Raw genomic sequence first — 72,089 nt, 5'->3', positions numbered from 1 at the left:
CATCTGAATGTTCAATACCAGGACCTGTTTATGACTAGCTCAATTTTGCATTCTTTGTCAACAAAAAGGTTCCTGGTTGACTACAGAAAGTATGTAACTTCCTGGAAAAATGAAGGTGCTGGAAGGCGTAGCTTCACAGTGAAGTGATTTACACATTTGCTTGGCAAGCAAAAGGTTGTCGGTTCAGTTCCAGCTGGAGACACAAATCCCCCTTTGGGTTGTCAGGAAGAGCATCTGATGTAAAACATGCTGCGCTGCCTGCTGTGGTGACTGCTTGTGACATGCAGCCAAAAAACAGCTTCATTAGAGTAAGAAAGGATTACCCAGGGTTCGATCAACGAGGTGTCGATCCAATTTCTAAACATCAAGATGGTGAAAACACTTGAGGTTTAACAACAGGATGCCGCTGATCAGCAGGTGATGCCACATTGGCCACCCCCATCTCTTATACTGTCTATGGTTGGAGCCTTGCGATCAGCTGGAGCCTTTCTGTGTGCAGTCTGCATGATCTGTTTGCTTGCATTGGTAACCCCCCCAAACTCCAAAAATATGTACATTAGATTAATTGTAAATTAACCGAGGAGTGAGCGTGAGAGTGTTTGTCTGCTCACTGTGTTAGCTCTGTGATGGGCTGGTGAGCTGTCAGGATGCAGCCCACCTCTCTCCCTGTGACAAAAACCCACCGAGCAGCACTCTCTGCTGAACACCCTTACAGTGCTTCACACCAGTGACTCCAAACCTGATCTTAGGAATATTTATTTTAGCTCTCAAACATTAGGCAAGCCTAACTTTTTAGACCAAATTTCCAGTCTTTAAAAAAAGCCCATAAAATATAAGCCAGAATATTACCTGAAAAAATTAACTGAACACATGGAGCCACACATGCTGTAATGCTCATGATTATACCTTCATCCCTGCACTGCAGCTGCTGTGAAATATGAGTCAAACCACAGAGTCTATTAGTGACGTGGGGATCCAGTGACTCCAACCCAAAGTGACTGCAGCATTACATCAGCACGGGTCAGATTTTCATTAGTGTGCACAGCTCATGTACAAACAGGCCCGTCAGGACCTGTCCGTCTGTCTGGCTGCTCGCCTGAGCTCTTGTCCACTCATCGTAACACACACAGAGACCTGCAGAGGGAAAACCAGTGCAAAAAAAATACACATAATTCATCTGTTCTACCTGCCAAGTTTCTCTTACCTAATGGAGTATTGATCTACACTGAGAGAGTTCCACTCTGCTTTTAAAAGGGCACAAGGGGAAGTTTGTAATTCAGCCAAAACAGCAAACAACCAGGTTTCTGCGCCACTTGTGAGCATGCAAAAAATACACTTTGGTTTTTGTTAGACTAATTCAACACAGATAGGCAATTTATGATCTAAGTTATGGGACAACTTTCCACAGACTGTTCCTCAAATGCTGTTATGGATAAAGGATTTTCAAAGGTGCCTGCTGGATGTGGTGGCATCATCAATCTTATTACTGCCTGCTGAGGCTGGAGGACGGGAAACACCCCCCGATTCTGGATTTTTAATAACTCAAGAAAATATGTGGCATGTCAGAGCAGGAAACGCTGAGGTTTATTAACAATAGCTGCTCGAATGTCAGTAGAAGCCAGGTCCACCGCTGGGCCATGTTTCACATTATGATACATATAACGTTACATTCAGCAAAATCCTTTCAAATTAACACTGTATTTCTGATCTTCTGGAGCTTTATTCAGCCACTTATTAGCAAATGGCGTCTCTGGGACGCTTCAAAGCTTCAGTATTCAATAGTGTGGTATTATCTTTTATTAACACATTTTATGTTGTAGGAAAAAACTTCACAAAAGGCTAAAGCTTGTGGTAACCAAAAGCCCAATAAAAAAACAAACAAAAAAAAAACAACCTCAATATGAGGGAACAGCAGTGCAATCTGTTTCACATGTTTCCAGCCTGTATATTCATGATAAAACGTGACGTAGAGTGTATGCAGACTAAAGTTGTCATGTGATTTATTTCAGCTGCTTCAAAGCTGTATTTTTATTTTTTTTTTTGGAAGACTCCTCTGAGGATACAACCAAGAAATGAAGCTTTGATACAAATGATAATTCTTTTAACTTAACATCAAACCTTGAAATTGTATTAAACAAAACAAAATCGTTTTTTGTTGGCTAAACCGGACAAAGTGACGTGTGAATACAGACGTGTGCACTTTTTTTTAAACTTTTGCCTCAATTGAAACAATAGTGAAGAAATGAAGTATATGTCACTGTACACTGTAGAGGACTACAAATACTTTGGAGTGCACATTGACAAGAAACTGGACTAGGCTAAGAACACTGGTGCTCTATACAGGAAGGGCCAAAGTCATCTATTTTTTGAGGCGCCTGAGGTCCTTCCGCATCTGCCGAACTATGCTCGGGCTTTTCTATGAGTCTGGTGGCCAGTGCTCTCCTCTATGCTGTTGCAGGCTGGGGCAGCAGGCTGACGGTGGCAGATGCCAAAAGACTCAATAAACTGATCAACAAAGCCGGTGATGCTGTGGGAGTGGAGCTGGACTCGCTGATGGCAGTGTGGGAGAGTTGGATGCTGTCTAAGCTGCAGGATATTATGGACAGTGGCTCCCACCCACTCTGCGACACAGTGACGAGACACAGGAGCACATTCGGTGCAAGACTCAACCCAGCAAACTGCACCACAGGAAGTCATTCCTACCTCTGGCATCAAACTCTATAACTCCTCCCTTAATAGGTAACACTGTGGTTCACCAGTGCAATTCATTATGTGTACATGTAGCTATACATGTTCCAGATTTATATTTATTATCATAGCCACTGCCTTAATTGCAGTCATAGGAATTTACATGTATATACTCAGATTTGTCTTTTGGTTTTTATATTTTTTTGTGTGTTTTAAGTTTTCATTTATTTAAATTATTAGAGTGTTTTTATTCTTTTATACTATAAGCGGTTGCTGCTGTAAGAACAGAAATTTCCCTCTGGGATCAGTGAAGTATTCTGATTCTGAAAAGAAACACTTGAGGGTGGTTTTAATTGTGGGCTTGCTCTTGTAACAGCATTAATCCTGCTGCAGTGTTTACTCATCGAAACAAAGCATTACAAGTTGTTTCTGTGAACAGGAATTATTGGATACATTGTAGTGACTATTTCACAAACTGTCTATTTAAAACTTTGTGAGTTTATCACAAAGTGACACTGAGTCCAGCTTTTCTGTCAAACACTCTCTTTCTTTCCTCTGTGTTTGACAGCTTCTCTGTCAAACACAGAGGAAAGACTGAGGGTTGTCAGCTGCTCACATGTGGTCACACTGTGGTGGAGGTGAGAAGTTATTTGAGCACAAACAGCAAGATGGAAGCACACAGGCAGGAGGCCCATCTCCAGCCACAGAGCAGTGTTTTAGTTTCACATGAATCCACCGCGGACATTAAAACCACCTCGAGTTTTTTGACCCAAGTCTCTCTCAGTCGCCACCTGCAAGTATCCCACATCCAGTAACTTCCCCTCAGTTGAAGCCAGTCCATGGGGAGTCTGTTACCTGCAAAATCTTACCAAATAAAATGATTACTTCATTTCTCAGTGCTAGGAAGAAGTTATGGATGTTTTGCAGGGATGCAGGTGAGAGCGTGCAAAATTAATGCACTGTGAAATAGCTTTAACATGTCATAGTACACACAGGGCTTTGGGGGGGCAGGTGTGTCATACAGTGGTCAGTGTGTGGAACTGCTGAGGTGGCCCCACTTCTGTTCACTGCTGCCTGCTCCTCAATTTTAACCCCTTAACTGGCAGCAAAAAAATCACCTGACAAAAACTACATAACGCCTTCTGGTTATTATTGGCTCTGAACAACCCATTTCATAGCCTATTAATCGGCTGCGTCTGGTCCGCGGGCCGAATGAAGTGCATTTATATGGCAGGCTAGACCCGCCCATTTTGACTGACACCTCATTCGGCCAATCATGTTAAGAAATGGGTTTCCCAGAGCCAATAATACTCAGAGGGCGTCACGTAGCTTTGTCAGGTGATTTGGTGCAGCCAGTTACATGATTGGCCGAATGACGTGTCAATAAAAATGGGAGGGTCTAGCCTGCCATATAAAAGGGACTACAAACGGCCCGTCACCGGGCCCTTGCCAGTTAAGGGGTTAATTACATCTTAGACATTGAGGGCCTTGGGGGGTGGTGTGGATGGGTGCTGTTGTACAGTGCTCATCACATTTGTCCCTCCAATTTTAATAGCACTGTAGCTTTCACACACACACATACATATTCTTCCCACTCCACACACTCACATACACCCAACATATCACTCCAAACACGCTGAGTGGGAGGAGGGGGAGGGCGGGTCCTCCACACCCCAGTTTCATGCACCCTGCCTGGGGTAGGGACTGGCTAGTGGTTTAGGGCCAGGTTGGCTGCTTCGCCGGGGTGCCACTAGCTCTGTGCTGGTACCCTCTCACCCACACTTGGTGTCCATGTAAGTTCTGTGTGTGTGCGCATGAATGTGTGAGTATGAATATATGATTTGTGTGTGTGTGTGGTGCATGTGTGTGCGTGTGTATGTGTGTGGTAAATGTGTGTGCATGTGTATGTGTGTGGTACATGTGTGTGCGTGTGTGTGCATGTGTGTGAGTGTGTGGACAGCAGGGCCTGGGCCTGTGGTTTGCTGAGCCTTGGCACCTGTGGGACATGATTGTGGAGGGTGGGAGTCACCCCTCCCTATCACTCCCTATCGCTTCCTGCTGCTTCCTGCTGGTTGCCACTGCTGCCCCTGGAGTGTCGGGTGCCCGTGGGTCCCGGGGTTCGCGGCCGGATGTCTTGGCATGGTTCTTGGCCCGCTCCCTTGGCGGTTGTGGCCTGGGGGGTGGCTCGGGCCTCTTTGGCGTGGGGGGGGGCTCTGCTGGGTGTCGGGTGGTTCTCGGGCGCCTGGGGCCTTGGGGCCGCATTCACGGCTTGTGCGGGGGATGCCGGCCTGCGGCGGGGGTTGGCTGCTCATTGCCTCTGGCTGTCTGGACTCTTGCCGTTTGGCCATGGGGGGGGTCCGTCTGGGGTCTCCCTCCTTCCTCCTGTGGGGTGTGTGCGCAGTTGCCATCAGAATGTGTGGCCTCTCGTCTTCTGATGTCCTGGTGGGCCGTGGATAGGCCGCGTCCCCTGGGTCCTTTCCCGTTCGCCTCTGGATGATGGGGGGCATGATTGCAGTTTCTTGCCTCCATTGGTGAGTACGTTCCATGACAGAGGCACATACACACATTACTTGCAAGCAACAGCAGGATTGTGTGTGTGTATGTGTGTATGCGTATGTATGTGCATGTGTAGATATGTGGATATCATTCTTTGATTATTCTTTTCTCACCTTTGTTTTGTTTTTGTTTTTCTTTCTCACTCCTTTTCATACCCTTTCCTTTCTGCCTGTCACGCCTGGTATAAATAAATAAAATAAAATTAAAATACAAACTAAATACATGCTAACAAGAGTAGCCTATTGTAAAACTTAAAGAGCTATTCTTGGAAAAGCAAATATGTTTGGTACACCAGCGTATTCGGATCATATTCTGAGTGCGAAAACTGCCAGACATGACAGGCTAAAAAAAAAAGAAATAGCTTTAATCAGGCCATTTCCATTGTTTTTTAGTTTAATTCATTTATGCCCAACAATGATGTCACAGCCCCAACCCAACTTTTCAGGTTTCATTTGTTTTTCTTCTTTGACTACAAAAAAACAAACAAACACATAGAATGAAGGAAAGTTTGAGATTCATCAAAGTTTAAACCAAGAGTACTGATGCGTCCCTGCACTGCTTCAAGAATTACCCTCAGAAAACTGTTGGTTTGGTGAGTGTAGGAGGAGAGGTTCTGAAGGAGGAGCATACGGGCCTCTCTCATCCATGACTGTGTATGGATTATCAATCATTAATTTTTCCATGAAAAAAGGGACAATATTTGTTAAAAAAAAAAATTGCATCAATGCAGAAGAAGAAACTACGTTGGCTCCTCCTGGTTGAGGTCTTTGTTTGTGGAGGGACCCTCAGGATGGTTTTAGTTTTACTTTCTGAAATTTGCTTTTTCAAAGTGTTTCCAACTAATCATCACAGAAAATCATGAATTAAAAAAGAAGACCAACATTTTTATCAGTATTGACTCACTCTTGCTCTCTGTGGAAGGAATTTTAGTTTCGGACTGCTCTTAGTTTCCTCTTTAAATCTCGTTATTCCTGCACTCTCTTCCTTAATTTTAGTTTCTTTCTCACAATCATCCTCTTTTCTTTTTTAGCCTCTAATGTCTTGACTGTCGTATGAACTCTCTTCTCTCCTAATGACTCTCACTGATGTCATAATGACTTCACCTCCTCTCGGATTTAAATGGCTTCTTTCCTCATTTCCTCTTTTGACTTTCTGCTCTGCTGTCGGAAGGACTGGCCTGCTTTGTTTCCACTGAAGTTGGGTTGAAATTAAACATCAGGTGCTTCAAAGCCATCAGTCAAAAAACAGGCTATAAAACACACTGCGCAGCATCTGTGCTGCAGTGACCTCTGTTTCCTCATATTAGGATTAAAGTACTGTGTGCGACATCAGCCAGCTTCCAGCTTCATTTTTCATAATTAATTATGAAACACTTTCTGCATTTAAAGCTGGTGGAGCAGTGCGTTCATCCTGTCATACTGTCAGGTTTCATATACTGAGCTCAGTGATCGTACAGTAACCGCTCTAAGGACAGTTTTAAACATCTACGATGCCACAGAATAACCTTATATGGGCATGTCCATGTGAGGGCCGCTAATTAGAAAAAAGTTACTTTAATGAGGTATAATACACTGCTCAAAAAAATAAAGGGAACACTTAAACAACACAATATAACTCCAAGTAAATCAAACTTCTGTGAAATCAAACTGTCTACTTAGGAAGTAACACTGATTGACAATCAATTTCACATGCTGTTGTGCAAATGGAACAGACAACAGGTGGAAATTATTGGCAATTATCAAGACACACTCAATAAAGGAGTGGTTCTGCAGGTGGGGACCACACACCACTTCTCAGTACCTATGCTTTCTGGCTGATGTTTTGGTCACTTTTGAATGTTGGTGGTGCTTTCACACTCGTGGTAGCATGAGACAGACTCTACAACCCACACAAGTGGCTCAGGTAGTGCAGCTCATCCAGGATGGCACATCAATGCGAGCTGTGACAAGAAGGTTTGCTGTGTCTGTCAGCGTAGTGTCCAGAGGCTGGAGGCGCTACCAGGAGACAGGCCAGTACACCAGGAGACGTGGAGGAGGCCGTAGGAGGGCAACAACTCAGCAGCAGGACCGCTATCTCTGCCTTTGTGCAAGGAGGAACAGGAGGAGCACTGCCAGAGCCCTGCAAAATGACCTCCAGCAAGCCACAAATGTTCATGTGTTGGCACAAACGGTTAGAAACTGACTCCATGAGGATGGTATGAGGGCCCGACGTCCACAGATGGGGGTTGTGCTCACAGCCCAACACGTGCAGGACGCTTGGCATGTGCCAGAGAACACCAGGATTGGCAAATTAGCCACTGGCGCCCTGTGTTCTTCACAGATGAAAGCAGGTTCACACTGAGCACATGTGACAGACATGACAGAATCTGGAGACGCCGTGGAGAGCGATCTGCTGCCTGCAACATCCTTCAGCATGACCGGTTTGGCAGTGGGTCAGTAATGGTGTGGGGTGGCATTTCTTTGGAGGGCCGCACAGCCCTCCATGTGCTCGCCAGAGGTAGCATGACTGCCATTAGGTACTGAGATGAGATCCTCAGACCCCTTGTGAGACCATATGCTGGTGCGGTTGGCCCTGGGTTCCTCCTAATGCAGGACAATGCTAGACCTCATGTGGCTGGAGTGTGTCAGTGTGTGGAGGCCACACACAATACTGAGCCTCATTTTGACTTGTTTTAAGGACATTACATCAAAGTTGGATCAGCCTGTAGTGTGTTTTTCCACTTTAATTTTGTGTGTGACTCCAAATCCAGGCCTCCATTGGTTAATAAATTTGATTTTCATTGATGATTTTTTTGTGTGATTTTATTGTCAGCACATTCAACTTTGTACAGAATAAATTATTCAATGAGAATATTTCATTCTTTCAGATCTAGGATGTGTTATTTGAGTGTTCCCTTTATTTTTTGGAGCAGTGTAATGTGTTTCATACAGAGGATGAACTGAGGGCCCAGTATGACATAAATGAGCATTATTATTTTGAGTTGTCAGTTATGCAAAGCTATTTTATTAGAGTCCAAGAAGTATACAGACCTGGAAATAAGCAGAACAGGTTGACTTTTAAATGGACCTCAAGCAGTTTACAGTTTTAAGGCTGTTTTAGGCTGTGTGGCTGGCAGGGGCGGAGCCAAATGCAGGACGGTGAGACAAAACTAGACTTTAAGGCAGCTTTAATGCTGAAACTCTTTAACAATATCCAAAATACAAAATCCCCAAATCCAAAGCCAGGCATTAATCTATAACATGACACACACACACGCGCACACGCACACAAACAATTAAAAAAGGAAAGCTCTTTATACTTAACACTGTCCACTACAAGTATGAAAAGTTTTAAGAATGCTGGTAGAGAACGAAGCGCTCACACAGCCCAGCTTTGCACACCAGGCCACAGAAAGGAAGAGGTGCGGCTGTGATGACGCCATTCGGGAGTGCGACTGCTGCAAACATAAACTGCTAGTAACGTGGACTTCATCATTCATGAAAATATGACTGTTATCTGTTGGCATCCAGCAGCAGTATCTGTGTCAAGGAACCAGCCATGACTCCATTTAACCTCAGCAAAACATGGCAAAACCTTTTTATAGACAGAAATGGGTGCACTTTGGACACCCTGCACCTGAGGGACTTCAGTGGGTTTTACAAGTCACTGCGTCTGTGGGTAACACTTCTCACACCCCAAGCACATGAAAACATGCACCAAAGCCTGTTGGACACGTCATTTGGAAACCGTAGCATAGTTGTGTTGTATACAGATTGAATCTCCTCTGTGGGTCTTTGGAGACCTTTCTTTCCACTTTCATTATTTCCACTTTTTTTTCATTTCCATGTGTATAAAATTCACAAATTATGTTCTAAGCACTATTGATCATGTCGACAGAAAGCCTGGACTCTAACAGCTCATAACAGTGAGATCCATGCTCAGGCTGAGGTCTGAGAGAAACCAGAGTGGTTTGTGGTCATTAGCGGGTCAAAAACCACCATGGAAAAATAATAAATCAGTGACCCACACTGGAAATGACTGTTTCCTCAAACTAAATCTGTCAGACTTATTGACAGAACAATCAAGACGTAGGTGTCAACTTCAATCGGCCTTTTCCAGTTTTACAAGCTCCATGCTTTGGTTACTCGCTGGCAGCCTCTCTCCCACAGGCTCGGCTTGGCTGGGCCCACAACACATGTGGTACAATTAGACTTCGCTTCATCGTGCATGTGTTCCTGGTTTTTGTGGTATTTCAGTCATTTTTGAGCTCCCACAGAGAGTGCAAAGGCCCCGCTGACGAGCCACGGGGGCAAACCGAAGGCTTCTGAGGCTGCAGTAAAGGTGAAAGTTAAGATGATCGTCTCTGAATCATACACGAGGGAACACAGAGTGAGAGACACATGTTATACAAATATACATACATACATTAATAAACTAAAATGGAAAACGGACGTCTGTGATCAATTAAAGCACACCCTGCACTGCACTCTTACTTTTTAAGATTTAAAATCAGCTTCTTTTTGGACTGAAAGGTTAGAATAACCTGTCTATTCTTCTCTGAAAGTGAATCAGCTAAAAAAAAAAAAAAAAAACAGAAATTCTTTGAAATGTAATGCAATGAAATGTGCTGATAAACATTTTTTTAATAATAATAATAACTTATTCATAACATTTCTATTATTTCTGGGGTTCAAACTGTACTCATGGAGCAGTATTGTTTTATTAGGGAAGCGTTGAGCTGATCTGCATGAAGTTGGCTGAAGTGTTTGCTGTTGGTTTGGTGCTTTTCATTTATTCTTTGCTTTCAGCTGCAGCTGCTATTTTTTGTGCTCCAAAAGCAGAGTACAGAATAAAAATGCAATTTTATTTTTTTTAAATCTAGATCATCTAGATCTAGATTTAATATTTAAATATTAAATGTAAGTTATGGGTAGAAGATGAACCTGGTATCAACATGGAGCTGAAAAAGAGACGAATCTATGCTTTAACTTGTTTTGACCAGCTGCCTCTCCAACATGGTGACGTGACCCTGAAGCTTTACACAACACACACATTTTCAAGTTTATCAGAAAACAGATCAAACATCTAAATTTGCGGTGGCGGTCACAGACATTAAACTGATGCAGCTTTGCCCCTCAAATATGCTGTGTACCCTGGTATTGATGCTAAAAGTTTGTTACAGAAAAAAATGTGCTGACAAAAATTATTTAGGCTTTAAATTTTGGTTAAGTGTGTTTTCAGGCCTGAAAATTTCACATAGCTTTTCTCTGTACTTAAAAAAATATGATGGACAAAATAAAATGACTCCAATGTACTTTGAGGGTGTGAAAATTAGTATGAAGGTAAAATTTTGCATGTCTTCATCAGAGATCCTGAAGTTATTGTACAAACAAAACTTACCTGATTCTAGATTTGAAGGATTTCAGATGCACTGTCTCTTAAACCTGTGTACATAGAATCATGAAGCTTTGTCCTTTCATCCATAATCTGAGCTGATAGCATTTAAAATATGTTTGCAGACTTTTTGTATTTGGATGAGTGAGAGTGCAAAGGTCATACTGACTCTTGAGGGCTTGTTTTCCTGGCAAACAGCTGTAAATGCATCATACTGTGCAGACTGTGCCACACACAAACTCTCTCCAGTCACAAATTATAAACACTGTTTAAACTCCTCAAACAAAAGCATACCAGAAAATTATGGACCACTTCTGTGATAAACATTGGAATGCAATAATTGGTGGAGAGGTCAGTCAGAGACTGGGGTCATCGGGTCATAAAGCTGGTGTTAAATAAAGACCATAAACCTCCATGAAGTCCAGAGTTGGTCTTTGGGTTTCCTCTCACACCAAAGTCATGCTGAACCTGACAGCTCATGTTGTGCTTTGTGATTAAAATTTTGAATGGTCATGAACTGACTCATCTTGTATTATTATTATTGGATTTCTTTAAACATGCAAAGGAAAAGTGAAGCCAATGTGGACGTGCCTTTAATCGGCTCCAAAACAGAGTCAGTCCCCAAAGACTTTCATGTTAAAATGTCCAACTTCACAGCAGAAATCATCCCATTGATGTAAACATGATTTTAGCCTTTTTATAACGAATCATTTGAATGCATGTGGGGTTAAGTTTCGGGAGTGTGGGCAGGTGGGTGTCGACACAGGCGGCTGTAGCTGCTAGCTGTGCTGTTAGTGTATTTGGAGCATTTTTTTTATGTCAGAAAATATGACTTGCAGTGAGGAACAAAAAGTGTTCCAGTTTTGGTGAGTACATTTTTTTTTCTGTTGTTATTTAATTAGCAGGTATCCATATCTGCTCAGTTTATGAATGCAACTTGCTAAGAAAGTTTGCTAACATTAGCTAATAGTGTCAGCTAATGTTGACCTGCATCACAGTGGCCACCTCCATCTTTTATGTACAGTGCTTGGTTTTCTTTGTAAACTGTGTTTAACTTTTTTCTAAACCTGCAGTCAGACATGAACATTATTATAATATTTTTTCTCTGACATTGCATCCTGTCTTAAAGGTTTTCTTTTTTGTTACATTCTCTCTGAGCAAACAAAACAAGAGTGATGGCAGCCAAGTGTTTGTGTGTGAAGTCAGATGCTGGAGCAGCTCCACTGACAGTAAGTGGATCAGCTCTGTCAGCACTGCATCAGAGACCAACAGAGTGGACTGTCTCACAGAGCGCAGACCCCTTCTAAACATATTAAAGATTTCAGGCCCCTGCGTTCCCTCAAAAACATCTAAAAATTCAGATGTTTTCCATCGCTAATCCTCCGCCCAGCAGGGACCTGTAAAGCCCACAGAATTACATCAGAGAGAAACAGAGGAGGAAGAGAGGAGAGAGGGAGGAAAAATTCTTCAAGTATGAGAAAACTTTACTGCTCCCCTCCCCTCCTCTCTCTTTCTTTCTCTTTCCTTCTCTCTGTCCATCACCCTCCTCCTCCTCCTCCTGCCAGGCGGTCAGTGAGCGAGCTGGACTGAAACAGAGCGGCTTCAGCACCAGCTGACAGAGAAACTCCTGACATCTCTGAGCAGGTAAGATGCTCTTCGGGAAAAGCAAAAGTTATTCAAATGCTTATTTTGCATCTGTGATCAGTTTGATTTTATTTGAAAAATATTTCTCTGGGCCTGAAACCACTTGTAAGTGATTAGAGTTCATGTGCAGCATTTTGGGATCGATGAATCATTTAAACAGGAAAGCTTTGCAGGTTGCACTCATTACTTTATGCTTTTCTTTACATTTTTTATTGATTTAGAGGGTTTTTTGACAGCCAATTAGTATATATAGATATAGATATAAAACATATGACACATTTGAATTTAAAGTCGGTGTCAAATGTTTTAGATTCCAACTTTCTGTTTCATTTGTTTTTAAAATTGTCTACATGTTTGTGCCATTTTGAAATTTGGGGATTTTTATTGACGAACTCTGTGAAAAGACGGATGTGACTTTTAGCAGCTGTTGACTTTTAATAATTTTTAATAATAAACTGAATATATTTGGTGGTTTTCAACTGTGGGTTGGGAAAAAAAAGAAAACCTCAAAGACACAACTTTGGCCTAAAAATGAAATTAATGATCAGTTAATCAATGAAATGAAAGTGAAGGACATGAATCCTATCAGTTGTAGTTTCACAGGTGCAAAGCTTTCACTGATAATATCTGACAGCAAATGGAATATTTCCCTATGTGTAAATCTCTTATCAGTCTGTAATCTGTTTTTGAAAGAATTTATTTAAATTTTGTGGGCAAAAAATATTTTTTTCTAAAAAGCAGTTTTGTGCCTTTTTAAAGTTTTTTCTCTGTAATATTAAACAATCTTTAAAAACATGTCTGTCCAGTCATATATCCCATATTGTGCAGATGCTCCAACAATAACTTTACTGAGCACCAGTCACTAAACTTAACGTCCATAAAACACAGACTAAATAAAGATGGAGATGTTTTTAGTTTTATGTATGAAACCAAAGATCAGATACTTAATGTGAAGTTAATAAAACTTAATGACTTTATTAGTTGTAGCAGATGAGATGAAAATGGATGTGAGCACACTGAGGTTGCAAATAATTCTATAATTTGGATTTTGTCTCTGACACTGCTCTGTAAAAGTCTCTGAACTTTAGCAGGACCAACTGTCAGTATGTCAACATAACCTAAATCAATTGCTTTGACCAAAATAAACAAATAAATCTACTGTTTCAGTCTTTAGCAGCTTCAGTGATCAGTTTATTTGATTTTATTTTTTTAATTATTTAAACAGGTTTAGAAGGAGCTTATTTTGGCTGCAGTGAACATGAGGAAAATCCTCCAGCAGCAGTGAAAGTAAAGGTGAAGAGCCTTTATGGTGTATTTTGGGAATTTCTATTGCCCTCACGAGATTCTCTCACAGCAGCTGGAACAGCTGTCACGGGCAGGTATTTACAAGCTAATCGTTCCCACTTAGACCCACAGAGCAGGCTCAGAAACTGGCCGAGGTCCAGACAGAGATGTAAATCAGACTGCAGATGCTGAAGCCTCTCTGTGTCGGTCGAGTCAAATTAGCAGCAGAGAAACTACATGTGGACAGAAGGGGAAGAAAGGTGGAAGTGATCAGGTTCAGCTTCCAGCACTGAGATGGAGGTGGACTTTTCTGTGAAGCAGAGACAGCTTGTATCCAGCAAAGAGACATTATGAAAGAGAGGCTCCAAGAATCCTGGATAGATTTGCATTGCAGAATTCAGCAAAAGCAAAGATAAAAGCAAAGGAAAAAAATTAATTTTATAGGATGCTTTAAAACAGCTGCTCAAATAAATGCTTGAAGGTATTTCATTTCATTTACATATTCATAGATTGTGAGTTTTTGCAATCAACAGAAAAGCCAGACTGGTTCAAGCTGAGGCTGAAGGTCAATCAGAGAAATGTGCTCTGAGTCACAGAACAACCAACACTAAGGCAAGAAGAGCACATTAGGATCCACTGCAGTGGGCACAGGTTCACTGAAAATGGACAAATTAGGCCTGGAACGATGCCGGCTTCAAGTGAGCCTAATAGAAATCTGGCCTCCCCGGATCTGCACATGCAGATCCAGCAGGATTCCTTTGGGCTGTGGTGGAGTGGGAGAGAGTGGCAGCATGAAAGTGCAGCTGTGCCTGAAATGATGGCAAATAAAAATTAAAATGTGACCAGGCATGCAGGATTGTTTGGCCCATCCATGCATCCATGCGTGGCCTCTGAGAATTTTAAGAAAGGACAGGAGGAAGCTGAAAGACACCATGTAGTTAAGGAAAATCTGTAGATTTGAACTAATCGCAGGGAGAATGATATTCTGCTGTTACTGTGAGCAGGAACTTTCAGCAGCTGCTGCTGAGGGTGGAGGTATGCTTCAGATCTGTCGAGTATAAACCTCCTTGGAGGACACGGGGGTGGTTAGAGCATTCAGGGTCTGACTCAGGTCTGTGGCAAAGCTCAGCTTCTGTATGTGCGCTGCAGAAAATGTCGGGGGGACTTGTGCTTGGTGAGATTTTCCTTTGATGTGGTTATAATGCGCTCCTGTGTTTTTTGGATGAATTTCTAAAAACATAGTTTCATTTGGCCTCTATGTTGTTGAATATACACGAGACATGATTTAAAAAATGTTTAATAGATAAATAATTTGCGTAAGTGCATTATGTAGGAGAATCAATTATTTTAATTTATTTTGTCTCAGTTTCACATGTTGTGGAGGACACTGTAAACAAGAAAAATAAAGATATTACTCACCTTGGGGATGAGACAGACTATTCCACAAAGCTACTTGTAGCTGATAAGTACACTGCAAACATGCAGAATGCAGAAATGTTATTTAACCACAAGGTATAGCAGTTTTCAATATGTCACTACTGACCAGCCCATTAACAGGAATTACATGTTAAATTTAAGGTTCATGCATCTAAAATAGTCTTAAAAACTAACTTCACAGAGCTTTTTTTTTTTGTTGCAAAGAAATTCTAAACCAAGATCCATTTCATCAGATTCTCCTCATGTAATTGGCTACTTGGAGCCAATTTGCCCTAAATAGCCAATTACAGTTTAAGTAATATTCCATATTGCCAGCCTTCAGTTTGCAGAAAATCAGCTGCAGGATAACAAGCTACTCTTTCAAGCCAAGTTACTTTTTCCTTTGGGGTTTTCATTGGCTGACACGCTTCACTGACAGGCCCATAAACAGCTAATGGCCCTATTCCTGCTAATTGTGGCCAAAGTGGAGTCTGCTGCACTAACATGAAATTTAAGGTGAGCGTCAATGTGTAATTCTGTGTCTCTTCCAGGGGGGAAAATCCATGGAGTGCAAAGGTGAGAGGAAAAAACGTCATCAGCTCTGTGACTGAAGCAAAGTGACAGCAGATCCCTTTACCTGTGGTGCAAGTGCTGCTAATTCAATCAAATTAAATCCAGGAAACAACCAGCTCCACTTTTACCAGTTAAACTGCATTGTTTTCCTGAACAGTTCAGCATCTTTCTTTACTCGTGTTCTCCTAAAAATCCCAGGGAAGTCTTTTCCTGGTCCGACCCTTGCAATGCTTCCCTCCATCCCCCACCTCCTCCTCATCCTCCTGCTGGCCAGCCCAGCCCTCCTGACCCCATCTGAAGAGCTACAGTTAAGGAGTCAAAGGACACCAAGGGATGCCAAACAGGATTCCATCAAGGTGATTCGCTGGTTAGCTGAGACGAATGGACTGACTGACAGCAGGTCAAATGGTCGTCTAGGTTAAATGTGGGTTACACACGGTTGAAAAGTTCAGGGAATTCTTTACCTGACATCATGCTGTTATTTGGTGGCCCCTGGAAAACCTGGTTGCTACATCATATTTTCAAATCTGTCTATAGATGAGTCCTCATTGCAGGCATTGCTTCACTTATTCCATGTAATCTAGCAGTGAACAGACAGGGATCTCATTGTTTGGGTATTTTTATCTAGAAATCTGTTCAGGAGATGCTGCTAAAGCCAACTGCACATTCAAAATAAAGTTCCAAACCATTTGCCATCCAAAAAATAAATAAATTGCAGATACTTTTCAACAAAATCTAGATTTCATTTTACAGATGACTGACATCTTTTCTGTTCTGTGCTCTAGGAGGAGATTTTAATGTTGGAAAGCCAAAGCTAAAGCGATAAACCTTCTACTCCATGAAATATATCTACCCCAGCATCCCCACATTGCCAGACGTGCAAATTGCAATGCAAATTTGTCTGGAATTTCTCCATTCAGTTTTGGTTTCCATTGGGCACAGACCAAGTACAACTGGATAAACGTACAGCCAATCAGAGCAATGAAACTCTGATGGAGGATTATGCTAATGGACACATTCAGAAATTACACCTTGCACTCAGGTCCTCTTCTGAAACTAGCAGGTGATGAGAGATAAATGAACACAATCACAGATTCCGACTGATCCTTTCACCCTATATGCAATAACAGTATGAAAAAAAGGTGCTGCTTATGCACAATGCAGTGCAGATATGCTGCAAGAAGTCCACAGTCCAAAAACCCGAAAACAAAAAGTCCAAAGACTCAAAATCAGGAAAATAAGCTGAGGACCCAAAGGTCCAGACTCAGAAAAAGGAAACTGTGATAACAACCTAACAAATGAGGGATGAAATGAGGGAGAACAGGCAGACTAAATACACACTCCTTGAGGGGAGGCACAGGAGAACTCAATCAGGACAGAACAAAGGAACAAAGGATTGCTATAAAAACACACAAAGCCATATGTGGAACTAACCTTCAGTATAAAGCAGGAAGAACACTGAAAGCATAACACCGTAAAATAAAACAATAAAGTGCAGTGGTTGGTGGTTTCCATTGTTGCAGGTGGTCATCTCAGAGGGTTGTGCCACTCCGGGTGATTCGCCTGATGGGAGCCAAGGAGGTAAAAAGCTGTTAAACTGACATCACTGAAAGAAAAACATATCCAGAACCTGCAGCTTTCTGAGTGTCCCAGCAGTACAATACAGACTGCAGAACATGATCACGATCAAACTGCTTATCCTCTGTGTTGAAAGTGAGCTGCTCATTTCTGTGTTTCACAGGTAAAGAAATTGACCTGGCACCTGGTTCTCCTCTGGTTCTGACCCATAAGATCAAACTGGTTCCCTCAGATTCAGCCTCTGGATCTGGGTCCTGTGGCTGCGATGCAGACTTTGCTCCCCTGCGGGAGCGTCTGGAGAGGCTGGAGAGGGAAGTGTCAGCCCTCCGGGAGACGTGTGCAGGAACTGAAGAAAGCTGCTGCACCTCAAAGGAAAGCAAAGGTAGAGCTGGATGTAGGCATGAAAATAATAAGTGAATAACCAAATGTTTTCAAACTTTGTCAGGAAATTGTGTGCTCACAAGAAGCAGATCACGAGACATATGTTTTCAAGACCTTGAAGCTTCTGATCCAGTGGGAATCAAAATTCAAATTAAGTTCTGGGTACCTTCAGGAAACCCAAGGTTTTCCATCACACTGATCCAAAGTCATTCAGAGTTGATTTCATAAGTTCAGATCTGATGATGTCCTGCCGGCTGCTCTGCAGCATGCATCCTAACCAGCCAAAAATCCACTCTGAAATCACCTAAAGCATGTTGGTGTTGTTAGCAAACAGAAAATCAGAACAAAATGAAACAATCACATCATACATGGATGAAAAAGTAAATATAAACCAAACTCTCTGAGAATGAGGAATAATCTTGTTTATGAAAATAAACACCCCGGATCTTTGGGGGGATTTTGTTGCGGTTGATCAAAGAGATGTTAGCACACAAACAGAAAAACATTACAACAAGAAAAGGAAACCTGAGCGAACGATGATTAATATGAACCGCAATCGTCCTCGTGAGTCTGAATCATGACAGCAGGCACTAATTTCCCCATGTGGAGCCTCACAGCAGAGGGACGTTTAACACACAGAGAAGTCGAGGGTCTCATAGTTATACATTTTTTAGCTTGTTTCAAGTAATTACAGTCTAAGTGACGCATAATGTCGTTAGTTTGCAGCACAGTGTGTGTTCATAGCAACATATGTGTAACAAACACTGGATTGAATTTGATTTGTTAAAGAAAAAAATCCCCTTCTGATCTCCAGTTTTCATTTCCTGCTAAATTCTTGCTCTGTGAGACCACAGGGATGCAACAAAATCTCTGACAGCAGCTCAGCTCCAAATATCAGCACCAAACCTGCTGACAATGGTACCCAATGTCAGAAATTACACACAGGCTCTGGAGATAATGAGACAGAGGTCCTTCCGTCTGCTCCCTTCTTTCCTAATGGGTCCCCACAGAAGATGTATCTGCATGTTTGATACTTTTTAATCTGTGCTTCACAATAACTCTCAAATTCATGAAGCTTCCTCTCACAAGTTTTATGAAATTGTCATTTCTTAAAGTGGACGTACTGTGTTCTTCCTTATTTTCTGTCACATATAGACATCCATATTAAACATTAAAATGTAACAACTGAGGAGCTAAAGCAGCTGGTGTGAAGCAGAGGATGAACTAATGACTTCACCGGCCATCTGTATGAGATATGGAAGAATTATTTTATATTATAACAATGGATCATGTAAAGCTACTCCTAATCCAAGACGCATATGTAAACAGGAGATCAAGTCAATTCTGAACATTATTAAACAGCCAAAGAAGTTAGTATTGTGTGAATTTGCCTCATTGACCGTCCCTGTAACCTCAGTGATGAGCCACATGTGGCCTGAAATGAAAAACTCAGGGCAAACAGAGACCACAGACAGACCTTCTTCCTACAGAAGATTAGTTCTCTGAGCAGGTATTTTTTATTTTGTAGGCCCTTTTTGCTCTTGAAAATGTTTCACAAAACTATGTTATCTGTATATATAGTTATCTGTATATGCATGGATGCTTCCATGACAGCTTTCTGCAACTTGGTATCAGCTATAAGTGAAATAGAGAAAGTGTTAGCTGCTGCAGTTATTAAAGTCGCTTCTCATTATAGTTGAGAAATGATGTGTGACTGAAGTGAAAAATGATTCAGAAAGTGACGTCAGAATCCATCTGGGTTTCCTAAAAATGACTCCATAGCTCACATAGATTGAAAATGATTCACAGCGAGTGACTTTATTTAACGCCTCCTGTTTGAGGAAATTAGAGAAATGTGTTTGCAAATGTAACTTTATCGCACACTGAGTTTCACTCATTTAAAACATTAAACAGGAATTTCCACTGCAGCTGAAAAACATAGGCAAAAATTCAATTTAAGCAACATATGCGAGAAACGTCAATAAAATTATTATTTACTGATTGCAAAGAATTTTTTAATGTTATTGACCTCACCAGAAAACTCATGCAGGTCTTATTGTTCCCCTCACCTCATACCTAATATCCTACAGTGCTGTGAAAAATTGCAGAATTGTTTGAATTCAGCCACCGGACTGTTTTCCAACATGAACGGCCGGTTTAAGGCCGAAGCATCTCAATCTGATTTAAGTCCAGACTTTGACTCGGCCACCCTCAAACCTTCATTTTGGGTTTTGTCTCTGTCATGTAATGTACTCAATAATGAGAGCAAGAAACCGCAACCATGCCCCTCAGAGGTAAACAGGGAAAGACCCAGGGGACCCAGGCCATCCACGGCCCGCCAGGAGCTCAGAAGACCAGAGGCCACACATCCTGATGGCACACCCCAGATGAGGGAGACCCCAGACGGAGCCCCCATGTCAAAGGGCAAGAGACCAGAGAGCCAGAGGCAATGAGCAAGTGTGGGTGAGCGGGTACCAGCACAGAGCCAGCAGCAACCTGGGGAAGCAGCCAACCCAGCCCCGAACCACTAGCCAGTCCCTACCCGAGGCAGGGTGCATGAAACCACCCCCTCCTCCCATTCCGCGTGTTTGGGGTGATGTGTTGGGTGTATGTGAGTGTATGTAGTGGGAAGAATGTTTATGACTGTGTGAAAGCGACACCTCCAGGGCACCACCATGCTCAAGGCCGGCACCCACTTCCCATACAGCAGACAAACACAACACAAACACACACACCCACACACACACAATAGACAACAAACATCTCTCTCTCTCTCTCTCTCACACACACACACACACACACACACACACAGTGGTGCTAAGTCCCGGACCAACCGGCTCCTTGTGGGAAACCGCTGCCCCCTCATCTGGTGCTGGCCAGATATCCCAACGTGGGCCAACCCACACCATATAGCGGTGCGCCTGTGGGGAAACAGATGACCCTAGGCACCGGGGCCCCAGACCCCACACCTCAAGACCATAATAGCATCTATCTAAGCCCCCACTACCAACAACCAGTGTTTCTGATCATTGTACTACTGCATAACACTTGTTAAATTATGATTTGATTAACCACATTTTTGGAAAACTGAGTTCAGTTTCACTGCCACACCCAGGCCTGATTACTGCAGACCCGCTGAATATAGAAATCACTTAAACAGAACCTGTCTGACAAAGTGAAGCAAGGTAAAAAATCTCAAACAACAGCACATCATGCCACAATCTAAAGAAACTGCTGAGAAAGTCACTGACTTCTACAAGTCTGTAAAGGATTACAAAGCCATTTCTAAGGCTTTGGGATGCCAGTGAACCCCAGTGAGAATCATTGTCCACACATGGGGAAAACTTGGTACATTGGGAACCTTCCCAGGAGTGGTCAACTTCCCAAAATTACTCCAAGAGTTCATCGACAAGTCACAGAGGAGGTCACAGAAGAACCCAGAACAACATCTAAAGAACTGCAGGCCTCACTTGGCTCAGTTAAGGCCAGAGTTCATGATTCAACAATAAGACAGAGACTGGGTAAAAATGCTCCAGTCTCTTTCTCCAATTTCCTTGGGAGAGCTCCAAGGAGAAAACCACTGCTGACCAAAAAGAACACAAAGGCTTGTCTGATCTTTGCCAAAAAATATCTCATTGATCCCTGAGGCTTTTGGGAAAATGTTCTGTGGACTGATGAGACAATAGTTCAACTTTCTGTGAGGTTTGAGTCCCGTTACATGTGCATAAACTAACACAGCATTTCATAAAAAGAAGATCACACAAACAGTCAGATATGGTGGTGGTGGTGTGATGGTCTGGGGCTGCTTCAGGATGACTTGCTGTAATTGATGGAACCATGAATTCTGTTCTATCAGAAAATCCTGATCCCAGTGATCCCAAACACATCTGGAAGTCCACCTCTAAATGGCTCAAAATAACCAAAATATAGGTTTTGGAGCAGCCTAAAAAGGCCGTTCATGCTACAGCATTTCTGCAAAGAAGACTGGGCCAAAATTCATCCACAGCAATTCAAAAGGCTCACTGCCTGTTATTCACGTTGGCAGTAATGACACCTGGTTACGCCAATCGAAGGTCACTAAAATTACTATTGACTCGGTGTGTAACTTTGCAAAAACAGTGTCGGACTCTGTAGTTTTCTCTGGGCCCCTGCCCAATCAGACCAGGAGCAACATGTTTAGCCCCATATTCTCCTTGAATCGTTGGCTGTCTGAGTGGTGTCCAAAAAACGACGTGGGCTTCATAGATAATTGGCAAAGTTTCTGGGGAAAACCTGGTCTTGTTAGGAGAGACGGCATCCATCCCACTTTGGATGGAGCAGCTCTCATTTCTAGAAATATGGCCAAATTTATTAACCCTAAAACCTGACTACCCAGGGTTGAGACCAGGAAGCAGAGTTGCAGTCTTACACGCCTCTCTGCAGCTTCTCTCCTCCTGCCATCCCCCCAAAACCCCATCCCCATAGAGTCGGTGCCTGCTCCCAGACCACCAAAAACCAAAGCTAAAATCAGCAAAAAGCTATTTAAGCATAAAAATTCAAAAACAATAAATAATACAGCTTCATCAACTGCACCAAAGAATAAAACAATTAAATGTGGATTATTAAACATTAGGTCTCTCTCTTCCAAGTCCCTATTAGTAAATGATTTAATAATTGATCAACGTATTGATTTATTCTGCCTTACAGAAACCTGGTTACAGCAGGATGAATATGTTAGTTTAAAGGAATCAACACCCCCGAGTCACAGTAACTGTCAGAATGCTCGAAGCACAGGTCGAGGAGGAGGATTAGCTGCAATCTTCAATTCCAGCTTATTAATTAATCAAAGACCCAGACAAAGTTTTAATTCTTTTGAAAGCCTGACTCTTAGTCTTGCCCACACTAATTTGGGAAAATCAAAAACCTGTTTTATTTGTTATTATCTATCGTCCACCTGGTCCTTACTCAGAGTTTCTGTCTGATTTCTCAGACTTTTTATCTGATTTAGTGCTCAGTTCAGATAAAAATAATTATAGTGGGTGATTTTAACATCCATGTAGATGCTGAGAATGACAGCCTCAACACTGCATTTAATCTATTGTTAGATTCAATTGGCTTCTCTCAAAATGTAAAGGAGCCCACCCACCACTTTGATCATACTCTGGATCTTGTCCTAACATATGGCATAGAAACTGAAGACCTAACAGTATTCCCTGAAAGCCCCCTCCTGTCTGATCATTTCTTAGTAACATTTACATTTACTTTAATGGATTACACAGCAGTGGGGAATAAGTTTTATTACAGTAGAAGTCTTTCTGAAAGTGCTGTAACTAAGTTTAAGGATCTAATTCCTTCATTGTTATGCTCTTCAGTGCCATGTGCCAACACAGTGCAGAGCAGCTACCTAAACTCTGCTCCCAGTGAGGTCGATTATCTCGTCAATAGTTTTACATCCTCACTGCGTATAACTTTGGATACTGTGGCTCCTCTGAAAAGGAAAGCTTCAAATCAGAAGTGCCTGACTCTGTGGTATAATTCACAAACGCACAGCTTAAAGCAGATAACCCGAAAGCTGGAGAGGGAATGGCGTCTCACTAAATTAGAAGATGCTCATTTAGCCTGGAAAAAGAGTTTGTTGCTCTATAAAAAAGCCCTCCGTAAAGCTAGGACATCTTACTATTCATCATTAATTGAAGAAAATAAGAACAACCCCAGGTTTCTTTTCAGCACTGTAGCCAGGCTGACAAAGAGTCAGAGCTCTGTAGAGCCGAGTATTCCTTTCACGTTAACTAGTAGCGACTTCATGGATTTCTTTACAAATAAAATTTTAGACATTAGAGAAAAAATTATTCATAACCATCTCAAAGATTATTCTTCATGTTCGGCTGCTTTCAGCACTGCTGGTCTTTGTTTAGACTCTTTGGCTCCAGTTGATCTTTCAGAGTTAACTTCAATAGTTACTTCCTCCAAACCAGCAACATGTTTATTAGATCCCATTCCTACTAGACTGTTCAAAGAAGTCTTTCCAATTATTGATGCTTCAATCTTAAAAATGATCAATCTGTCTTTATTAGTTGGCTACATACCACAGACCTTAAGATAAGAGATAAGATAGTGTTTATTTGTCACATGCACAGTTATACACAGTACAATGCACAGTGAAATGTATTTTGTACCTGCAACCATATATACACACACATATAAATAAGAAGAATAAAAATAAAAAAAGTAATTCACACTATACACTATACTCTATATACTATACACTATACACACTTTTATAAATTATAATATTTACATTGTGCAATAATGGTCCAGTTAGGGCTCAGAGTTGAGCAGACGGATGGCTTGTGGGTAAAAACTCTTCTTCAACCTTTCAGTCTTAGCCCTCAGGCAGCGGTAACGCCGGCCTGATGGGAGCAGGGAGAAGAGAGAGTGTCCGGGGTGGCTGGGCTGTTTTAGGATCTTCATGGCCCTCAGCCTGCACTGCTTGGTGTAAATGTCCTGCAGGTTGGGGAGGGTGGTTCTGATGGTCCGTTCAGCTGAACGAACCACCCTTTTTAGGGCCATGAAGTCCTGCTTGGTGCAGTTTCCCATCCAGGTGGTGATGCTCCCACGCATGATGCTCTCGATGGTGCAGGTGTAAAAGTTCCTGAGCACCTTGAGTGGGAGCTTGAAGTCTCTCAGCCGCCTGAGGAGGTAGAGACGCTGTCTGGCCTTCTTCACAGTGATGTTTATGTGATGAGTCCAGGACAGGTCCTGTGAGATGGTCACTCCCAGGTATTTGAAGGTGTCCACTCTTTCCACCTCAGCACCACTGATGACAAGTGGATGGTAGTCCATCTGCTGCTTCCTGCTGAAGTCCACGATCAGTTCCTTTGTTTTGCTGACGTTGAGCAGGAGGTGGTTCTCCTGGCACCAGTTCTCCAGGCGGGAGACCTCTCTCCTGTAGGCTGTCTCCTCATTGTGAGAGATTAGTCCCACAACAGCAGTGTCGTCAGCAAACTTGATGATGACGTTGGACTCTGACGTGGCCTCGCAGTCATGGGTGTACAGTGAGTACAGCAGAGGGCTGAGCACACAGCCTTGGGGGGATCCAGTGTTGAGGGTGAGGGAGGATGAGGTGAGGTGACCCACTCGTACCACCTGTGGTCTGCTGGTCAGGAAGCTGTGAACCCACCTGCACAGGGATGGGCCCAGGCCCAGGTCCAGCAGCTTAGAGACCAGCCTGGAGGGAACTATGGTGTTGAATGCTGAGCTGTAATCTACAAACAGCACTCTCACATAGTTCCCCTTACCAGTGTCTATGTGTGAAAGGGTCTTGTGGAGGAGGAAGGATATGGCGTCATCTGTGGATCTGTCTGGCCGGTATGCAAACTGTAGTGGGTCGAGGGTGGTGGGCAGTGAGGAGGTGATGAATGTCTTGATGAGTCTCTCAAAACACTTCATCACCACAGAGGTGAGTGCTATGGGCCTGAAGTCATTGGGGCTGCTGGGGTGTGGTTTCTTTGGGACAGGGACTATGATGGACTTTTTAAAGCAGGTGGGAATCACACACAGTTTCAGTGAGAGGTTGAATATCACTGTAAACACAGGTGCCAGCTGGTCAGCGCAGGTCTTAAGGACACGTCCGCTAATACCGTCTGGTCCAGCCGCTTTCCTGGTGTTTACACGTCTAAACGCCCTCCTCACGTCGCGCTCCGTCACAGTGAGTGTCTCCTCCCCTCCGGCCGGGAGTGCAGCGGGCTGTCGGCTTCCCGACTCAAAGCGCGCAAAGAAGATGTTGAGTTCATCAGCCAGAGAAGCGTCGGCACTCACCGGGTGTGTGTGTGGTGCTTTGTAGTCCGTGATGGTGCGTAGTCCCTGCCACAGTCCCCTGGAGTCAGACTGTTGTAGTTGCTGTTCCAGTCTGCGGCCGTAGCGATGTTTTGCCTCTTTCACCGCTCTGCGGACGTTGTATGATGCAACCTTGTAGTCCTCCATGTTCCCAGAGGCGAGGCCGGAGTTGTAGGCAACGGTGCGGGACCTCAGGGCGTCGCGGACAGATTTATCCACCCACGGCTTCTGGTTGGGAAAAGTCCTGATGGTCCTCCTAAGTGAAGTGTCTTCAACAACTTTCCCAATAAATCCCACAACAGTTTCCGTAAACTCCTCGATGTCTCCGCCCGCGCTGCTGCGAAACATGTCCCAGTCGGTTGAATCCAACGCACCCTGCAGAGCGGCCTCTGTTTGATCAGACCACCGTGTCACTTCTCTCACAGCAGGGGGTTCCTGCCTGAGCCGTTTTTTGTATTTCGGCATGAGAAGCACAGAGGTGTGGTCAGACTTCCCAAAAGGCGGAAGAGGCTTTGCTTTGTAGCCATCTTTGAATGGAGAATAGCAGTGGTCTAGGGTCCTCTCTCCTCTGGTGGGGCAGTCGATGTGTTGAATCAACTCCGGTATCAGCTTTTTCAAGTTTGCACTGTTAAAGTCCCCGGCTACGATGAGAGCCGCATCACGCTGGTTAGCCTGATAGGTGGAAATCGCCTCATGTAGCTCGGATAGTGCAGTGTTTTTGTCCGCCTGAGGTGGAATATAGACGGCGCTGAAGATGACCGAAGTAAACTCGCGGGGCAGGTAGTGGGGACGGCATTTCAGGGTTAGGAGCTCCAGGTTAGGTGAACATGATTGTTTCAGAAGGACAACATTCCTACTGTCACACCAGTTGTTATTAATCATTAGGCACACACCTCCTCCTCTTGATTTTCCAGACTCACTCGTTCTGTCCGTGCGATGAACACTGAAGAACTCCGACGGCTGTACGGCGTGGTCCGGTATGAGGGGGGTCAGCCATGTCTCCGTGAGACAGATGATGTTGCAGTCCCTTATGTCCCTCTGAAACTGTATCCTGGCCCTGAGTTCGTCCAGCTTGTTATCCAGTGACTGGACATTAGCCAACAGGATGCTCGGCAGTGGCGTTTGGTGCGCTCTGCGCCTCAGCCTCTCTCTTACGCCGGCTCTTTTCCCTCGGGGCCTTGTCCGTGACCTGGTCCGTCCTTTGTTTGAGCTGGCCCACTGGAAACGCAGTATGTCCTGAGGCCAAGTCGGGTCGGGAGAAAAAGGTGTCAGAATACAGCCAGAGTGCTGTATTCTGATATTAAAAAGAGTCTGTCTGTCATACGTGATATGACACAGAGCAGGCGGAATTATAAAGTCAAAAATTAGAGCTAAACCTAATATATACAAACAAAGCGTAGGAGCAGGTACGACGGCTGCTGACCTCACCAGCGCCATCTTGGAAGGAAAGTGGCTGTAATTAAACCATTACTTAAAAAGCCATCACTTGACCCAGCTGTCTTAGCTAATTATAGGCCAATCTCCAACCTTCCTTTTCTCTCAAAGATTCTTGAAAGAGTAGTTGTAAAACAGCTAACTGATCATCTGCAGAGGAACGGTTTATTTGAAGAGTTTCAGTCAGGTTTCAGAATTCATCACAGTACAGAAACAGCATTAGTGAAGGTTACAAATGATCTTCTTAGAGCCTCTGACAGTGGACTCATCTCTGTTCTTGTCCTGTTGGACCTCAGTGCAGCTTTTGATACTGTTGACCATAACATTTTATTACAGAGATTAGAGCATGCTATAGGTATTAAAGGTACTGCTCTGCAGTGGTTTGAATCATATTTATCTCATAGACTCCAATTTGTTCATGTAAATGGGGAGTCTTCTTCACACACTAAGGTTAATTATGGAGTTCCACAGGGTTCTGTGCTAGGACCAATTTTATTTACATTATACATGCTTCCCTTAGGCAGTATTATTAGAAAGCATTGCATCAATTTTCATTGTTATGCAGATGATACTCAGCTTTACCTATCAATGAAGCCAGATGACACACATCAATTAGTTAAACTGCAGGAATGTCTTAAAGATATTAAGGACTGGATGACCTCTAATTTCCTGCTTCTAAATTCAGATCAAACTGAAGTTCTTGTATTCGACCCCACAAATCTTAGAAACATGGTGTCAAACCAGATACTTACTCTGGATGGCATTACTTTGGTCTCCAGTAACACTGTGAGAAATCTTGGAGTCATTTTTGACCAGGATATGTCCTTCAATGCACATATTAAACAAATATGTAGGACCGCTTTTTTGCATTTGCGCAATATTTCTGAAATTAGAAACATCCTTTCTCAGAGTGATGCTGAAAAGCTAATTCATGCATTTATTACTTCTAGGCTGAACTATTGTAATTCATTATTATCAGGCTGTCCTAAAAGCTCCCTGAAAAGCCTTCAGCTGATCCAAAATGCTGCAGCTAGAGTACTGACAGGGACTAGAAAGAGAGAGCAGATTTCTCCCATATTGGCTTCTCTTCATTGGCTTCCTGTTAAATCTAGAATAGAATTTAAAATCCTTCTCCTCACCTACAAGGTCTTGAATAATCAGCCCCATCTTATCTCAACGACCTCATAGTACCATATCACCCCAACAGAGCACTTTGCTCTCAGACTGCTGGCTTACTTGTGCTTCCTAGGATACTTAAGAGTAGAATGGGAGGCAGAGCCTTCAGCTTTCAGGCGCCTCTTCTGTGGAACCAGCTCCCAGCTTGGATTCGGGAGACAGACACCCTCTCTATTTTTAAGATTAGGCTTAAAACTTTCCTTTATGATCAAGCTTATAGTTAGGGCTGGATCAGGTGACCCTGATCCAGCCCTTAGTTATGCTGCAATAGGCCTAGGCTGCTGGGGGGTTCCTATGATGCACTTTCTTTTCATTCACCTCTTTTCACTCTGTTTATACCCCACTCTGCATTTAATCATTAGTTATTATTAATCTCTGGTTCTCTTCCACAGCATGTCTTTCTCTCCCCTCAGCCCAACTGGTCACGGAAGATGACTGCCCCTCCCTGAGCCTGGTTCTGCTGGAGGTTTCTTCCTGTTAAAAGGGAGATTTTCCTTCCCACTGTCACCAAGTGCTGCTCATAGGGGGTCGTTTTGACTGTTGGCTTTTCTCTGTATTATTGTAGGGTCTTTACCCGCAATACAAAGCACCTTGAGGTGACTGTTTGTTGTGATTTGGCGCTATATAAATAATAGTCTGATTCTGTGAATGATTTGAGGTAAAATGAGTCTCAGGAATATTGTCAGTGGAGCGTAAGTGTCAGTAAGTTGGAGCAACACGTTCACAAATACAGTGTTAAAAGAAGAATAAAGCAGCAGGTGTTACTGGCATCAAATTCATAGTGTCTACATATATTTATCTAAAAATAAACGTTAACATTAATAAATGATCACTTTCCACATTTGATATGTTCATTTTATCCATTTTCAACTAACTAAATAAGTAAAGAAGGAAATGCCTACATACAGAAATAAGAACAGTTTTACATTTTACAAAGTCACACATATACTTTTTGAAATCCACAACTTTTGGGGAAACTGCACTTTATTCAGATGTTTTACTTTAATCTCACCAACAATCAAAAATGCTTCTATGACAGTTTTAGGTTTACTGTCAGAGAAAACTGGGAGACGAGCAAATATTCACATTAAAGAAGTTGGTGCCAGATATTTTTCAGCATCTTTACTATGAAATCGTTAGACTGTTTTCACTACTTAAGATCTTTATTTTATTACATTTAGATTCTGATTTATTGAACTCTTCACTTTGTGTACTCTCAGGCATACGTCAGACCTGCCGAATATTTTAGCACTGCAAAGATCTTCTGTTCCAACAGCTGAATGCTAATCTATTAAAAAATAGTAAATAAAGTCGACTAAAAATTCTACCAATAGAATTTATATTTCAGTTCTAGTCTGATTGTGTGATTGGATTCTTTTTAACAGATGAGTGTTCAAACAGAGCTGATCACATTACAAACTGGCAGAGTTTGAACTGTGAGCTAATTGCGTGTGTGTGTGTGTGTGTGTGTGTGTGTGTGTGTGTGTGTGTGTGTGTGTGTGTGTGTGTGTGTGTGTGTGTGTGTGTCAGCACGCACCTGTACTTGGACCTGATTTTTTTAGGGGACTAAAAGTAAGTCATTACAAAAGGACACCAGGAAATTAATTTAACTGTAATTTTCTCCAAAATGACAGCAGAACATCCGGACCTTGTGTGTCTGTTTGCGTTACTGCAATTCTTTGCCCACAGATCACATGGCGAGGATTGAGGACCTATGGCGAATTCTTCTAAACTATTAAATTTTAGTGAGAAAATGTAGGGTTATGGTTTAGCCTCATGCAAGTGAATATTTTGTCTTGTGAAGTGATGGAAACAGGAGAGGCTTGTTTGTGTGTGTCTCTGTTTTCAGCTCTGTGCCCAGTGTGATCTCAGTCTTCATCTCCTCCCAGTCCAGTCCACCCTCTACACAGCAACAAAGCACACACACGGGGGGATAATCAGTCAAAACAAGGCTGTGTTACACTCTATTTAGAGAGGATTAGACATCAACCCCCTCCAAAACTAAAGCAGTGGAATGAAGGGAAAATATCTGGTTCTAACTCATTCAAGACGCTTTCAGAACTTCATTCATCCTCCAACAGACTACAATTATGACAGAACTGCTGGAGATGGCCAGATTTTTAGATTTCTTTAATCATGTATTGGGTGTCTATGAATGTATTTTGTCTAGTAAATATTATAATGTGACCCCCTGGAGTTATAACACAGGATATCTACAACTGGACTCTAAGCAGCAAAACCCAAATCTGGGGTTTTTAAAAGGAAGTCAGAATTCCTTTTAGGATGTCTGAACTGATGTCACAGACGTCATAGCATCTTTTAAAACTGTGTTAAACTGAATTTATATTTCATTCAAATCTTTATTTAACTGGTAATCCTAAACAAGTGTGTTACACTGGTGATTTTAAACCTGTTCCTGACCTCTTCCTGTCATCAGGTGCAGGATGCTCCATCAAACCAGAAACCAGCAAGTGCCCCAATGAGTGCAGTGATCAGGGTCGTTGTGTGGACGGCAAGTGTGTATGCTTCTCTGGATTCACCGGGCCAGACTGCAGCCAGTCCAACTGCCCCGGGAACTGCAGCAACAGCGGGAAGTGTGTGAACGGACAGTGTGTGTGTGATCCTGGTTTCATCGGTCCTGACTGCTCCCAGAGAGCCTGCCCCAATGACTGCAACAACCGAGGCAGGTGTGTGAACGGCAAGTGTGTGTGTGACAGCGGCTTCACAGGTCCCAGCTGCTTGGATGAATCCTGCGCCAGAAACTGCAACAGAAGGGGGCGCTGTGTTGATGGACAGTGTGTGTGCAATCCAGGTTTCACTGGTCCTGACTGCTCCCAGAGAGCCTGCCCTGATAACTGCAACAACCAAGGCAGGTGTGTGAACGGCAAGTGTGTGTGTGACAGCGGTTTCACGGGTCCCAGCTGTTTGAACAAATCATGCTCCGGAAACTGCAACAGAAGGGGGCGCTGTGTTGATGGACAGTGTGTATGCAATCCAGGCTTCACTGGTCCTGACTGCTCCCAGAGGGCCTGCCCCAGTGACTGCAACAACCAAGGCAGCTGTGTGAACGGCAGGTGTGTGTGTGACAGTGGCTTCACAGGTCCCAGCTGCTCGGATGAATCCTGCCCTGGAAACTGCAACAGAAGAGGGCGCTGTGTTAAAGGACAGTGTGTGTGTAATCCTGGATTCACTGGTCCTGACTGCTCAAAGAAGGCATGCCCAGACAACTGCAACAACCAGGGGAGGTGTGTTAACGGTAAATGTGTATGCAACAGCGGCTTCACCGGTGCAGACTGCTCTGAGGCTGCCTGTCCTGGAAACTGCAACAACAGGGGGCGCTGCGTGAATGGACAGTGCCTTTGTGATAATGGTTTCGCTGGTGAGGATTGCACCGAAAGAGCATGCCCTAATGACTGCACTGACCATGGACGGTGTGTCAGCGGTAACTGTATATGTGACAGTGGATTCATAGGCAATGACTGCTCTGAAAAAGCCTGCCCCGAGAACTGCAACAACAGGGGGCGCTGTGTGAATGGACAGTGTGTTTGTAATGATGGATTCACCGGTGCAGACTGCTCTGAAAAAGCCTGCCCCGACAACTGCAACAACAGGGGGCGCTGTTTGAATGGACAGTGTGTTTGTAATGATGGATTCACCGGTGCAGACTGCTCTGAAAAAGCCTGTCCCAACAACTGCAACAACAGGGGGCGCTGTGTGAATGGACAGTGTGTTTGTAATGATGGATTCACCGGTGCAGACTGCTCTGAAAAAGCCTGCCCCGACAACTGCAACAACAGGGGGCGCTGTTTGAATGGACAGTGTGTTTGTAATGATGGATTCACCGGTGCAGACTGCTCTGAAAAAGCCTGCCCCGACAACTGCAACAACAGGGGGCGCTGTGTGAATGGACAGTGTGTTTGTAATGATGGATTCACCGGTGCAGACTGCTCTGAAAAAGCCTGTCCCAACAACTGCAACAACAGGGGGCGCTGTGTGAATGGACAGTGTGTTTGTAATGATGGATTCACCGGTGCACACTGCTCTGAAAAAGCCTGTCCCAACAACTGTGGCAACCACGGGAAGTGTATAAATGGGAAGTGTTCTTGCGATGTTGGCTTCATGGGGCCTGACTGCAGTGCCAAAATCTGTCCCAACAACTGCAACAGCAGGGGGCGCTGTGTCAGAGGAAGCTGTGTGTGCCGGCGGGGGTTTAAAGGACCTGACTGCAGCCAGTGTCAGGAGAGGATGACTGGGCCCAACTGTGATGTCGGTGAGTCAAATCCACAAGATGCACAATCTTCAATTTAAAGTGGTCTTTAACAGAGATATGTAGAGGGTAGAGCAGGATGAGAGAACGGCATGCTGTGAGTCAATGGAGAAAAGCTGCTGCCAGGCTTGTGCTCTAATTTTAAGAAGGTGAGATCACTTATGGTTCCACCAAACTTCATGAATTTTAATTTGCTGGGCTTTGTGCAATCCGCTGACAAACAGAGCACCCAGATCTGGGTGCTGGATTCAATGCTCATACACACCTTTGTTCTTTAAATGAAAGGTTAAACAGCCAAGTGGTGCTCACGCTAGAGGCAGATGGTTGGGTGTCGGGACTAAACCAGTAGCTCAAGAGTAGCCTGCAAATTAAGCACCAAAACTGCAGTTCCTCTAATGTCCACTTCTGGGTAACTCCATAATTTAGTCAGTCCACACAGACACTGTTACAATGCCCAACTTTACAGCAGAAAAGTCAAAAATGTTTGGAAAACTGTTTTGGTTTCTGTAGCTTAGATTGTCTTGACAACAACTGCACACAGTGTGAATCTTTTGAAAGTATCTATTTGGATACTGGTAAGGCTTAAAGTTAGGAACATGGCTACTTTGATAAATGTATTTGTTGTAAAATGTCTGAACATTTATTCAGGATGAGAGGATCACATGTAATTGTAGTGGGAATATCTGTTTGCAACAAGCGTGCAAAACCACACATTTCCTCTACAGTTGCCTTGTGTAAAGTCTCTCTTCATGCATCACACTGGCTTTGTTTATCCCTATGTGGGTTAGTGTTCATTACCTCACTGAAAGAACACTTTACATGTTTGGTATATAAGCAAAGCTTAATATCCAGATGCTTTGCTCTAGTGTATTATCTTTTGATGAGCCAAACACACGAAAGCAGGCAGTTTGTCTTTTCTGACAGGATGAACGTTTTTTTCAGGGGATTATTTCTTTCAGAAAAAAAAACGCTTTACCTCATTGAAAAAACTTCTTCCTAATTTAATGGATTTTTGCAGCATCAGTCAAGCTGCATACTTTTTCAGCTATGTTTTCTTGTTGTTGTTGTCGTCATTGTTGTTGCCAGGGTGTGGTAGCGTATTAGCACGTCTGTTTGGAGGCTGCTGAAGCTGCAGTGACAGAACAGTTTCATTAACAGAGTGGTAGGATCCAGAGCCTCTGCCCATAAAAATCTGCTCAGACTGCTGCATAACCTTTTTCTGTGCCGACACAGGACAGACACGTGTGTGTGAGAGCGTTAAGTGTTTTCTCAAATGAGACTGACCACTTAGTGGAGTCGAGGGAGGGATGTCCCACAGTCTGGCAGACCACTGAGTAAAAGAGAGAGTGGGCAGCAGAAACTGTTACGCGTGTTTCCATCCACCTGCTTTGGAGACCCCTGTGATGAGATAATCAGAAGAAACTGTTGACATATTTAAAGGAAGCAAAAAAAGTTTGATTGGAAACAGATTTTTTTTTTTTGCTAATTTTAACCTGCTCTTCTTGGTTTCTTTCATAGATTGTGCTATAGATACATATACAAACATTTACTGCAGCCAACATCCTAGTACTGTGAGGAAATCTTTATTAAAACTCTGCATTTTCACATTAATTTGGACTGTTGTAATTGCAATATTTATTTTTAAAAAGATGCAAGTTGTTGCTTAAACTTCTGTAATTATATAATTTTCAAAAAACTGGCTATTATTATTATTATTGTGATAAATCTGTGCTCTATTTATTTTTAAATGTATGCTCACATTTATGTGTGAGCCACATGATGTCCTCTGGCTATATGTTTAATCACTTATCAAAGCAATAGCCCAACAAACAACAAAAAATCAGAGCAGGACAAGCATCAAAAAGTTGTAGCAGCTGAAACTGATAAAGCTTAAAGGCAGCGTCATGCAACACAGAACGTTTAGAGCTGACGTAAAGCAGCGTTAAAACCACAAAAGACACAATCTGATGGACACAGACAAAAAGCAGATGAGATCAAACAAAGAAAACATTCATCAGTTTGATGGCAGCTTCAGTTGCTTTTTTACTAAGTTTTAAGTTTACGTGCAAAAGAAACTATTTGATGGAGGGATGCTGCTGAACGGGGAAGCTTTTATTGTGAAGGCTGTCAGCCAGAGGACATTTCTTTACATGTGGAACATGCATGTTGAATTTAAATAACTGCCATCAGGGAACACTGAATTCTGGAGGATTATCAAGTAGGCCTTCATTAGCTGTAGGTGCTGTCAGAGGTAAAACGACATGCATTGATTTTGCCTGTGTTTGCTCTGTGCTGCTGGGGTGTGGGGGATTTAAAACATGCCAGAGATGTGGGGAAGTTGAAAATAAAGTCATGAGATTCCTTCTGGGAGTAAATAAATTTAATCCAGACACTGCAGTGACAGGAGACATGAGGTGGGGTCATCGTCGAGTCCACTGAGCTGTTTTTATGAGCTGACTAAAGAACAGACTGATGGGAAAGAACAATAGAAGTCTGGATGAGAAAAACTTTCTTTATATGATCACTTTATTTGGAAAATATGGTCTAAAGAACTGTACATCCTAAAAAAATAATATTAATATTAATATTAGATTTATTTTACAGTCCTGATGGCTAAACAAGTGCATACAGTGCAAGTGAAAGTTCTGCTGCTGTATTTTGAATGGGTTGGAGGTGCAGAGGTTAGCACAAAGCACGAAGGTTATGGGTTTGAATTTTGTGGCCATCTGGATCGAAGTTTTTCATTTAGAGGTATTTTGATTGCTATTTCATTTCTGCTCTATGCAACATCGCACAGTAAAAAATGTATGCACACTGCAAAATAAGAGCTTAATACTAACCAGACTTTTAAGAGTATTGCACTGGATAGTTCACTTTCTATAAAGCACAGTACTGTAATATTGTTATGGTATAAACTGTTGTAGATTGCATTAGGCACAAAGCAATATTAATGTAAGTTGACAGTAAAATTTATTAGAGTGCAAAGCAGCAAACAAAAGGAGGATCTGACATATTACTGCCTTAATAAAGTTATAGTGAATGTGTTGGCAAGCAGCTGCTTTTACTTACACATCATCAGCATTTTTGGCCCATTGGGTGCTGTTTGTGTCCACCAGAAGATTCTTATTTTAGCTCTGGTTTGGTCTCAGCCAGCTCCTGCTGCTTTTCAATTTTCATCTCAAAGACTGAATATCAGCCACTTCTTCCTCATCTGAACTCATGCTGTGGCTCCCAAATCATAAACCTGGATATGAGCCTTAATGAGAAAACCACCCCTCATCATTGGAGCGGTATCATTTTCAACCTGCACATCAGATCGAATAGTTTGTCCTGTTGTTGTGGTGCCAGGGAGCCGATGGTTTAATATTTCATTAAGGTTGATGCCAAACTCTGATAAATACATCACTTTGCTTTGGGTAAGACGGCTGACGAAAAGACATCCTGCTGCAGCACAAATGGTTCATTTGTTCCACTGCATCAATCACAGCAGAACGAAAACGAGGCATCAAAAAGTACAGAAACACGTGTGGCACATTTGTCAGAGAAGTTCACAATTAGTTCAATAAAATTTGGGGCAGATGATGTTCGTCTGCAAAGACCCATGTGTATGACCACGCTGCAGCTTACTGATGTCGGTCATTTTTCTTGTCCATTATTCAGTTAATTTTTCTTAAGCTGTCCCAGCGCACTTATAAGTAAAACCTCAGCTACGCTGGAGTAAGACATTCAGACTGCAAAACAAAACTGGACCGTGTGGCAGCATTTCATTTGATGGCACTGCTGCGCGCCTGATGAGCAGATGTGCTTGAAACATCACTCCTGGATTTCCACCAAGTCAACAGTTATTAAAAAGCAGCAGTATGTACAAAATATATTACACAATATAACAAATACACAAATATGCAGTCCACAAAATATTTGCACAGTGAACAATGAGCTGTTTTTTGAAATGGAATCAATGGATGGTCTGTTGTGTGCATGCTTACAGCGGTGGTCCTGTGAAAGGTGGTGGGGGGTGAGGGGTAGGCTGGCTTGCTTCAGTCTCTGGAGAGGGTGGAGCTTGATGGAGTTGACCCTTTCCATGGCCTCACCCCTGTGGTCAGGGGATTACGGTGCTGCTCACCATTTTCTTGGTTGTTTCAAAATTCAAGAAGAGGTTGCTAGCTGCTACACCTCTATCCTATATTTAGTTTCATGACTTTTCTGATAAGACCCACAACTGTAATGTCATCAGCAAAGTTGAGGATGTGGTTGTTGCTGAAACTGGCAGCTCAAAAGGGTGAAGAGCAGGAGACTCAGCATTGTAGTTTACCTGTGCTCACTGGGATGGCATCAGATATGTGACACTCTACCGCAACTGTCTGGTGCCTCTGCATCAGGAAGTCCATAATCCAGTTACAAGTGCCATTGTTCACCTCCAGCACCCTCAGCTTCTCCAGCTTCTCAGCTGAGAAAAGATGGCATCAAAGGTTGAGCTAAAATCAGTGAAGGGGAGTCTGGGGTGGGCATCTTGATTTTCCAGGTGAGAGGACTTTTAGGCAGATGGGGGGTAGCTGCATCATAATGGACAGAAGAGAAGAGGAACTTTAGAGGATCCTGAGGAAGTGCTTCAGGAAGTCGTTCAGGTTAGGTTGGGTGTCTTAGGCACGGGTACAACTGTAGCGCACTTCATGTAGATGAGCATTGATATGTGGCTGAGAGAGATTTTGAAGATACTTGAGAAAACATCCTTCAGTTGGTCTCCAGTGTTGGAGAAAATGTCCCTGGATGTTTTGGCCCAGCCACCTTTCTGAGTTTAATGTTGTTAAAGGCTCTCTTCACCTTGGCCGGAGACAGCTGTAGGACCTGTTCACTGGGCCCTGGCATCACTCTCTGTGTTGTGTTGTTGGAGGCCTCAAAGGATGTGTAGAAGTGACAGAGCCTAATTGGGAGGGAGGGGTCATTGTTGCACGTTTGAGGGGCTGGGCTGACTGATGGTTCGGAGGCCTTGCCAAAGGTGGCGTGTGTTCTTGTTGTCAGTAAAGTTCCCACAGAGATCTGTGTGTCTCTCTCTTTCTTTTCAGTCATGTCTGGTGTTTCCCAGCTGAGTACTCAGAACATCACAGAGACGTCTGTCGCCGTGGTTTGGACTCCGCCTCCCGTCCAGTATGAGACCTACCACATCACCTTCACCAGCCAGGTACACAAGATGATAATCAAATGCAGGTTTGATTTTAGAGCAGTTTTTCAGTGGCACTTCACGGTGGATGAAGTCCACTTGTATTGACACTTTCTTGTGTAAATGCGACTTTTGCACCCATTCATGCCTTGTGGTGTGGAGATTGTGATGTGTACCACTATTCTGCAAATACACAAAGTTTTACAGTACGTACTGTACTTAAAAGTACTTTAAATCTTAACTTTATTGTCTTACTTTTAGTAAAACATCAAGCAAAACCTTAAAGGGGACTTGTTCTGCTACTTGCTGCTCCGTAATTATATTCTTGGATTCCTCTAGAGTAGTTTTACGTGAATCACCATTCAAAATAATCCCTGTGTGTTTCATACTGGGGCTCAGTGGAACTCTTCTATTCATCCTGTCTGAAACAAGCTGTTTTAGCTTCTTTCACTTTTAAGGAAAATTTCTTCTGATTGGCTCTGAGCAGCCAGTCGGTGCTCTGCACCATATATCCTCTTTCTGTGACATCATTCAGACCCCAGAGAAGAAAGTGTTTAGCTCAGTCTGCAGCCTGAACTTTAAGCTCAGTGGGATTACTCATACATACATTGAGCTCATATTTTGAAATGCTGCCCATGTTAAATAGAAGCATCCACCACTGTAACAGCATATACAATATGTATATGCAATACAATATGGAAATGCAGAAAAGGCCCAGTTTAAAATTAAATAAGTAAAGTTTTACTGACAGGCATAAAAATGAACCCTGCTGCTGCTGTTTTTCTCTCACAGTCTGTGGAACCACACTGAGACAGTCTGGTAAAAATCAGTTGAGCTCGCACATATACTTCCAGATATAATTCAGATAGCAGATGTATCTGTACACAGTCAAAAGCCAGAGTCCTCACTGTCCCCTCATCCAGCACCCTGGGGGTCAAAACCTTCGCCAGGTCATGTAGGGAGGACAAAGCAGCCTGGAGGACAGGCTGTCCAAAGACTGTTTTTACAAGATCCTCAGAAAAATTGAAAGAGTGTCCAATGAGGCCTGCACACAGAAATATAAAACTATGGTGCATCATTTTGGGCAAAATTCACAGCCTGAAAAGATTCAAAAGACTCAAATAAACTTCAAACATTTGACACACATTATATTAATTACGTTTTACGCGATTGCACAAGTAATCTTAACAGTTTAGGAAGTTGGTCTGAAAATCTTAGAAGATGTCCAAAGTGTAAGTGATGGTAGTATTTTGGTCTTTTATTTTGAAGGAATTTAATCTAAAGGACGTGCTAAAGAGAAGCTGAGCAGTCTGCCATTTCCATGACAGACACCTGTGAAAATGATCTGTGAAACTGACCTGAAGTGCCAGAGGAGATCTCTGGGCTCCATAAACAGTAAATTACTGCAAGATTTTATGACGTTAAACTTCAGTGATTCTGTCCACCGAAGCTGGTTTAAAGGCAAAGTGCCTCTTTCATGTTTCCGTGACTGGAAGTGCAACTCAGCATCTCCAGATGGATTTAGAAAGTCACATTTTTAAAAAGTAAACAGAACAGAGAAGTGTAACAACATTTATTTGTTTTGTTTACTGTTTTTGCTTTTTTGTTTGTTTAATTTTATTTTTATTTATTTTATTTTTTTTGGGGGGGGGGTCAGCTGCTGGTGCTTTTATCTAAAGGCTGTCTGTCTATCAAGGCTCTTGAAACATTTTTGATAGCTTTCAGCATCAGTTCCATACAGTAAAGGTTTATGCATTCACTTGGCAAGTGAAAGGTTACTAGTTCAATTCCACCTAGAGAAACAAATCCCCTTTGGGTGTGTGTCAGAAAGGGTAGCTGCTGGAAAAGCTCCAAATCAAATGCGCAGAGCGACCTGCTGTGTGGTGACCCCTTGAGACAAGGGAGCAGCTGAAAGTAGCTGTGAAGGCTTCAGCAGGAAGGTGTGAGTAGATTTAGGTGGAGAGAAGTTGTGTTCTGCAGCGGCTGCTTTTGTCTTTTTCCAACTAGTTTTCAAATGTTTAGTAAACGTCACATAGCCATGGTTATTGGCCAAGGGTGTGGATTTGATTTGGAAAGTGGTGGGGACATGAATTTGGCAGGCAGTCTAAGGATCCTGCCCTTCACAGTTTAGGACAGTTTAGCACTTTCTTGGCTCTGGTGATCCCACATCCACCTGACACAGTAACCACTTGCTGTTTATAACCCAGTGCAGACTTTCTTTACGTATACTATCATCATCAGTAAATAGGAAAAATACTTACAAAAAAATAACTTTTAATCATGAACATATCAATTACATTAGTGTGCTCTTTAAAGATTTAAAGATGCAGAAAATGCTTGGTAAGCTGTAGTTACCCAGTGAAATGGCTTAACTGACAGCTTTATCATTAAATATATAAACATTACTTAATTTATGTCCATGAAGTTTTGTGAAGTTTTATAATTAAAAACACTACTAACAACAGCAGTGCCACCAACCAACTAATGATACATGTTTGAAGCAGGTAAGTTGCTAACATTTCTTTGAATGATAGAGACTTTTTTTTTGCACGTGACATGTTTTCCAGTTACTCATGAATCAAAAAACAGCTGTATATGCTGGTGTCTACACACCAGGGGGCACTGCAGAGAGGCAGATGAGTGCTATTATAATCAAAAATAAGCATGTGTCACCTCAAGAAGTCATTTCATTTTTGAGGGGTTGCAGGTGCACTTCCCAGGTGCAGCAGATGCCTGTCCCTCCCTGTGCCTGATTCTGTTGGAGGTCTCTCTCTCTGTTAAAAGGTAGTTCTTCCTTCCCACTGTCTCCAAGTGCTGCTAACTCACAGTGGGTTGTCTCATTGCAACAATCAGTTGTGAATTGGTGCAGTGTTAAACTGAATTGAACTGAAATGGGACACAGCAGAAAGAGGTCTGTTTTCAGATCAAAGCAATGAAACATCTGCACTTTCTTTTTAAGCATCACACATTACAGAGTTATGATGAATCATCTTAAAAGTAATTTAGTAAAAAAAAAAGAAAAAAAAAAGATCCACGTCTTTTTTTTTTCTTTTTTTTTTAGCATGTGTGTGGTGGCCTTTATTTTGGCAGGACAATTTCAGAGTAGAGAAGAAAGGTAGGTAAGACACATAGCAAATGGCCCAGGGCAGAACTGAATCCAGACTTCTGCAATGGCTGTGCAGCATATGGGGTGCCTGCTTAGCCCAATGCCAACTATCCAGATGAGTTTGAATGCATCAAAATAGAATCCAGACAGCCATGTCAGGAAGGCAAAGATTTTCCATCCATCCATTTATCTAATAGACTCCAATTTGTTCATGTAAATGGGGAGTCTTCTTCAGACAGTAAGGTTAATTATGGAGTTCCACAGGGTTCTGTGCTAGGACCAATTCTATTTACATTATATATGCTTCCCTTAGGCAGTATTATTAGAAAGCATTGCATACATTTTCAATGCCATACAGATGATACTCAGCTTTATCCGTCCATGAAGCCAGATAACACACGTCAATTAGTTAAACTGCAGGAATGTCTTAAAGACATTAAGGCCTGGATGAGCTCTAATTTCCTGCTTCTAAATTTAGAGAAAACTGAAATTCTTATACTTGGCTCCTACAAATCTTGGAAACATGGTGATGAACCAGATACTTACTCTGGATGGCATTACTTTGGCCTCCAGTAACACTGTGAGAAATCTTGGAGTCATTTTTGACCAGGATATGTCCTTCAATGCACATATTAAACAAATATGTAGGACCGCTTTTTTGCATTTGCGCAATATTTCTGAAATTAGAAACATCCTTTCTCAGAGTGATGCTGAAAAGCTCATTCATGCATTTATTTCTTCTAGGCTGGACTATTGTAATTCATTATTATCAGGCTGTCCTAAAAGCTCACTGAAAAGCCTTCAGCTGATCCAAAATGCTGCAGCTAGAGTACTGACAGGGACTAGAAAGAGAGAGCAGATTTCTCCCATATTGGCTTCTCTTCATTGGCTCCCTGTTAAATCTAGAATAGAATTTAAAATCCTTCTCCTCACCTACAAGGTCTTGAATAATCAGGCCCCATCTTATCTCAAAGACCTCATAGTACCATATCACCCCAACAGAGCACTTCGCTCTCAGATTGCTGGCTTACTTGTGGTTCCTAGGATACTTAAGAGTAGAATGGGAGGCAGAGCCTTCAGCTTTCAGGACCCTCTTCTGTGGAACCAGCTCCCAGCTTGGATTCAGGAGACAGACACCCTCTCTATTTTTAAGATTAGGCTTAAAACTTTCCTTTATGATCAAGCTTATAGTTAGGGCTGGATCAGGTGACCCTGAACCACCCCTTAGTTATGCTGCTATATGCCTAGGCTGCTGGGGAGTTCCTATGATGCACTTACTTTTCATTCACCTCTTTTCATTCTGTTTATACCCCACTCTGTATTTAATCATTAGTTATTATTAATCTCTGTCTCTCTCCCCTCAGTCCAACCGGTCACAGCAGATGACTGCCCCTCCCTGAGCCTGGTTCTGCTGGAGGTTTCTTCCTGTTAAAAGGGAGTTTTTCCTTCCCACTGTCACCAAATGCTTGGTCATGCTTTGACTGTTGGGTTTTCTGTGCAATTATTGTGGGGTCATTACCTTACAGTATAAAGCACCTTGAGGCAACTGTTTGTTGTGGTTTGGTGCTATATAAATAAATTGAATTGAATTGAATTTAGAAACAACAGATCTGGCTCTTCTGTGAAAAAGAATTTTGACTAAAATTCTGAAAAATAAAGTTTCCCTGTATTCTTACGGGGAAACTTTATTTTTCAATCATGTGTAGAAGTTTGAGATTTAAGTGTGATGTTTGCTGCATGTTAACACAGAGCAGAGTAGCTGCAGGAGGATGTCTGGCTGATGGGAGTTCCCTTTTCATTTTGTCTGCTTTCCCTCAATCAAATTAATTTTGGCTTTTTGTTTAAAGCCCATATCAGACTTGTTTCACCTCAGGCAGATGTACTCAACAGTCAGAGCCCATGTGGAAGACACTAACACTTCATCTTCCTCCTTAATCATGTGTTGCATTTCCTGGATGATTTTCCTCAAGCCACATTTGAACGATTTTATTTGCTTCCCTCACAGGAAGCTTAAAACACTGAGCCGGCAGAGCGGGTGTGTCGTTAGTGACAGTGTTAGAGACACAAACAGTATCATATCATCATGTGCTGCACTGAATGTGTTTGACAAAAATAAAGTACAACGTAGCAACAAAATTTCTGAGAGTTACACCAGCAGGACAAGGTCTGCGACTCTGATCTGTATATAACCATCTGCAGGGGGAGCAGTAGCGTCACTTTAAGCCTTTCATCTTGGGTGGCTGTTGGTGATAAAGTTGTTCATCATTCGCTCATTTATAACAGCCAAATGTGCAAATGATTTAAAGGTGTTTCAGTCTGCTAATTTGTTTCAGACTAATTTGTTTAAACTAATCTCAGGAGTTTAAAAAAAAAAATGGAGTGAATTACATTTTAGAAACGGAGGTATAAACAGTTTAAAGCTTCACATTAATGCTTTGACCATCTATGTGCATTTGAAGCCAGAAATTATTGTATATGGATGAGAGGGTAAGCATCTCAAAAACAGATACCTGTCAAGTAGTGCTAAGTGACCTTACAATTAGAAAAAGACTGAACAAATGTGGCTGGTTTGGAAGGGTTTCAGGAGAAAGCCTCTTCTCTCTAAAAGAACATGGCAGCGTGGCTTAGGTTTGCAAAGCTGCATCTGAACAATCCACAAGACTCGTCGAACAATGTCCTTTGGACAGATGAGACCAAAGTGGAGATGTTTGTCCATAATGCAGAGCAGCATGTTTGGAGGAAACCAAACTCAGCAGATCAGCACAAACACCCCAGACTAACGGTCAACACAGTGGTGCTGAGGATTTGGGCTCCTTGCAGTCACTGAGTGGACCATGAACTCCTCTGTATACCAAAATATTCTAGAGTCACATGTTAGGCCATCTGTCCCACAGCTAAAGGACCAAAACTGGGTTACCAACAGGACAGTAATCCCAAGCACAGCAGCAAATCTCCAACAAAACGGCTAAAAAAGAAAAGAATTAAGATGCTGCAACGGCCCCATCCGATTCCAGACCGCAGCCTGACTGACTGCTGTGGTGGGACCTTCAGAGAGATGTGCATAAATGAATACTGCAAACCTCAATGAACTGAAGCAACGCCGTGAAGAAAAGTGGGGCCAAAACTCCTCCACAACGATGTGAGAGACTGATAAAGTCGAACAGGAAATGATTACTTCATTGCTTCTAAAGGAGGTTCTACAAACTGTATCATAAGGTGTACTTAGTTTCCACAGACTTTCTGCAGTCTTGTGAAAAACTTTCTTTTTCACATGTCAGGGACACATCTAAAAACTGCAGGACACCGGACCTCGAGGCCTGGATTTGAGGATCCCTGTTTTAAGCCATGGAAGACATTTGTAATGTTGCAATTGGTCATGTGGAAATGCTTGTTTTCCAGGTCGTTTACGTCAATGCAAATTTCCTGGAAACCTTCTGAAAAAATGAGTTGGTATTTAGCTGTAAATTGCTGGATATTTCCAAGAAAATCCAACCGTCGTCCAAAACTAATTATAAGCAAATGTGTTAGTTACTACCCATATTCTGAATCTGCTCTTTGATTTAAAGGGGAAATATATATAAAACAGTGCACTGGTGAAAACTAGTTTGGAAACTGGCGTTTAAACCCAGAACAGTAATCCTTACATGGAAAAACAACAGGTAAGAATTCAATTACAACTGTAAAATAAAGTGACTTATTTTGGCTGATACACAATTTCATAATTAAAAGCTGTAACATTTTTTTAATTTCAATTTCCCCTATTTAGTACCAAACTTTGAGATGGGGGAATAATACGTAATTTCACCAGATTACAAGGTTGTTTAGAATGATATGGAAACTGTTTACAGGAAATGAGCAGTCCCTAAATCTATCTCAGAAACTGTGGGTGGTGGAGATTTCTGATGCCATCCAACCATCTGGCAAGACCTTCTATAAATGATCATTAGCTAGCTGATGTACAGTGTGCATTGCAAACATCATAGGCGTCTGATTTTAATAGGTTTTCCTGTGTAATATCATTTTGTTTGAAAAAAAAAACAGGAACTTTTAAAGCCTGTTTAAAACAAAATTGGGCTTTTAATCATCAAACTAATCAGACGCTTTGTAACCTCAGCTTCACATGTTCATCAGTCTGTTCACAAACATGTGTGACCAATCTGCTGCAGGAGGCCTTACAGAAGTGGAAACTTACTAATTGCGTTGGTATTTTTGAGTTTAGTAGAGACAGAAAAAAGGAGAGAGGGGCTCCACTAAAAAGAAAACACTTTTCAAATTCACTTTTTAAATCATTTAAGTCAAAACTGTCACTGACATGAAATTTCTGCTTTATATTACGGCAAACACGCGCACACACACACACACTGGTCAGCTTACCACCACACAGCACATGTCCTGGCTTCCTCTCAGACATGTTTTCCCACACACACAGTTACAGTGATCGCCTCATACTGTAATTTTTCTCCCCGCTCTGACATCATCGAGGGATTAAGACTTAGTAATGGCTTTGTTTGGACCAGGCTAACAACACCAGAGAGACAAAAGACAGGATGGATGGAGTGAGGTTAAGAGACAGAGGCGGAGGAAGTGATGGAGACTTGGATGAAGAGGGAATAAAACTGGAGCTGAACTTCAGATCGACATGTGTTCGTCTTTACGAACCCACAGAGAGGGTGATGGATTCTTGATGGAGTCAAAACACAGAAACAAAATAAAGATAGGGATGGAACAGAAAAGAAAAGAAAAGAAGAGAACCACATCAGGGCCAAGTGCAAGTTAAAGGAAAGGTTCAGCATTTTATGAAAAAGATTCATTAGATTGTTTTAGTTTGATTTATTTATTTATTAAAAGTTTGAGACCTTTCTAAAAAAATCATCTCAGTACAAGTCCAAGTGGATTCTGAGATTTCAGCATGAATTCAAACATTAAAAGAAAAACATCTGCAGTTCAAACTAGTTCTGTTGATGTAAATCATCTGGTAATCTACTATAACCTACCAGTACTGCACATGAAATAATATGTCTTCTTTGTGTCACTTTAAAACATAAACCTACTCAAAGGAAACACAAATATAGATGTGTGCAGTTGCATATAAATAGCATGCTGCTTCAGGTACATTTCACATATCGAGTCCCCAAATTTATAACTGGTCATTTTGTGGTGTTCTCTGGAGCTTGAAAAGGCAACTGGACTACTTTAAGTTTCTTGAAAAACATTGCACCTCATCCAAAAGGCTTTTTCAGTTCTGAGTTCAGAAATATATTTATGGAGTTTGTGAAATGCTTAGAGTCATAGGGAGGGTGTCCTCCATGAGATGACACCATATACCTCAAAATTCTTTCCCCTTTTATCCCCCAGGTGGTATAATTTATTCATACTTCAGATGAAACAATTAAATTCAGTTTCAAAGTTGTATTTATTTAGCACCAAATCACAACAAACAGTCGCTTCAAGGCACTTAATATTGTAATGTAAAAACCATGCAACAATTACAGAGAAAACCTGATCTCAAAACAACCACCAATGAGCAGCACTTGGTGACAGTGGGAAGGAAAAACTCCCTTTTAACAAGGAAGAAACCTCCAGCAGAACCAGGCTCAGGGAGGGGGGTCATCTGCTGAGACCGGTTGAGAGACAAGACCAAAGACACACTGTGGAAGGGAGTCAGAGTTAATAATAACTCATGATTAAATGCAGAGTGGAGTATAAACATAGTGGTGTCTGTTTCCTGAATCTAAACTGGGAGCCGGTTCCACAGAAGAGGGGCCTGAAAGCTGAAGGCTCTGCCTCCCATTCTACTCTTAAGTATCCTAGGAACCACAAGTAAGCCAGCAGTCTGAGAGTGAAGTGCTCTGTTGGGGTGATATGATACTATGAGGTCTTTGAGATAAGATGGGGCCTGATTATTCAAGACCTTGTAGGTGAGGAGAAGGATTTAAAATGCTATTCTAGATTTAACAGGGAGCCAATGAAGAGAAGCTGATATGGGAGAAATCTGCTCTCTCTTTCTAGTCCCTGTCAGTACTCTAGCTGCAGCATTTTGGATCAGCTGAAGGCTTTTCAGGGAGCTTTTAGGACAGCCTGATAATAATGAATTACAATAGTCCACCCTAGAAGTAATAAATGCATGAATTAGCTTTTCAGCATCAATTAATGTGTGTTATCTGGCTTCATGGGTGGATAAAGCTGGATCACCTGCATGGCAATGAAAATGTATGCAATGCTGTCTAATAATACTGTCTAAGGGAAGCATCTATAATGTAAATAGAATTGGTCGTAGCACAGAACCCTGTGGAACTCCATAATTACCCTAAAGCCTTAACCTTAAACAAACCAAACTTCACATTTAAAACTGACCAGTTAGTCAGCTTTCTGATCTGCCGAAAAGAACTGAACTATCATTTAAAAGTCATCTGGGGCTGTTACCTGAGGATTTATCTGACCTATCTCTGTCTGTGCCAATGTGGCTTGCTAACCAGACCTATCATCATTAGCACTGCACCATACATAGAAAACTTAACAAAGCCTAAAAAAAAGTCTTAAAAAATGCCTTTTGTGTCATATGATCACCGTAGGATATATAACTGTCACTGCTTTGATGGATGGGGCTGCCACTTCATACCCTGACTTTATGCTGCCTCACACAGCCTATGAGATGCATAGCTGACATACACCAGAGTAGCAGCTGTGCAAACAGGGATCATGAAAGTGTATGGATACAGCTTGTAAACCAAATCAGCTGGTTTAATTATCTACAAACAAACTTCTCATAAATATTGCTCCACAGCATGGGAGGTTAAATCTGTTTTAAGGTGCTGACCACATTACCACATGACATGGTTTACAGCTGTAATGTTTGCCTCACTCATAATTTGGTCAGTTAAGATATTTTTAAAAAATAAAATAAAAGTAAATAAATAAAAACTGATATTTTATGTGGATCAGTCAGGGAGCTAATTATCCATATTTAAGATCATTTTAGCATGTTAGCCTTTTCTCTTTATGTCAGGTTTTTGGGAATTAAAAGTCAGAAAGAATTTCCTCCTGATATCTAACTGTTTGAAAATAGCATGCGAAGCTCCCAGAAATAATTAAAAGAATCTTTTTTGTAATGGTCAGATCCATTAAGTCATTCTTGGTTTAGGAAGCCAATCAGAAAATGTTCAGATGTGTCATTTTGGAAAGACAAACAAAAGGTTTGGATGACGTGCTGCAGTAGTCACTCTATGAGAATTTGGCTTTAATTTTCAGACTCTTGAGTCTCAGAGGATCGAAATTAGTCATTGTGGACTGAAGGTTTTTTGTTTCTCTCATGGCTGTCAGCTTCAGCTTTAAAGTAAGAGAAGCACAGAAAAGAAGACAACAAGCAGAACCAGCAGCGTAGTCTAACTGAGGAGTGGTGGATGAAGTGAACTCCTGGAGGTCCAGAGAAAAAGATGCAGATGTGGGATGCTTGTTGCTACAGAAACATGTAAACACTCTCAAAAACATGGCAACTGCCAAAGGGATGACATCACCATGGACCCACAGCTGTGACACAGAGAATGAGAGAGGCAGGAAGAGAGTGAGAGACGACATTCATCAGCAGCCGTTCACCAGACCGACAGATAAACACGAGATAAACATCACATATACAACAGGGTGTCACAACAACAAGAGCAGCAGCATCGAGAACAGATCGTCAGCAGGGAGAGCGAAACAGATTAGTCTCAGCCTGATGAGGGTCCATGTTTTTTGTTTCCAAGTTTCATTATTGTTTGCAGTTCTAGCTAAATGCATAAAAACATCAGGCTGCAGATCCTGTACTGTGCACATCTTTTTGCAGTAGGAAGAAATGAAAACTGAAAGCATGCTGCTGTGTAGGTGTGGATGATGCATGACGTCTGGAGTGATGTTTGGCAAGGAAGCATAATTTCAGAGCACATCTCTTTAAACAGAGATGTGTCTAAATTGTCATATCAGTGGAAGCATAGGTCAAAAAGACGGCGAGCAAAGTGGCCAAAATCCCTTTTCCTTGGAAAAAAAACAGCGCTGTCCTCCTCAATGCATCATTGTAAATTATAAATGCCCCTATTGTTATGGGCAGCCATGTCTCCTAATGCATATTTTTGGAGGCAGGTGTGCTCACAATTAAAATAAATCAAAATCAGTGATTTTTAACTGATTTGAAAGTGTTTTAGTTTGGTATCTGTTTTTTTCTCATGGGCCACCTGCACAGGTTCCTGGTCCTCCTGTGCCCCCATCCATTTATGAAATTCTGGAAATGCAGTTGACTCCAAATGACCAGATACTACTTTATCTTATTTAGTTTTCCCCTAAAAAAGGAGAAAAACAGACAAGTATAGCTGAGGCAGCAGGGTATTTACTAATGTGATTTAACTACAAACAACTCCATGAGCAATAATGAAATATGAAAACATAACAAAGAAATTGTTGATTTTCAGCATATTTTTACAGGCCAGCCCATGATTGTTTTTAAACCAGAACAGGTGGCTGCTTTGGCCTCAGTAACAGTGGGCATGTTTGGTGTGCACCAAAAACAGCTTTTAGGAGAACTGTGAAACCTGGTGGTGGGAAAGGTTCTGGTTTAGGTTGGCTTTGCTGCCTCCAGGCTGAGCAGCTTGCAGTCATTAATTCTGCATCATAACAAAGAGAATCAGAGCATATTCTTCTACTTGTCTTTCAGCAGCGATGCCTCAAAGTGGCGAAAACGGTCGTCCTGCTGAGGGTACAACTATTGTCTTAACAGCAGCATTAATCCCGCACGTGTGATCGTTCCCGCAGCATTCATTTCCCTCATTTTCAAGTTGAGAAAGTTCAGTTTCATGACTTGGCAGCAGGTGAGACCACCACCTCGTGTCTGTGAGAATGAGCAAACATTTCCACAGGTTTGAGACCCGATTATTGCGCTGTGTTAGTGGTAAAGGTTGGGATCAGTTCTGTTGGAATAAATTCATGTTGGACAGAATCTGTCAATCGTTGGTGAGTTTCTTGCAGTTACCCCTCCTATGGTCACTATTGTCAGTGGTTCCAACTTGGCCCCTTTGTGGTGTGGTGCCTGTTTTTTGGCACTTTCTTTTGTGAAAATGTGTGGGAGCAGCTGGAGACTGAACACTAAGACTGAGGCAGTAAAGAGTTACTCGTGTAATGGAGTGATTCGAAGGCAAAAGTTTTTCAGTTTCTTAGGTGATTTCACAGTTTTCCCTCGTCCAAGAAAAAATATCATTACCTCCACCCAGGTCACGGGGTTGGTTTGTTTGTCTATTTATTAACTGTATCAGTCATAAAGTTGCATGAAACTTTTTACAGCGGTGGTTCTTGGCCCAAATTAGAAGTGATTAACCTTTGAAGTCGATCTGATTTTGGATCCAGGATTTTTTTGGAAGGATTTTTTACTCTTGTAATAAGTTCATGTCTTCATAGAAAGATATCAAATTGGAACAACAGTACATGGGATATTTTCTTGATGTTCTCAAGAAAATATCACAGCATAATCCAGATATCCTTCTGGGTCCAAGGATTCAGTTTATGCATGGTGTGCAGGGAATTTTCAGGCTTGTGGAGGGAAGTGTTTTCAGATTGCTTACTTAACTCTGTAACAACATTTGGTTCATATTAAAATTTCAACTTGGCTTGATGTCTAAATGCAGGTCACTCTTACAGGTGGTGTAGTCACCAGTTTCAGTCTGAATAATTTCCTCTGACATCTCCAGAGTGTCCTCTTGAGCCCATCATCTGTGACTACATTATTAGTATTATTAACCTGGATTTTCTCCCTGCTACATTTCTGAATTCATAAACTCATTTTCAGTCATCGTTAATTTGCTCTGTGGCCGCAAAACAAATCAGAAGAGCAGAGAGAAAATCCTTCAGCTTGAACTGAGCTAGCTGAACAGTTTTAGTCCTGGCTGACTCTGAAGATGGACATAAACGCCACAGTCGTTTTTCAAAATTACTGTATATGAGGATGAAACTACAAACATTACAGTAATGAGAAGTGAGCTCCACAGGCTCCACACTTATTTAATGATGTCTTTTTCACTAGTGTCATTTATGTGGATAAAACGGAGTCTCTGTCCAAGATGACCGCTTTGCTGGCAAGAAGGGACCTCGTGTCCGAGGGAACTATGAGTCAGTCGCCAGTACAACCAGTACTGCTGCCCAGCTGTGGTTCTCTGACTGGTTATCTGAATGGAGTTCAATTAAATTAAAGCCAAATTGCAGCATTTTTTTTTTAGGTTTCTGTGTATGAATCATCCAAAATGAAAGTCATGAGAATAAATCAGTGGTCACTGCAGTTCAAGCAGGTCATTCAGTTTTATTGAACTTCACCATCCTACAACTCCAAAGAGCAGTGTGTGGTTCTTTCAGTTAAGACCTGAATGCGACCTTGAAAGAACTGTTTTATTTTATGAAACACATTAGAAATTAAAAATATGTTAGAGGTAAACAAAAGCTGTTGGCTGCAGATGCTGCAGACAGGCTAAAGCTCTAGGAGATTTTTGCTTATAAGAGTATCAGCATCATCATCAGCTGATGTGGGCTGAGGTCAGCTGATCTATCAGGGTTGTGGGCTGAGCTTCACTTTGCAGCCTGCCTGCACTAATGCTATGCTGTATGATGTATGAGGCAAATGTTTCTAACAATTGCTTAAAAATGGTAAATGTACTGGTTCTTATATGACACTTTTATGCTTGAGTACTCTGAGTGCTTTATACAACAAAAGGTGGTTTAAAATTAGTTCCACTTTGACCTGTTACGTTATAATTAAAGACATATTGCTGCCTATTTTTGATGGTGAAATTCTGGTATTTAAGGGACTTAAAATGGTACTAAAGTACAGGCTTCCATGTTTTGAGTGTTCCATTGTCAAAATGCCCAGGCAGAGAAGAGGAGAGACCAAAGATTTTTTTTTATGCTGGAGAAAAATCATAAAATCATAAACATGCAGAGTCACTCTGTGGCTGGTTTAGTCCGGCTCACCCTCCTCATCATCGTCCCTCAACAGGCCGTGGAGACGCCACGCAGCCTCAGCCTGTTTTTAAGCATATTGTGAACTTACTGGAGCCTCAGTTTTAATGATGTCACCCTCATTCATATGGAAACGGATGAAAGTGTTTGGACATGAGGACGCAGATCCAGAATGATCTCTGGAGCTCCATCGCCAGGCAACCACCATAGAGACCAGCGTGGCAACCAGCTGTGGCCCATTTACTTTACAACATGGTATCCAATCACTAAGAGCTGCAGCTCTCCCAGCTGAGTAAGCTGCAGCCTGCAGTTCAAGGGCAGTTTCAGGCTTCCCAACGCATAAAGGAATAATAAGGGCTTGATTCTCTTTTAAGAGCCTGGAATTAGCGAGCGGCATGAAACGATGAAAGACAGAAATTATGGGAATGACTTCCTGATTTGGGGCATTTTGCATCTCAGATATGGACAGATGCCGTTTCTTATCACTGCAGCTTCACTGATGTCACCTAAAGGTGACTGATCCGTCTTTATTAGAGGAGGAAAGAAAGCCAAACTTAAACCAAGAAGGTGAAGGAAAAATGGGAACTGTCCTGATCTATTTACAGCTTCAGTCACTACTTTTAGGTCTTATTACAACATGGCGTTAATTTAATGAATTATGGTCCCATTTTGAGTGAAACAGATGATGAGAAATAGCACAATTGAAATATTTAAGTAACAATATTTAATAAAAGCAAAAAATTTGAAGAAATAAAATGAATTCAGTGGAATTAAAAACAAAATAAAATTCAGTGGAACAAGGAAAAAACAGCACCTTTATACTCCCAAAACTTAAATCAGAGAAAGTTAAATGAAGGCATTAGAAGTTGTAAAAGTTAAATGATAAAAATACGTTTTTTTATTTTTACTGACAGAAAGAATAAACCTGCTATAAGTGGTTAATGTTCTTCAGAACATCGGCCAGTTCAGGCAACCTTGACTCCACCGGGAACTTGAAACAACAGCAGCGTAAGCTGGCACGGAGACAGTCGAGCACAGAGACCCCAACTCACAGCATGATTAGAATAATTAGGAACTAGTAATGGATAAATGGCTCTTGTTTGGGACACAGTTGTTTGGATTTTCCTAAAAGATTTGTTTAGATTTTTTCAGTCTCATTCGCTTCCTGTTTCTATAAAATCACATGTACATGAGCGAGGTACAGGTTGTTCAGTCCTATCAGACACTCTCATTCCCGCGGCTCTGGTGTGTCCCGACGCCACAGTCCGAGAGGTCACCTGGCAAACACGGGATGTCACATACATACATACATGCATACGTTAGCAAGAAGCTGCAACAGTAACAGACAAAAGTCTTCACTTCATCCAAATCAGTGTGTTATTTTCTCATACATCTTTGGAGTATGACAATTGTGCGATTAAATCATGAGGATTTTCTTATTGTGTCTCATTACAAAGTATAACTTGATTAGATGACAGTATGAGTTAAAACACAACTGGCTGTGATATCTGTGTGGTTACAAGGCACTGTATACTGTGAGGTAAAGCCGCCACAGCATTAGAGAACCCGACAATCAGACGATCCCCTCGGATCCCGTCTGCCATCTACCTTGATAGGTGAGGGAAGACACTGATCCAACATTGCAAAGTGAAGTGATGTCGTTCCTTCTGTTTGTTTATTTGTTTGTTTATTTGTTTTTGTTTGTTTGTTAGCTTTTGTTTGTTTTTTCTACATTTGAGACTTGATCATTTTTTTCTTGCAAATGTAGCTCTAATCTTAGAAACACTGAGAGCATTTTTTTTAATATAACCCCTTTCCCCTAGTTCCCCCCAAATGACCCTGATATGCTGCACAAAAGATTAACCAAAAACAGCAGTTTCCAGATGTTTAGCAATGACACTGATTTCCTTTGTGATTGTTTCTGTTTTGCTTCAGTAAAGTTTGATTTTGGAAACACAAAACAAAAAAGCCAAAATATGAATGCCCTACAGACGGCACAGTGTTTCCACTCAGACTGATCAGGCTCTTCATCGTGATCACATTGTGATCATTTTTTGCTTTCATTGCTCTGAGTGTGTTTTTTTTTTTCCCTAAGTTGGCTAAACTTAAGCTGAGGGCAGATTAAATGACACATTGGAAAAACAGTGACCCTTTTTCTCCTGATACTTTGGTGGAAGAAAGTCAGAATCTGTAAAAATGTAAAGAGAGGTGATTTTTGTAACAGTTCACATTTTAGCTCCTAATAGATACATGCAGCCTGTTTGAATTTTTTTGTTTGTTTTGTTTGCTTTTTTAAATGCTCCTCCCTGAATGACCACCTTATTGTGGTGGAGCAGTTTGTGTGTCCCAGTGATCCCAGGAGCTATGTTGTCTGGGGGCTTTTGCATCCTGCTAGGGTCTTCCAAGGCAAAATGATCCTGAGTGAGGAGCCAGACAAAGAGTGAGTCCAATGACCCCTATGGAAGAGATATCAAGGGAACAGTTTACGCTGGAGCCAGGCCTGGGGCAGGAGCTCGAGGGAGAGTGTCTGGTGGCTGGGTGCAACCCAAAGGGGAGACATGGGCCCACCCTTCTATATGCCCACCACCCGCAGGAGGTGTCGTAGGGGTCGGGTGCAAAGTATGTCAGGGGCAGCAGTCAAAGGCAGAGGCCGGACAGTCAACGGTCCGATCCCCAGCTATCGGGGATGGCTATCGGGACGTGCAATGTCACCTTTCTGGTGGAGATGTAGCCTAAGCTAGTGCGTGAGCTTAAGAGTTACCAACTAGATTTAGTCGGGCTCACCTCAATGCATGGCCTGAGCTCTGGAACCAGTCTCCTGGAGAGGGACTGGACCCTGTTCCACTCTGGAGTTGCCCTTCTGTAGCAGAAGCCAAATATGGCCCCAAGAAAGGAAAGGAAAAGAAAAGAGGGGAGACAGATAGCTGTAATGAGCACCTAAAGAAATAAAATAAAATCAGGAATGTTGCTGAGGATGTGTCTGTTGGAGCTGGTCAGTGGCCTACAGGCTTCCCACCTTCACTCATGCATGTATTTATACTGCATTTTATTGACTGTATTTTGTCTTCTGTCTTAACCCCACAGAAGGAGACTGACCAGCAGATAACTATGCAGGTGGACGGCAGGCTGACCACCTTCACCCAGACGGGCCTGGCAGCCGGTCAGGATTACAGAGTCAGCATTGTGGGAGAGATCGATGGCAGGAGGGGAGCTGAGAGTACCGCTGAATTCACAACACGTGAGATTTTTTATTTGCCCTTTTTCTAAAGACTGGTCTGAATTTCTCTTCTTACTCAATGTAACCAAAAATCTTTTCCATCTTCAACAAATGGAAATGTTTTTAACACTTAGATAACCTTTAGAAATTAGAAAAGTCATAAGGAGTACACTGATATTGAATTTTAAGTACTTTTATACTTGTAATCAGTCTACAGTAAATCATCCTCCTTAAAAGTTTTACTTCTTTGGCTGCTTTACAGGAATTTCCAATTTTACTGTGATGGTGTTTGGGAAGTGTGGTGGGTGTAGCTAAATTTTTATCACGGCAAATTTTGTGATGGTGTAAATTAATAATTCTGAGAACACCCAGTATTCTGTACTTCTGTGGCTGTAGCTCAGTAGGTAGAGCAGGTCACCTACTGATCGGAAGGTCAGCGGTTCGAATCCTGGCTACTCTAGGCTACATGCCAATGTATCCTTGGGCAAGATACTTAACCCCAAGTTGCTCTCCGACCGTTCTGTCGGAGTATGAATGCGTGTGAATGTTAGGTAAAAGCACTTAGCTTCGTAAAAATGGAAGTGATTGTATGAATGGGAGTGCATGGGTGAATGCAAACAGGTTGTATAAGCGCTTTGAGTGCTCATACTGAGTAGAAAAGCGCTATATAAGAACTAGTCCATTTATTCCCTAAATACACACTTTGTTGTGTCAATAGGCACCCTGAAAAAGACAAGTGTGATACTTAAACCAGAAGGAAATGGAGCACACACTAATGCCTCCAAATGTAAGCTATTTCCACTTCATGAAAGAGAGTCTGAAGGGTGCTGGTTAGAAAAAGGAGCCTTTGACTAGCACATTGGAACTTGAAAGCATCTCAAATCACCAAACTGGCAGCACGAGTTTTAAACATTTCTCTGTCGTTGCCCTTCCTGTGAAAGATGTAATCTGTGGCAGCTGCAGAGAAGCTGCCCAGCGGCTGGCAGTGAAGAGGAAGAATGAGTCTGCAGGAGTTTGCTGTGAGTTTAGAAAACTGAGTGGAAATGTGTTGAGCCAAGTCTACAGCAATAAACAGGAAACGAGCGACTGGATCCTTGTCTGCTCATTTCTAAAGCTACACGCTGCCTGTTAAAAAAAAGAGGCTGTAAAGCCTCTTGAGTATGTCTTCTCAGATCTGGTTTCTATTTTCTTCACCTTCAGTCATTTCTGGTCCCACCAACCTTCAAGTTGTCAAGATGTCCTCCACATCTGCAGTAGTCCAGTGGGAGCCATCAGTGGGGGAGATTGACAGGTACCGTCTGACCGTAACACCCTATGATGGAGCAGAGAGTCAAGAAATGACCATACCAGCTGACCAGAACTCCGCCCACATTCAGCAGCTGGAGGCCGGGCATTTGTATGAGATCCAACTCGTGGCAGAGAAAGGAATGAGCCGAAGCACACCAGAGACCATCCAGGCAGTCCCTGGTGAGTAGAACCAGTCACAAGCTCTCTTTCACTCCAGTAAAAGCCCTGCAAGTCACTTTTCTTAGTTCATATCATAGGATTCAAGGATTCTTTATTGTTATTTGCATCACATTTACATGCAGTGGATTGAAATCGCTCCTCACATCCCAGTGTTGCCCATGTAATAGTTATGACATTCAAATAATTTAAAGAAGACTAAATATAAATATAACTAACAATAATATAAAGAAAATATATACATATATGTACATACAAGTATCTATACCTTTATATCTACACACACAATATATACACCTGTGTGTGTGTGTGTGTGTGTGTGTGTGTGTGTGTGTGTGTGTGTGTGTGTGTGTGTGTGTGTGTGTGTGTGTGTGTGTGTGTGTGTGTGTGTGTAGATATACACACACACACACACGCACTAATGAATACTAAAAATAAATATGGAATTAACAGTTTAGGATGTGTAGTGATGATAGAGACCCGTGGTGCCACAGCACTGACTTGTGCAAATGACAGCAGCTTAAGTGTGTGAAACAGCAGCATGAATGTATGCAGAGTTGTACAAGAACAGTCCAGCTACACAGCCCCACCAGAGTTCAAGAGTCTGACAGCTTCAGGGAAGAAGATGTTCCTTGTTCTGGTGGTCCTGCTCTTGATGCTCCTCAGCCTCCTATCCATAACAATCAAACCCAATTTTTTTGCCAAGTTTTGTCAACATGTTTATTTCTGCTGTAAAGCTGAGCATTTTAGCGTGAAGCTAGCATCAGATATATATTAGGAGAACTGCAGCTTTTATTGGCACTTCAGCGTTGGCTTAATTTTTCAGCCCTGAAAGCTATCGCTTGTGTAGTGCTTTATATAACATATGGGGTCCAACACAACTTGACAGTTTTAGTCAGAACTATGAACAGTATATATCAGGTTATGGGTCTGAAAACTAAAGTCCATGCAGAACTGCCTTAAGCCTTCTTTGTAAAGGCCAGATAGGGGGATAAGTCTATGGTTGAAAACAAAATAAGTCAGGATGAAGTCTGAGAAAATGATCCTTTTGCCCAATTGAGCTACTAAGTTTATGGTCTCAGTCATTAGTTTGGTCTCATGAAATGCAACATGATGTTCATATTGCAAATTTACAGTCAGAAAAGAAGATAAAGCCGTGCATGACTGACAACTGTCTGAGTGTTCATCGTCCCTCAGTTTCTCTCATGCCAGCCCTTTCCAAAACACCAAGATACTAATGGAAAAATGCTCAGCTTAAGGCTTAATAACTACATTTTTTAGCAATATTGACGAGTAAAAAGTTTGAAATTTTATGAGAGAAACAAAAGGGGGGAAAAAAATCTGACTCAGAGTTGGTCAAATGTTTCTTTTCCAGGCTATACTCGGGTGACAACAGCTTTGGTTTGGCTAAATGAGTCTTTGTGTCCAGACACCTCATCATGCAGTGAATCACGTCATATAAAACACATTAGTTGATGTTCTCCCCCAACCCTTGAGAAAAAAAAAAACTGTTTTATCTGATGCTGTTCTCAGTCATTATATTTCCTTCTCAACAGTGATACAAACAGCAGGTTTTTCCAAGGAAAACAATAATGATGTTGGAATTATCTCCTTGCAGGTTCAACATGGATGCTGCTGACCTGAGTTATTTGTTTGCTCTGGCATGATAGCTGACAAACTGTTGCAAATCAGGCTTCCTTAAAAGTATAATAGTAATTAACAACCCTGCTTTTCTTTCATTAGGTATGATGATCGCTTCAGCATTTTCTGTGAGGACATATTATGATGATTTTAACATTAAATCCAAATGTTCACTCCCTTTACATCTTTAGGAAAGACATTACAAAGATTTCCCACGGTGACCTCATCTCCTTCTATTTCCAAAGAATCTACTTTCACCATGCCAGCCACACTCACACCTAACCAAGTTGTTGGCAGAATGCACCAAGACTTGAACCCATCAGCTGAGGGACAAATAGTTGACCAACATGAGAAGACAGAAGATGTGAGCAAGGCTAGCGCTGATGTCTCCTCAGCCTCTATAACTGGCAGAACTAAACCTATGGACAATAAAATATTTTCAATAAATGGCACCAGATCCAAAGTCACTGGAAGGACCACCCTGTTAAGGAAGCCAAAGGTCCCCTTTCATGTCAATGCAACCAGAGTGCCCGGAGGGAAAAACTTTGTCCCTGGACATTTAAAAAAAGTCTCAGTGGCGCCAAACAAGAAGAAACAGATAGTACCCAAAAAACTTAAACCAGGTGCCCCCATCATCAGAGAGTCTATGACAGACTCAAGTGTGGAGACATTAAGCTCTGACAGGGTTGACAAAAAGCCAGCTATACTGCCTGGGACAGATTCAGAAAAAAAGAGCCAAAGTAGCTCAAAGGAATCAACTGCTGATGTTGACTTAAAAGAGCAACCAGATGTTGGCATTGTAGGCCATGGAAATTACATGGATCTAGTTTCTCCAGAACCAACTGGGGCTGTTCAAAACCAGGAGAAGAAATGTATAAATAAAATCAAAGTGACACACTTGAGATTACCCCTAAAGGATAGAGGCAATGGGTGTAGAGGGGATGTGGCTGGGCTGGTAAAGAACACATTAAGTCCAGATCAGGGTTCACCCCCTTCTGGAGAGCCAGACCTTGACTATACACCAGATCCTTTACAAAAACTCCTGAAAGACACTTTTGAAAGTATGAATATCACAACATTTTCTGTTCACCTGTCAAAACCATCAAATCTCTCAGTCAATGCAAAAACAGTGAGCAACCTGATTTTAAGAAGACTAAAGCCACTGCCATCACTCCCGTCCTCTTCAACATCCTCAGAATCAAAATCATCAACTCATTCTTCAGCCTCAGAGACATCACACTCTCCAGCTGCATCACCATCACCATTACCCTCACCTTTATCATCACCATCCTCACCTTCACCTGGTTCAGATGCATCAACAGCAGCACCATCACCCTCTCAAACATATTTAATCCCATCATCACCTTCATCATTACCATCATCACCTCAATCCATATCATTGTCACCTCCAACAACATCATCTACTTCCAGCTCTGATAAATTTGATTCAGTTTTGAGCAATGAACTAGGTAAAAACAGCAAAAGTATCACTGACTCTACACCACCCAAAGACAGAAAAGTAACACCCTCCAGAGAAGGTGGGGTACCACACCTCCGCCCTTCCAAATATGGATACATCCGCCGTCCACACCCAAAGTTTGGAGCCTTTCAGAACAAAACCCGCCAAAATTTTAGAGTTCCTCCTCGCTTCCTTTCTCGTTTGAGCCCTATTCCTAGAGTGAGGTCAGAGAGCACGCATGTGTCCACAAGTGAATTGGTATCTTTGCCATCTACATCTGCTTCTGAGGAATCACCCTCTGTCATGGTAAATGAACCAGTGAAGGATACAAGTGAGTTAAAAAGTAGGACAGCTACACCCAACTTATCTGGAGTTGAACAAAAACAAAAAAAGATTCTGATACAAAGAGGAGGACTCCCAAATCGCCTTCTTTCTCCAAAGAGCAGATACCTGCGTCGCCCTTTTCCAAATGGGAGACTTTTCCAAAACAGAACCCGTCCAATTATGAGGCCCCTGACTCGGCCTGTTCAACCTTTAAACCCTGCAATAGTGATACACAAAGAAAATGTGTTTTCCAATGAGTTAAGAGCCACTGAAGGCAGTGTTGGAATCTCCTCCACAAGCATGCCCACTAAGTTTATTCAGACTTTCAGAAGAAGGGGAGTGCCTTCCTCCCATCAGCCAAATACCAAAATTGGCTATTTCCGTCGCACAAAATATGGTGAAAACCGATCACAACTAAACCTAAGACTACGTCAAAATCCTGTCCACAAGTCCTTTCCAACCACAAAGATAAACACAGGCAGTCACTTTACTGTTGGAAATCAAACTAGCCAACTGGGAAATGATAGTATCCCAGAAGACCAATTAACAAAGCAGAATGTCCACCACCCTACACAAGAAATTCCAGTTAGAGAAGGAGATCAAGAAACTGTAGCGATAACTCCAACTAACCAGATGGATGTAAACACCACTGTCCAACCACAGATTGAGAATTTAGTAAGTGGGGACAAAGCTGTGATCAAAGAAGAAGAAATTAGCAGGACAGATTCAGACCTGCAAGGAAAAATAGAGACAGAAGATCCTGGCAAAAACTCTGGGGCTACAAAACAAAGGAGACCAACTATACAAAATTCCCCACATTCAAGAGCCTCAAGCCCAGCCACATTTTCAAAGAGACAACCACCAGCAAGAACTGTTACAGCACACCATCGCACCCAGATGAGACACCACACCAGCGGGAGCCAAAAGGGTGAGAAACCAAAAACAAGTCATGCTTCAAGACAGGTATTTAACAGTAAAAGTAAGCAGACAAGTCCCACATCAGATGTTTCTTCTTCTGGAGTCTTAAGGGAACCTTTGGACTTTGTGGCAATCACAAACCAGACCTCTGATGGATTGACACTGATATGGGACTCACCTGAAGGCAAGTACAAAAACTTTGTTGTGACAAGAAAAGAAACTAGAAAAGAGGAGGGCACAAAGCAAGAAAAAGAACAAGAAGATAAAGATTCTGACAAAGATGGTGGTGAAGAAGAGGAAGAGGAGAATCACAGAGATGCCATTTCAGAAAATTTAGGTATTGAAGATGAGAACGGAGTACCTGAAAGCCTTGTAACTCATGCACCAAAAATCCAAAGCAGCACAATAGTCAAACCAACAGAAAATGAAAAAACTTTCAAAAGAGTCATTCCTGGTCCAGCTCGGTTCTTCCGGTTTGAGGATCTGCATCCGCAGACCGAGTACACCTTGACCTTACTCGGAAAGGGCCCTGGCGTTCTGTCCAGCCTGCACAAGCTTGTCATCAGTACAGGTACAAGCTACTGTAACAGTAGAAAAACATGAATGCCTACTGCACAATGCTTCAACACTACTGCCAATGTTGTCAAGTCTTATTCAGACAACTCGATCCTTTCCTTTTGATCTTGTACCTGCGTCAGTCTCGGGTCTTATTCAGAATAAGGACTGTTCGTGCATACGCCTTATCTTTACTGCAATTCACGTTGAGCTGATTAAAACACATTCATTTGTTCACTAATAATCACTTGTCTTAAATGTGACTGGAAATGTGTGCTTACCCACTAAATGCTTCCTCCATTTTGATTTCAAGAGCTCAGATGCTGTGGTGCTCTTGAAGACTGTAAGCTTGTGATTTACAGTTTCTGATTCATCACTCTGTGTTTGTTGTTTAAACAGTGGTTCAATGCAACTTAGTTTTGTTGTTTGTTATTAACATATATTTATTATGGAAAAAGCCCCATATGAACCTATATTCATGTTAATGTATTTGTGCAGACATTCTTCAGCTTCCATGAATATGTTAAAAAAAAAAATCATATTCATGACTGGCATTATAAAGATCATCACCCTCTCCACCATAAAAGACACATCCAGTTATCTGATGTCCACCCTCAGATGTGCACTGGCATCATCAGTTATAATGCTGTTTGCTAGCTAATCTTTTAGGCGTGTTGCATGTTAACAATGGCAACAGTTGCCTTTTTACATTTTTGGTTAACAAGCAAACTGCAAAACAAATCAGGCAGATTTGTGCATCTAGCACTTCCTGGTTCAGGAGGTAAAAGTTCCAGTCTTTCCTTTACCATCAGCAATGTTTCCTTTCACAATGTTTAGTGCACACATGTAGAAAAATTATTTCAAAATAAGGTAGAAGCTTGTTTTATAAACACAGATGTTAACAATGTCAAAGATGTTAAATACAGGTTGCTAGGTGCATAATTTAGCAGGAAACCACATGCCACTCTTACAGTTGTGTTACATGTGCTGCTCGGGTGGCCAGAAGCCAGCGTTTATACTCAGATGTTACCAGTTCAAGTTTGACTTTAACTTTGTGGGTCACATTTGAAAGCCGTACCAATGAGTAAGGTAAATGTGAGTGTCATCAAAACATTTATTTATGTGTGACTCAGTCCAATGAAAGCTTGTAAATGTTAAGAGAAGAGGAACTGGGGAAGTCCTCTCAAAGTCAGATGCACAGTCGATACAAACACATTTTTTTGCAGGGCTTTGAACACAAACTCAGTTTTGCGGCCTGTCCAGTAATCTTGTTGATCAGCTGAGGTGACATCAAAAACAACAGTAACAACATAACACCATTCATTCACTGCTGCTCTGGTCTTCTCTCATTCAGGGTAAGCTAACAGCCAGCTTCACTGACACCCCTTCATCTCTCACCCAAACCAGGGTAAGACCGCGGCTGGTCTCTCTACTTTTGGTCTGTTTTAACCTTCTACATTTAAAAATGAAAAAGTAAACCAATTAGTAAATTAGTAGAAATGCACATTTAATATTTAAATCAGTCCTGACGCATGCTGTCAGGACTATATAGTACCATGTATTTTGTACATTGTATCTGACTTTAAAGGATCAGATAATATCACAATGAATAATTTTCTTGTAATATGAATTTGTAAGGATTTTTAATTAGTGCTAAATTTGTTCAGTGATACCCAGCCCTTCTGAATTTTGGCCTTATTTTTTAAGTGTGCAGTAGAGAATTATTTGAACTTCTCACAATCATTTCTCGGTACTTCCTTCCAGCTCTAATCAGTGTGTTGAATTAATATCTTAATGTGTTTGTGTTCATTCACTCTAAATAATCTTGTCAAGTTTTCTCTTTTCTTCCTTCGTTTCAACGTCCTTTATTCTTGCCATGCCTTTTATTTTCAGGTTTGATCGAGCAGCTAACTACTGTATTAAAATGTCGTCACTCTCTCCTGTGCTGCTGCCCAGGATCCATCATCTGCATTTAATTGTTATCATATGTGTCTGTATATGATTTGTATACTGTATATATGTTTGCACTGTACATATATACACAGAAAACCACTGGAACACTAATAGCAAATGTGTGGATGAATAAATAATAATGTGCACACTGTTTTCTCTCTTGACCTTTGGTCTTTTCTCTCTACTTCAGTGTTTTTCAAAAACCCAGTTATTATTTTATCTTTTTCATGGATTTTCAATATTTCTTGTATTTCTTCTACTCACTTTGCTTTTCTGTTTTCCCCCCTCGTTCTCGTTATTAAACTCACTTTCTCTCCTTCCCTTCTTGGCTTTCATTTATCCCCCCCTCCCTCTCTCTGTCTCTCTCGTTATATTCGATCTGCTGTCCAGGCCCTGAGCCTCCATCAAACATAGTCTTCAGTAAGGTGACAGAAAACTCAGTGACAGTGTCGTGGACCAAACCGAAGAGTTCTGTCAGCGGGTTCAAAGTCACATATACCCATGCTGATGATGGTGAGAGCCTGGATTTCTATTGCACTGGATTTTCTATTAGCTAGTGGATAAAATAAGCAAATATCATGTCCAGTTTCTATATCAGGGAGTGAGGACATAATCTGATCTGTGTTTGTGGTCTGTTTCACCAGCATTGAAATGGTACATTTACAGTGCTTATTTTGTAAGGTAAGGAGAATATGAGTGATCAGACCACTCTCTATGAGAAATCACATGGTGACAATGAGAGGAAAAACTCCCTTTTAACAGGAAGAGTCCTCTGGCAGACCCAGGAGCAGGGAGGGGCAGCTGGTTGGGTTGGTTGGGGGGGGGGGGGGGGGGGGGGGGGCAAAGAGGAGAAAGAGAACAAACAACAACAGGACAAACACACAAACTACAGGAGAGAGAAGACAAAAGATACTGACATACAATAGCAGCATTTGAACACATGTGACTGAAAAGGAGTAAGTGAAGGAGAAGTACCCAGTGCATGATGGGAAGTCCCCCAGCAGCCTGAGCCTATAGCAGTGCAGCAGCTGCCTCCTGTTCTACTGTTAGAAACTCTGGGAGCCAAAGCTAAGCCTGCAGTCTGAGAGAAAAGTGCTCTGGTGGGATGATATGATCCCATGAGGTCCTTAAGATATGAAGTGTGTGACATTAAAATAAAAAAAAAAAATCCTTTCATATAGCCTGTAGGTATTCACTTCAGGTCAACCAGATTTGCATCTCCTGTGACCATAGGTCTTATTTTTTTTCCCTTTTTTTTTAGAAATTACTGTTGTGTTAAAAAATCTAGCAGATATTCAAAGACATGAAACTAGTTTAGCAAATACTGATGATTAAAAAAATTTATGCAAACCCACCTTCTATCAGGAATATGGGAATAAATGGCTAATCCTCCGTTTCTGCATGCAGGCGAGCCAGTATCAGTGTCTCTGGACTCAAAGGACTCCACTGTCAGTTTATCTGAGCTCTCACCTGGTTCTTCTTATGAGGTCACCATCATCTCTACCCTCGGACTGGACGAGAGCGATCCGGTCAAAGACTTCGTCATGACACGTGAGTCGTGCACTATTATCTGTGTTTATCTCAGCTTGCCATGAACAGCTACAGATGACACACTGTTGTAAAAATTCATAATCAAGTCCACACACAGCGTGTTTAAACACTTTTTTTACACTGAAGAACTAAAAAAGATAAATTTGACATTTTTTTCTTTCTATATAAGAACTCATAGAGCCATGTGTGGTAAAATCTGCAGCAGGTGCTGGATCTGGAAATGATCTGTGCATTTTTTAGGCTTCCTCTGAGGAGTCTCTTTCTGGATTTGTTTCAGTTCTCTGTGTTATTTCAAAAGAGTTGAGAAGACAGTTCAGATGATTCCCATCATTAACACAGCGTGTCTCTCCGGGTGAATCCTCTCTGCTCTCTTTGTAGACTTTTTCTAATCCTCTGCATATTTCAGTGTTGATCAGTCTACATGTACTTGGTGTTATCAGACTGGGGCGTGTGTCCCCCGGTGTGGAATGAAGGTGATTTGTTTGGGGAGAACAACCCAGAGTTTGCTGGTGCTATTTTTCTGACCTGAGCTATGAGTTTAATATTTGTTCGTTATGTTTTATCTATTTGTTTTGAATTTTTGATTTTCCTTTTCATTACTAAAATAGGGATAAAGTTTAAGAAATTCATGATGGGTATTACAATACAAGTTTAGGTTTGTATTTTATTATTTCAGTTAACCAATGCTTTCTCCACATCTGCTTTTAGTTTTAGTCATCTGTAATAACTTTGGTTGAGACTTTTACTTCACTAAAATTCAAGTAGAACCCATAAAGTTGAAATCGTTTTGCACTCTATTCATCCATGAAGAGGGCATGCCAGACTGTTTTTTGTAAATATTACTGCCTTTATGTCTCTCAGTCCCCGACCCGCCTACACACCTGCGCGCCGTAAACGTCACCGAGTCCTCGGCCCTGTTATTGTGGCGTCCGGCGCTGGCAGCCGTTGATAAGTATTCGATTGTCTATGGCGAGGGCACAGGTGAGCAGTGAGATGTTCAATGTCTTGTCTTGCTGTTAATATAAAACACATCAGAAGTGTGTGTTTCTGTGTTCTCTCAGCTCTCCTGTGGCTTCTTTGTGCTACTGTTGCATGTTTGATTATTTTCCATCAAGACTACAAAATTACTTCATCAAATCAAAACCCCGAGTGAAACATCCAGTCCGATCATCATGTTAAACTGAAGAGTGATGGTACTGAGAGGCAGTTTGCTTGTGCAGGTTCAGAGGTCAGAGTCACGGTGTCTGGAAACTCAGCCGAGCAGCAGCTCACCGGTCTGGAGGAATCCACCACCTACACCGTCACGGTAACCAGCCAGCTGGGCAGCCGGGACAGCTCGCCGGCCACCACCACCTTCACCACGGCTGGCGGTCAGCACCACCATTTGCATGCTGAGCATGGATACGTCTTGTCTGCCTCACTGTTTGTCTATTAACTCTGTAGATTAATTTGTGAATGAAATAAATGTGAATCTCAACAGTGCAGTGAATTTAATAGCAGTCACTCATTAAGCAGGAGCTTCAGAGAGTCTGCTCTTCCTCTCTAGGCTCTGGGAGAGTTGGGGAGGGGCTGAAAGACCTCCGAGCGAGCGATGTGACTCCACGCACTGCCATGTTGTCATGGAAGCCACCATCAAAGCCTGTTAGTAACTACAGACTGAGCTTTCAGGCCGAAGGTCAAGAAATGAAGGTGAACAATGTCCTAAAAATGAATTCTTTCCTGATGATGGGAATGATTCCAGCTTAATTCGTGACAGGAAGCTTGGTTGCTCTGTCTGTTTTTTCTTTGTTTTTGTTTCTTTTATTGAATATTTTTACTCTGTTTTATCCTCATTAACATCTGAAAACATAACCTTTATGTTTGTCATCATTGTGGTTTTTGATCTGCAGAAAATCAAAGACTTAAATTTGCTGAGTCCCCTTTTCATCACCCTGTGCACCTTTGAACTGCTTCCAGCACAGCTGCTGCTTTTAGGTTGCTCTCTGGAAGTCCTGTTCTGACTATTTTCACTTGTACATCTATGATTCATAATAAATCTTTGGGGCAGATGGGGAGTGAAGATTGTATTGGTGGTGTCAAAGAAGTCCTGAATCTTCAGTGCGCAGTGAGTCAGCACTCAATGGCATGCACCACGGTCAAGGTTCTTTCCATCATGAGCGTACTCCCAGTAGCATCCTGACTCCTCCTGTGGGTTATTCATCTGAAAACTGCTGCTTGCTCTCTGGTTTGTTGCCCAAAGACCCAGCTTGCACAGTGATGATGGTTAACTTGACAGCTGAGTCTGAGACAAAAGCTGATCTCCGCATAATTTTGAGGTCCAGGATGGATTTGCGGAGCAAGTGATCAGAGCAGGACTTCCAAAGATCTAAAAATAGCAGCCACACTGGAAGAGGTCCAGAGGTGCACAAGGTGATCACCTTGAAGGGTAGCTCAGACAAATTCAAATCTTGATCTTGACTCTTGACTTTCTGTTTTTATCCATGACAGGAGGTAATTGTGGATGCCTCATTAACACAGTATAACCTGACTAGACTTCATCCTGGATCCACGTATACGGTGCAGCTATTGGCTGAAGGAGAAGGACACTACACATCCCCCAGCTCCACAGAATTCACCACTGGTACGTTGATGCTACATTAGTGTTGTTGTTGTTGTTGTTAACAGAGATTTCTTCTCATCCTTACCCTTCATCCTCTTCCTCCTCAGGAACCCTGCGGTACCCGTTCCCCACTGACTGCTCTCAGGAGCTGCTGAACGGCATCCGGACATCAGGAAACACAGAGATTTTCCCTCAAGGGAGACACTGGTTGCCAGTGATGGTTTACTGCGACATGGAGACAGACGGTGGCGGCTGGACGGTATAGTCACATCACAGATAGTTATCGCTCCATTCAGCTGGTTTGTGGTTGTTTTTTTTGTTGCATTTATATTTGGTCAAAGACAAAAAATAAATAAATTCATAGAGTCTCCAACATCTTCACCCTTTAGCTCTGACAAACAAGAATTTCAGACAAGCATAAACTTTGGAAATCCTAAAATGATACTAAGCTTCAAGAGAAAGAATACAACAGTAGTGTGGGTGTTACTTGTTACTGTATTGCAAGTTTCATTTGGTTTAGTAAAATCTCAGGTGAGGCCTGATTTAAACAGGTGAATTCTACTTAACAATTCAGCCCAGGGGCAGCTGCCATAGGACAAACGGAGGAAGTTGGCTATAGAAACTACAACCAGTCAACCTCAAGTACCATCAATGGCACTGCAGATTTTTATGTTTTTGTGCTGACAGTCGGGTTATTTGAATATTTTGCTGTGCCTTTTGTTTTCTGTCTGCAGGTCTTCCAGAGGAGGAAGGATGGCTCAGTGAATTTCTTCAGAGGCTGGAAAGAGTATACTAAAGGATTTGGAGATCCGAATGGAGAGTTTTGGCTCGGTGAGAGATTTTATTCATGCTTGAGTTCAAATTTACATAACCACTTACAGGAGAAGCAACAGGCTCAGTTAATTATTTGGAAATAAATAGTCGAACATCCAAAGCAGCTGCCACAATCAGAGGGAGGAAGTATAGAGTCTGCTTAAAGGAGCAGGTTCAAGCAGGAGAAACATCCATTTCTGCAACTGCAATGAAAAACTGCTGTTTTCATTTTCATCCCAGTCTTTCAGTCATTTTTATTTTAAAAAGTGGTTAATCAAATATAGACAAATGAAGGTCATTGAAAGTGAACCTGATAAACCAAACTGATTTTAAATCCTCCTCCTTCAGGACTCGAGAGTATCCACAATCTCACAGCGATGACCAGGATGAGTCTGCGCGTCGACCTGCGAAACGGGGAGGATTCTGCGTTTGCTCAGTACTCGACGTTCGAGGTGGCCAAGAAGAACTACAAACTGACTGTGGGAGGATACAGCGGCACGGCAGGTAAGACGGAGACAAATTCAGCTCTTAAAATTTGGCTGAATAAGAGGTGTGATCAAAAGTTTTCAACACTGCAGTGCTGATTCAAGGTCGGATGTTCTGGCATGCTTTGAACGGGCCGTGGGATCCCTGTTCTGTCTGGGTCTCCTTCAGTGTGTGAGAAAAAGCCGTTTGTGCTGAATATGCTCCCTCTGTTGCTGTGGAAAACAAGTTTGAGTCACTCTCCTTTATTCACACAAAGACGCTGCAGTGCATCTGAGAAATATGACTGCTTGCACAGAGAGACAGGATTGTTTAATACTTACTGTGACAACTTCCTTCTGTCCTTCAAACATTCCCAAGTTTAAATACTCAGTGAAAGCACTACAGCAATAAGCCCCAGATGCCCCCAAACCTCACACAAACATGAAAACACAACAGATATGAACGATATTGGATTAAATTAAACAAACTGAATTAAATCACCCAAATAAAACATACAATAATAAGTTATATAAGTAAATCAAGTTATTTGGAAACATTCCTTTGGGCGCCTTATCCCTTGCCTCTGGCTTCAGGTGACTCTCTCACTTATCACAACAACCGGATCTTCTCCACCAAAGACCGGGACCTGGCGTCCTTCATCACCCGCTGCGCCATGTCTTATCGAGGAGGCTGGTGGTACAAGAACTGCCATGAAGCAAACCTCAACGGCCTCTACGGCATCAACATCAAACACCAGGTAACCTCATCAGACAAATCTGAACCCACAAGTCTGTTTACATGGACACAAGTTATACTGGATTCAAAATGACACATTTTATTTCAGCAGTTCTTACAGTCTCTCTCTCTGTGTGTGTGTGTGTGTGTGTGTGTGTGTGTGTGTGTGTGTGTGTGTGTGTGTGTGTGTGTGTGTGTGTGTGTGTGTGTGTGTGTGTGTGTGTCTGTGTGTCAGGGGGTGATCTGGACCGCCTGGAAAGGAAAAGACTTTTCCATCCCGTTCACTGAGATGAAGATGAGACCGGCAGCCTTCCGGCCTCCGTCCCGAGCGTGAACGTGAAAGGCGGTGATGATGATGAACTGCTAAACACACATGCACGGACGGCAGCGTGTCAGCATGTGTGAACACACACAGAGCAGACTGAACACACATATTGAAACAGGGAGCTCGGTCTCCTTTGAGAAGATTTGTATAGAGTCAGTTATCAGTATGTTACTGCAGATTGAACAGGTTCCTTCTTTGCACCAATATTTTAAAGCGGGGCATCTTCCTCCATATTTAAAGGCTCAGTTCACACAGATTACAACACAGCTGGTGACTAGTTAGGCAGTTCTGGTTTCATGTGCAGATACTCTGAGAGATCCCAAGTCTCAAACCCTGAAGTCCTCCTGGGTCCTGATCCAAAACAGACCACAGAAAACCTTTCAGGGGCCCGACCCAAATATAAGCTACTTTTGGCCAGTTAAACCTGATTTCAAAACAGAAAAAATCACCAGCCACAAACCATTTCAGGTCCTTTGACCAGTTTACATGCAGTTGCAGAAGAATAGTGATGCCTTAAGAGTGAATAAAGTCATGGAAATTCATTCATATTCAAAACCAAATTAAAAAGCTGTACAGTCCTGTCTCCACAGCTGAATCTAAGAAAAGATGCAGCAGCACACTCGGCTCATTCAGATCCACACAGACCAGCTCAGAGGAACTTCTGGTCCTTGTATACAGGTTTTTCCATCATTATGTGCCTCAAATTTGAAAAATAAATACAAATTTAAAACATTTTTTAACCTGCCTTTTAAGAAAGAAGTGATCCAAAAAAGATTTTAGTATTTAGATCAGATCATAGTGAAATCAAATGAACAGAGGACCTGCTTATGATTTGAGGCCCGTAGAAGCTTTTCATATGGTTCAATAACAGCCCCGCTTTAAAGCTCAGCAGCGCCCCCTCACTGTGAGCGACATCAGCTGAGACAGGTCAGAGCGAAAGCTGTGTTTGTCCCTGCGTGTGTCACTTTATCGTTCTGCAAACAAATCTGTGTTTTATGTTCCTGTTTGATGTATATGGCCCCTAAAGGAATTCAGTAATAAAATAACTCAAACTGGGCGGCTGCAAAGTTGCATTTTTTAAAGGAGCTGAATTTTGATTAAACACTCAGCTGCAGAAAAATGAATGAAATCATTCTTTCCTTTTTGTGATAAAGACTGAAAATATTTTTAAAAGAACGTGTTGTCAGTACTGTTTGAGCAGTCTACAGAGTTTCCTCTCACCCTCTGCAGCTTCCACCTGCAGTAAATGGACTGAAGCGGGACGCAGTGTTGGCCTTAAAAATAATCTCTTTGAGGAGTTTGTTTCAGTGACACTCAGGCGTTTTTTTCCAAACACCAACAGTAAAAGTTATTTGATAGCACAGCAGAACATTTCTCACTGAAGTGATGTGGTGTACACAAGGTATCATAACTGGAAATACTTCTAATTACTTCAAAAGTGTACTTGAGCAAAGTAAAAATTCTCATAGAGGCCACGCTCACCTGGACCAGCAGGAGGAAGAGGAGGCCTGCTGGGTGTCAGTAAGTATCAGTACACAGTCTTGCTGTTTAGTATTAAACTGTGCCTGAAGATAATGGTGAAAACACAGGCCAGTAACCTTTCTGTGCAGCGCCCCCTGCTGTTTGGACACCAGCATCTGTTTCTAGACTAAACTGAAAAATAGAGAGTTTGATCCTGTTCCTGGTTCGTGATGATCTTTGAAAGAAAATGTCAAACTACAAACCTGTATTTAAAATGATTTATGAACATACACATTTTTTTGGACATGGACTGGTACTACTACTTATACTCTGTGCAAATACTTTTTTGGAAAATATTTTTATCATCACAAAACAGCAGCAGCTTAATAAACTTCATATAAGCATGTTTTATGTATTTGTAGCTTTGAAATTGCTAATAAATTTTGAGCTGCATTTTTATGATACTGATCTTTATTTCTGAGCTTCACGTGTGGGCATTTTACAGTTTAACTCCGTGCAGTCGGACACAGGGTGAGTGGACCAGGCGTTACAGCACCTTTCTGCTCAGGTTGAGCACTCACAGCACTTTCTTACTATTATTCATATAGTGTTTTTATCTGTACCTAAGCATTTCTATCTAACATTGGCTCTCTCACACACACACACACGCAGACACTGATACTGGGATTCAGTATCTTGAAAGGTCACAGCAGTAATCTTATCAGATTTATTTTGATGGACACAACATTTCAGGATTTTTGTGTCCACGGCTGAAAACTGCAGAACTGTCAAAGGCGCGAGAATGTTTCTGCTCACATGAAGGTTTTTATTTGACTTGCTGTTTGGTTAAAGTGCCCCTTTTATGCCTTTCCTTATTTCCTGTTAAATACGGTCACAGCGATGGATGTTCGTATTAAAGACGATCAGAGTTTCAGATAATTAGCTCAGTGAATGTTCAGTAATCCTCTGAGCCGAGAGCTTGGGCTGCAGGCTGCTCTAGTCTAAACACTCAGTTTTTAACCTTTTTTGTTTGTTTTTTTGACTCTTAAATCTATGTGATTCATAGAAAGAGGATGTCCCAAATAAATCCTTAAAGCAAAGCTTCTCTGGGATCAAGAACCACAGTATGTGACTAGGTTTAGCAGACTGTGTTGTGTAAAAGATACTATTTGTGAAAACCTTCAGCAAAATT

The 72,089-nt window shown here is 42.0% G+C and overlaps 1 protein-coding gene across 1 annotated transcript; it reads left to right on the top strand.

Annotated features, from left to right (window-relative positions):
* The first annotated feature begins 12,155 nt into the window (after positions 1-12,155).
* Positions 12,156-70,861, top strand: LOC115788168 (tenascin-like). Its single transcript, XM_030741112.1, has 20 exons — positions 12,156-12,261; positions 15,513-15,537; positions 15,733-15,890; positions 17,058-17,115; positions 17,276-17,494; positions 30,356-32,188; positions 37,249-37,364; positions 54,502-54,655; positions 55,835-56,101; positions 63,339-63,461; positions 64,356-64,499; positions 65,361-65,480; positions 65,720-65,869; positions 66,046-66,188; positions 66,987-67,119; positions 67,206-67,357; positions 67,833-67,929; positions 68,260-68,415; positions 68,970-69,133; positions 69,347-70,861. The coding sequence occupies exons 2-20, from the start codon at positions 15,525-15,527 to the stop codon at positions 69,443-69,445; spliced, it is 4,299 nt and encodes a 1,432-aa protein (XP_030596972.1). The 5' UTR covers positions 12,156-12,261; positions 15,513-15,524; the 3' UTR covers positions 69,446-70,861.
* The last annotated feature ends 1,228 nt before the right edge of the window (positions 70,862-72,089 follow it).

This window comes from Archocentrus centrarchus, chromosome 11, assembly GCF_007364275.1.
Source record: "Archocentrus centrarchus isolate MPI-CPG fArcCen1 chromosome 11, fArcCen1, whole genome shotgun sequence".
Taxonomy (NCBI): domain Eukaryota; kingdom Metazoa; phylum Chordata; class Actinopteri; order Cichliformes; family Cichlidae; genus Archocentrus; species Archocentrus centrarchus.
The sequence above is the reverse complement of the archived record's forward strand: the minus strand, read 5'-3'. Positions and strand labels throughout refer to the sequence as shown.

What these genes read in the sequence shown, in the direction of transcription:
- LOC115788168 (XM_030741112.1), top strand. An exon ending in GACCATCCAGGCAGTCCCTG is followed by an intron (nt 56,102 to 63,338) that starts GTGAGTAGAACC and finishes TCTGCTGTCCAG; the next exon opens with GCCCTGAGCCTCCATCAAAC. An exon ending in TGTCTATGGCGAGGGCACAG is followed by an intron (nt 65,481 to 65,719) that starts GTGAGCAGTGAG and finishes TTGCTTGTGCAG; the next exon opens with GTTCAGAGGTCAGAGTCACG.